Source organism: Indicator indicator, chromosome 13, assembly GCF_027791375.1.
Source record: "Indicator indicator isolate 239-I01 chromosome 13, UM_Iind_1.1, whole genome shotgun sequence".
Classification (NCBI taxonomy): Eukaryota; Metazoa; Chordata; class Aves; order Piciformes; family Indicatoridae; genus Indicator; species Indicator indicator.
The window spans coordinates 16,411,660-16,483,748 of NC_072022.1; the positions used below are offsets into that span (position 1 = coordinate 16,411,660).

Here is a 72,089-nt window from a genome sequence, read left to right on the forward strand (position 1 = left end):
GTATTTGCTTTCTTCACTCCAAGTAACTACTGAGAAACTTTTCCTCCAATGATATTACTGTCCAGTTGGATAATTCTTCACCCAAGCATGGGGAATTATTTCCTGTCTGTTATAGCAAGTGACAAGTTTTGAATTGCGTCTATTTGTTAGTACAAGAGTGGCATTTACACTGGAGTCTGGAGGAACTGTTGCTTGGAAAGGGAGAGAATATAGAATTCGCATGCTAAAAGCAAACCAATGAGCCATTCAGCTCAGTGGGAACAGTAATGTCTGCAAAGGCTGAAGGGATGAGATTTAAATACAAAAGAAAGTAAACAAAAATGGATGAATCTGTAGTTCTTTGAATGGTCTCTGGTTCCCTGTTCTCTCTTCCATATCATCTTTAGTGGAGAAATGGTGTCTGTGAACAGTTTCATAATATGCCCAGGAGTGATCAGAGGTTGAATTTAGACCCTTTTTGGGACACATGGTTTATAACAAATCCTCTCATTTTCTGTATGTGTTTGTCTGTGGGATTTTTTCTTTGTTGTTTTGTTAGTTTGTTTGTTTTAACTAAAAACAGCCTCCATATTGCTAGTAGTAGTAATGAGCGTTTGCTATCTTAGATTTTAAAACTGGTTAACTCTCCCCATGGACACTTCCAAGGCAGTGAACAGCATGTGAAACTTGCAGGCACATCCAGCTGTTAACTCTCAGTTTTCTACACTGCAACTGGAGATAATTGCTTTTCTCTCTCTGTGTAGCACTTTCAGACCATGTTAAAGACTAAGTTGAATGTCCTAACTCTTCGGAAAGAGCCTCTCCCGACAGTGATCTTCCACGAACCTGAAGCTATCGAGCTGTGCACCACAACGCCACACTTGAAGACTCGGACTCACACTGGATGCAAGGTACTTGGGAGTATAAATGTAAGAAGTGAGACCTGAGGAGGTGTTTTGTGCATGTATGAGGACTCTAAAGAGCCCAAAGTAACCAACAAGGATATTGCTGTCCTTGAAAATCCCAGTAACTGCTATAAATTTTCTTAATAAAATAAAACATAAAAAGTAATAAAAAAGGGTGTTTCTGACCAGAAAATTTGAACGTCAGGGGGAGAAAAAGATTTGGGTAATGTACAATGCAAATTGTGGAGTATTTCTAACAGCTTACAATGAAGATGGCTGGTTGGAAACACTGCTGTTGAGGGATAGTGCTGAGATGGGACTGAAGGGCCAAACACTTGTGCATTTGCATTTATCAGAGTGTTCTAACAGAAGTACAGTGTAAAGCTGGAAGTTAGGGGATTTTGGTTATCCTTGGTTTTGTTGGGGGTTTTTGTTTTTCTTTAAAGAGACAAAAAATCCCACAAAACCAAACACACAGGAAGGAGACTTAGACCTTGATTTGATTAAGCAACAAGATGAATTTGCCCGGTTACATCAAAGCTTCTGAAAAAGCTCTTCTTTAAAGTTTAATGGCTTAAGAGCTTTGAATGTGTTCTTCTGTGGAAACCATATAAAACAGCAAACAAATCTGCTTGGTTTGCATCTTCTGCTGGAGCATTTTTCCCTGATTGCAGAGTCACAGGCAACCTTGCAGATTGAGCTGGGTACTGGTTTGGCCTATGCTGCCAGTGGGGGCTTGACAGCCAAGTCTGCTTCACCCAGCCCAACAGGCAGTTGTGGGGGAGTATCCACCCACTCTCGAGGGTCTTGGTGACAATCAGAGCACTGGACTTTAACCTCCACTGCTCTGTGAAGTGTCTTTTCTAGAAGAGACATTGCCTGATGCTACATGTACTGGATAAGGCCCAAAGTGCAATTAAATGTCTTAACTGCCTTCTGGCCAGGGTATATCCACACGCTTGTGTGTGGATGCTCTTCCTTCCTGGAGGATCTGATGTGAGACAGATGAGGTTGGAAGAAATTGCTTCCTAATGTGTTCCCCATCTTCTCTTGGCATAATGTGTGTGGACTGCATGGGCTTTGGGAATGCTGTAAAGGGCTTTACTGGGACACCTCCAGGCCTGGCAATTCCTCCGTTTCTTCTTGGGCGGTGTCATTTTCGTTTGACTTTTTGACTGTCAAAATAGCCAAGAAACAAGAGTGCTGCTGGGTGCTGAAGCACTGCTGCCCTGTGCTGATGCTGAAGACTGCAAGGCCAGTGATCCTAATAAGCTTTGTATGGTAGGTTGTAGTATCTGCTTTTCCAGTGATGTCTTTTGTTCTTTAAGTTGATATCTCATTAATTTTTTGAGAATATTAGCTATCATGAAAATGGTTCACAAAGTGTCTGACTTTCACCTCTAGCAAGAGAAAGTTTAGTCATAATAATGCTTTTTGAAATCAGTCTCTCTTTCTGAATCTGTGATGAATTTAAATGAACCTTTTTACTTAACCTACAGTCCTTCAACTGGAGAGATGTTGAACCCCTCAGTGAGGACAATCTCATTCTATATTTAGACATCTCTTTTATTTATTCTTTTGTATATGTGCGTGCAATGTAACATAGCAGTGGTGACTTGGGAACATCTGCCACAATGCTCCCCTTTGGCTGCTGGCACTGTTTCTCCTCCCCTGTTTCCCCTTGTATCTAGTTCATCCACTGCCAGTGCTGAAGTCTTACAGTGATGGTTTTGGGGTGGTGGCCAAACCCCTCTTCAAGTGATACAGCGATAATTTCACAGAATCACAGAATGCATTGGGTTGGAAGGGATCCTCAAAGGTCATCTTGTCCAGTATTTCACCACTCTCATTGTAAAGAACTTCCTCCTAATGTCCAGCCTAAATCTACCCTGCTCCAGTTTCAAACCATTGCCCCTCGTCCTATCACTACAAGCTCTTCTAAACAGTCCCTCCCCAGCCTTCCTGTAGGTCCCTTTCAGATATTGAAATGCAGCTATAATTTCCACTACCCTCCTTGGGAAGATTCTACACATACATTTTTCGTATGGCTAAGAAATCCTCTCCAGTCATTAACTGGAATGCTCTGATTTCACCCACTCTCCAGTCACAATCTTTCCCACCCACCCCCTCTCTTTTTTCCTAGCTAAATGTATTCTTCTTTTATGGAGCTTGTATCCTCTATCTGTTTATAGGTAATTAGCCTTCCTCTCCTCTTTCCCCCCTGATTATTAGTTTCTTGCTGAGTGACACCATGATAGTGTTGCCATAACAAAGCCAGTAACAGAGGTTTTTGTTCTGTGGGGTCTAATCCATCACTGTTGTTCTAGGTGTAAGGGGAAGATGCTGTGGTGTGGCTGGTACCACTGAGCCTCTCCAGATGTGGGCTTTTCTAGGAGGAGCACAGTATCCAGTTTTTACTTTCATGAGTCACACTCTTTTGATCCTTAATTTTTTTCCCCTCATGACTGAAATCTCTCCAATTTTTCTCTGTAATCCCATCAATGAGATAGCATCATTCTGCTGATAGAGGCTACAGACACTGTGCAGTTCTAATTTTTGCCTTAACTGGCACCATCTTGTTAGGGAGAATTGACACATGGAATTGCTTTGCGTATGTTTTGTTACAGTTGCTCTTCTAGCCTTGTCCTTTGATTGCAAGACAGACCTTTCTCTGTCATATGGCACTGGCTGCTGAATGCTGAAGGAACGAAACTTTTCTGCTGAGATAGAGCCTCATTTGGTAATTGAATGGGATGGTTTTAAGAGTAACAGAGAAATGCCTTATTTGAAGTAAACTAGGGGGAACCCTTCCAAAATTGGAAAGTTAAATAAGTGAACCAATTCAGAGAGCTTCTTTTTCCTGCCTAATTCTAGATCTGATGCAGCTTTGTTTCCATTGTATTTCCTAAAATATATTTTTTAACTTGCAGCAGAAGGCTTAAGACTCATTCCTTCTGCTACTGCACGTCCGCACTTGCCTGCTTGGGCTGGCTATGCTGTCACCTGTTTCCACCCTTGACAGCTGTGGACATGATTTCCCCAAACAGGAGAAACAGGGAGCATTTGCATTGATTTGCAGTGCAGAGCTTTAGGCACGCATGGTGCAGAGTTTGTGGTGCTGGCTGCTCAGTGAGACAGGGGTTGACCGGAGGCTCTTATTACCAAAAGGCACCTTCTTTCCCCTCTTCCCTTCCTTTCCCCACCATTCCTCTTTGCAGATGGGTAGCTACAGCCCTGTGCCCTGGGATTGGACTGTCGCAGACCCACTCAACAGCAGCCTAGAACACAGCAGGATTTCTAGCTAAAATAAAGCACTAAGCCTCTGGAGCTTTCCTGGGGAGTTGTTTGCTTTTGTTTGGGGCATGGTGTATATTAGGTGAGAAGCAGGTGTTTGGCCTCAGAGCAAACACAACTTCTTGTCTTCGTGCAGCTGAGACTACCAGGGCAGAGTAGCAGGATGCAGCATCTAGGGGGTTGTCATATCTGACAGGTGCAGTTGAGCACCCATGTGCATGCTGCCTCCTTCCTGCTATCAGTGTGGCTTTTGTGAATGTTGGAGAACCAAGTGTTAAGGCCAGTAGGTGCACCAAATAATGAATAAACCCAGATGGCTTATTGTACACCTGTGAATGGCAAGTCTCAGCTGAGGCTAAACCACAAAAAAGAGTGAGACTAAGTCTTTTTATCTTTCTAGCTGGATCACACTTTCAATCACAAGTTGTTAATTTGCTCTTATGTCAGTAGAATCATAGAACCACAAAATGGTTTGTGTTGGAAGGAACCTTAAAGATCATCTAGTTCCAATCCCCTGCCATAGGCAGGGACACCTTCCACTAGACCATGGCTAGTGGCTCAAAGCCTGTCCAACCTGGCCCTGAACACCTCCAGGGAGGGGGCATCCAGAGCCTCCCTGGGCAATCTGTTCCAGTGTCTCACCACCCTCCCTTCTTCCATCTTAAATCCATTCCCTCTCATCCTATCACTACAAGCTCTTGTACACCGTCTGTCCCCAGCCTACTTACAGGCCCTGTTACAAGTGTGCTACAAAGCAAGCTTCTCTGTGCAGGCATGAACATGATTTAAGTGCAGGCATATGAAACTGTGCCCTTCTCTCTTCAGATTCAAAGGGGTTTGATGAGGCTGTTGCTGTCCTGCTTGTCAGTCTTCCGTGCTAATTGTGTTTCAGCTGGAAACTCCCCTTATTACGGCACTAAGTACCACTAGATGAAAACTGAAAATCTGGGTTATCTCCAGAAAATAAGCTGCTCTCTCCTTAGAAGTGCATGCTTTCTCTGTGCATTTTAACAGTTTTTTATTAAATTCTTCATGTTTTATTCTTCCTTCATGTCCTAATTGGCTTGCACTGATTCTAATGTTTCTTGATTTCTGTCCCTTTGAGCTATGGTGGTGGCATGAAGGGAACTGCCTAAGTGACTCTTTGCTGCTGCTGCTTTTGCAGGCACTACTGCAGTAATGCACAAAGGTTAAAAATGCCTCCTGTGATTCTTGAAGTGGTGTTGTAGGTTTGACTTTTCTTTCCCATTCTATTAAGTCAGTGCTGAATTGCAGAATTGCAGGAATGCCGGGTTGGAAGGAACTCCAAGGATCATCTGGTCCAACCTCTCTAGGTAACAGTCTAGTTGAAATGAGATGGTCCAGCACACTGTCAAGCACACACACAATGTAGGGGAATCCAGTGCTTCCCTTGGGAGATGATTCCAGTGTCCAACTATTCTCATGGTGAAACATTCTCTTCAGTCGGAATCTCACCAGCAGAAATTGTAACTGTCACCTCTTGGCTTTTCCGTGGGCCTCCTTGTAAAAAGGGAGTCTCCATCCTCCTGGTAGCCATGCTTTATGTACTGCTACATGGAAATAAGGTCTCCCCTAAGCCTTCTTTTCTCAAAGCTGAACAAACTTAAGTGATGAAAAATCAGTAGCTGCTTGTTATCCACCTGGAGTAGGCAATCTTATTCCTCCAGTCCCCAGCAGTGGAAAAGCTTTTCTCATCAGCCTGGGAGGCTGATGAGAGGAGTATTAAACCGTGCAAATAATTGCATTCTGCAGAGTATTCTTTTATTAAATGGGAAAATATATACTAATGACATGGCATTTGTAGGCATGGTGCTTGTCTACCTTTTTGGACAGAGTTGGTGAGATGATTAATTCAGGCTTTGTGGAAGGTCTGAGGGTGTATCTTAATTAAAGATTGGTGAAAGTCTTGTTTAGCAATTCATATAAACGGCATTAGAGTGCTATTGACATTTTAAAATCAAGTCTTGCACATACTGATAGAGATTTAAAAGGTAGCCAAGAAGGGATTTTCAATAAAGGGACCTTGGTCTTTCAGAATAACTTAATTGCCTCACTCAGAAGGCAAAGAGAAGATGATTCCTGTACTAAAGTTGCTGAAGGGTGATGATTTCTGCAGGGCTTGTGTAACAGGAAGGGGCTATGGCCACATCTGCACTTCCTTGGCACAGTGTAGTGTCAGCAGTTTAGCACTGGGCTGGACTACTGCAGCTCTGGAACACACCTGGATTTGTTACACTTGAGTGAGCCTATTAACTGTGTTTGAGGTGTGTTCTGGGAGAGCTGGGCAGTGCCCTACCCTGTGCAAAGCCAAGGACAGGGATGCCTCTCAAGTAGACTCAGCTGCGCAAGGCCTCATCCAACCTGCCCTTGAACCACCCCCAGGGAGGAGGCATCCACAACCATTCCAGAGTCTCACCATCCTCATACTGAAGAACTTCTTCCTCAGATCCAGTCTAAACCTACTCTCCCTCAGCTGGAAACCATTCCTCCTTGTCCTGTCACTAGACACCCTTATGAAAAGTCCCTCTCCAGCCTTCCTGTATGATCTCTTCAGATATTGGAAGGCAGCCATAAGGTTCTACTTGAGTCTTCTCTTCTCTAGGCTGAATGCCACCACCTCCCTCAGTCTGTCCTCATAGCAGAGGTGTTCCAGTCCATGAATCATCTTTGTGACCCTCCTCTGGACTCGCTCCAACAGCTCTGTGCTCTTCTTATGGTGGGGACACCAGAACTGAATGCAGTATTCTAGGTGGTGTCTCACAAGAGCAGTGTAAATGGGATGAATCACCTCTCTTGACCTGTTGGCCACACTCCTCTTGATGCAGAGCAGCACATGGTTGCCTTCTGGGCTGCATGAGTGCACTGCCTGCTTGTGGTGAGCGTCTCATCAATCAGTACATCCAAATCTCTTTCTTCATGGCTAGTCTCAACCCACTCTGCACCAGGCCTGGATTTATGCCTGGGGTTGGCCCGACCCAGATGCAGGACCTTGCACTCTTGACTGTTGAACCTCATGCAGTTCTCACTGGCCCACTTCTCAAGCCTGTCAAGATCTTTCTGGATGCTATCCCTTCCTTCAAGTGAGTTCACTGCACCACACAACTTGGTGTCATCAAACTTGGCGAGGGTCCACTCAATGCCACTGTCCCTGCGGCTGATAAAAATGTTAAACAGAACTGGACCCAGAACAGACTCCTGAGGAGCTCCACTTGTCACTGGTCTCCACCTGGACAGGTGCTCAGAGGCTTTAATGATGTGTTTTCAAAAGTGTAGTGCATTGACTAAGCTGCCCCAACAAGTGCAATATGTGAAGATGAAGTGGTTTATTCACTTTTCATGTAGTGCTACAGACATGAAAAAATAAAACAACATGTTTAATCCTAAAGTTAGGGAAGAGCAAACTGCTTGCAGAAGTCTTACACATGACTGTATTCCAGACTGCTTTAGAGAAGCTGGCTAAGTCTTGTTCAAATATTGGAAACAGGGAATTGCATATGCTCATTTCTTTGAAATGTGACCACATGGTGAGGCCCTGCCCTGCCCCTGTGAAGTTAACCCTGTGAAGAGCTTTGCTGTGGGCTCCATGGTGAGCGTGGTGGGATGTCACCATGCAAGGCAGCAGCCACCTTCAGGTAGCACACACTGTGTGGTGTTTGGCACTGGCTGCTCTCAGCTTTCAGCTGCAGAGAGGATCTCTCTTGCATACCATTTCTTTCTTTTTTATGCCAGTGAGTGTTTATACTTTAATGAGTGTGGAGGAGCTAACAGAAATGGGGAGATGCAAGTGGAGAATGTTGTTAAAGTGTCATAGTACTTCATTTCCTGAAGTCCAGGAGTCTGAGGTAGAGAATATAAATTGTCTAAAGCAATTGAATTAATCATAAATTGAGCCTGCTTTAAATAGCATCTTCTTCACTGCTCAGTTTTGCTGTGTTGGAGGTATTTTGGCAGAATTTTATTTGCTTACTGTTAAAATGGCATCGTATGACTAATATATTCTGAGAGTGGTGGAAGTTATGTCCTGTCAGATACGTTGGTGTGGGTTGGCTTTTTTTCTTAGCATTTGTACCCATGACATTTTTCAAGCAATGGTTCAAGTAAAGGGCATCTTGTTATTCAGGAAGCTCTTGCATCCCATCTGAAAATGGTCATGTATTTCAGTCAGCTTCATGTTTCTGCTTTAACAGTCTTTAGAGGGGAAGGTATATGGCTGTTTTCTTCATTCAGTGGAGTAACTTTCCTGTGAATATCTGTATGTTAATTAAGGGAAAATAGCCTTGATAAAAAGACAAGATACCAGTATGCAGCACAGTGGCAACTGTAAGGTCCTAGATAGCTACAGATGTGTGAAGATACTTGGTTTTCATGCTGTATAAAATATTGTGCTCATCACAATTGCTCAGGCAAAGCCTTCTGGTCATAGGAGCTAATTGCTTCCATAATAATTAAGGTTCAGATATCTAAGACCTAATAGCTTTTGATGTATAAAAATTAAAACGAGATTGAAATTTATTATGGTGGTTACACTGAGCAGATGCTGCAGTCACTGTGAATTGTTTTGTTCTAGTGTGTCCTTGAGAAACATTTCTGTCTTGGTGGGGCTGTTTCAGTGTAAGGATGGAGTTGTGTTGCTGGAGAGCACAGGGAAACTGGTGCCTCTCCATGGCCCTTAGGGCACACCAGCCCTGCTGTGAGCTGGCTCTTAGGAGGAGGAAGCACCCTTCGTTCCTGGCATGTGAAGTTACTCTTGAACAAAATCAAGGAGCTTCTGGTTCTGTAGTTGTTGCTGCAGTGGGCATCTCCCTGTTCAGCAGCATAAACGGTGCTGGGAGAGGTGTTGGCAGCTCTTCATAGATTGCTTTTTCAAAGCAAAGACAGTGAGCACGTTCTGTGAAGGTATTCTGTGTGGCACTTCCCCTGAAGCCATGGGTATTGTTTCTTTGATTTCCATTAGAATAGTGCAAAATTTGCATTTGGCACTGGGTACCTACTGCTCACTCCAGTTTGAGCCAACATGAGCCTTGTCAGGAATTAGTAATCTCTGTTTGCAGCTGTGCTATGCCAAAACCATCAGTTTTTATTTTGTGGGTGATCCTGTAGTGCTGAAAGCTTCCCACTGGAGCAAATGAGACTGGCAAAAAAAGGAGTCTGAAAATGGATTATGGATCCATTCTTCTGTGGATGAGATCGGTCATGTTCATAGATGCACAGCCTGCTGGAATGTAGATTAATGTTGCAATAAAAAAACCTCACTATATCATCAACGTCCTGTGTGTGCTAGCCACTTTTGTTCCTGTTGGTCCCAGGAACAAACCTGCTCTCCCTGTGCTATTCCAATAAAGTCCTGCCTTTGTGGCCAAGAGGGCAAGTGGCATCCTGGAGTGCATCAAGAAAAGTGTGTCCAGCAGGTCTAGGGAGGAGGTTCTCCCCCTCTGCTCTGCCCTGGTGAGACCACACCTGGAATACTGTGTCCAGTTTTGGGCTCCCCAATTCAAGAGGGACAGGGATCTGCTGGAGAGAGTCCAAGACAACCATGAGGATGATTAGGGGACTCAGCAGCTGTAGGTGTGTCAACTTTTTGGGTTCTGTGTGTGGTGATGTTATAGGCAAATAAGCCTGGCTTAAAATAAGCAAATAAACAGGAAGCAAACAGACCCCAGATTTGGGGCTTCTGTATTTGACCCTGGGCTGCTTGCTCCAGCCATCAGGGACAGGGCTGTTCCTGCCCAGCACAGCCTGACATCCACATACCGGAGCCCTTTGTGAGGCTCTGCCTCAGGGCCATGGTGGGGCAATGTGCTTCTTGATGGCTGCTGGCCATGTCCTGTGGAGTGGGGGTGATTTCCTGTGTTCTCCACTTTCAGGTGGCCCCATCTTTCAGGGCCAGATAGTCCCTCCTGCCATCTGGGCACAGAGGAGGAGGGTGAGGCTGCATCTGGCTTCATCCCAGGCCTCAAAGAGCTGACACACTGGTTCTGTACTCTGCCATAGGTGTTTCCAGACCCTGGCAATGCCCCACAGCAAAGGGCCAGGGCCAGTATCAGACAAGTCCTGATGCTCCCATGTGTGCTCTGAAATGCCTTGCCACCCTTCAAAGGGGCAGCTGCTTGTGCCCAAGGGCTGTGGTGTGAGCACCTGCAGCGTTCTGTGGCTTCTGTCATATGGATAAATCAGAAGCAGTAAACCCTTCCTACCCTCCAGAAGAAACATTGGAAAAGTCCTCAGGGTGTCTTTGGGTGGAGGGAGGGCCAGAGCAGTCTTGCCTTTCCTTAGGTCCCCTTCTTGGCAATTTCAAGGAGGTCTATGTGTTGCCATAGGCATGAAACCTGACATTGGTAACTCGTGCCCATTTGAAACACTCCCATCAAGAGTTTAAGCAGTGGGAATTGTATTTCTGTCATTTCAGAAAACAGAAATTCCAATCTGGATCCTCTGTTGTTACAGTAGAGGACTCTCTGAAAGTCTGTTGTGAACCAGAGAAGTTTAAGTAATTTAGCCTCTGGACTTTATAGCATGACCCTTGAACAGTCATGAGGCTCTCTTGCTGTCTCTTTAAATTTGTTAGCGTGCCCTCATTTTGCAGTCCACTCATCATCTTCTGCTGTATGACTGAGTGTGGCAGGGCTATGGGTGTGTGCTGGGGATGGGTGAACAGCAGCAAGGGAGGGGCAGGCTGGTGCTGGTCAGAAGCCCTGCTTGACATTTCTGCTCCATGGCAAATGGCCAAGGGAGGTGCATCTTTCCATTAAAAAATAAAATACTACTTTGCAACACATTTCATAAGATTACTTTTATTTCAGTTAGTTCCTCAGTAAGTGGTGAATTTTATTTTGACGGGAGACTTAGAGATTGTCATTACAGAGATCCTTCTGTAATCCTCTCCCCCCCTTTGAATTAGGTTGCATGTTTGTTCTGTTAGCAATGACTTTTATGTCAGTATGAGTGCAAGAGGTTATAGAATTGCATGATGTTTCTCACATTGTAGCAGCTTTCTGCATACCAACCCCTTTGCCCTTTTTACTACATGGAAAACTATAAATGTGTCACACAGGAAGATTTAAATATTAAGGTCCTGTTCTACAGCTGCAATTTCTTAAGAGCTATCGGAGCTTTACCTTATGTGCAGCCATCACAGCCACGCTGATTGAAATCCTGCTAATTACTTTGGAGACATTTTTGTATGATGTGTCTTGAGAAAAAGAGTTTGAGAATCTGTGAAACAGATGAAATGGAAATTCCTCTGGCATCCGTCAGCAAACATAAACAGGTGGAGCACATTCAAGTTTCTGCAGCTGAGGGGAGGGGCTCCAGAAAACATGGTTGGTTGCAGCACAGAGGGAGAATCTAAGTGAAAATAACTACTTGTATATCTTCATTTGAGGGTGCTGTGTCATGGAAGGCCAGTCCAGGAACAGCAGCTTTCTGCTTCATTTCAAGGGCTATTGTAACTCGATTGCCAGGTTTTTACAGGAAATGAACATGATTCTGCAGACCTTCTAAGATGAAAATTGAGCATGTACACTGTAAACAGGACTTACTTCTTGGTTTGAAGGATGTTACAACATTTGTGCTTCTTGCTGGTGCAGGATTAATCAAGGTAATCACTGAAGTGCACAGCTGCATCAAGATCCTAAATGTAGTATTCCTGAAAATTGTTTTAGGGCAAAGATCAGGAATTTAGGGAAACAAAACCCAACCAACCAACCAAAATGCTGTTGGTGTGCACCAAAGGAAATGTGTGTGGGAAGAAGCTGATTTTGCTGTCCCGGATGAAAGGCCAGCTGGCATCAATAAGCTGACATCAGTTAGCACTTTATTCATACGTACTTTTATAGAATTAATTTTTACTGAGCAGGTCTCAAAGCCTTTTAGTGTTCAGAGAATCATGGAATGGTTTGAGTTGGAAAGAACCTTAAAGATCTTCCAGTTCCAACACCCTCCCCACTGCCATGAGCAAGGACCCCTTCCACTAGACCAGGTTGCTCAAGGTCCTGTTCCACCTGGCCTTGAACATCTCCAGGGAGGGGGCATCCACAACCTCCCTGGGCAACCTGTTCCAGTTTAAAAAAGTCCCTCCCCAGCTTACTTGTAGACCCCCATCAGCTACTGGAAGGCTGCTCTAAGGTGTTCCTGGAGCCTTCTCTTCTCCAGCCTGAACAACCCCAAGTCTCACAGCCTGTCCCCACAGGGAGGTGCTCCAGCCCTCTGATCATCTTTGTAGCCTCCTCTGGATTCACTCCAACAGTTCGATAACAGCGTTTCCAAACGTGTTTCTTATTTAATCCTCGTAACAATCTGGTGCACAACTGCACCTTCATAGAAATGGGCAGACTGGAAATCTGGAAGGGTTAGTGACTAATCTGTGGCTGCAGAATGAATCAGTTCTGTCCTACTTGTCTTTGCAAGGCAGCACTACCTTTGCTCAGAAAGGAAACCAAAATACAACACAAAAATTGTGGCAGTGGTTGTGTGGTATGTTTAGAGCATCCATCACGAAGCAATGTCTTTAAACAATGGATGGAATGGAATTAAGATTTGTTTATTACATGAAGGACAACTATAAAGCATGAAGTAATACTTGGATAATTAACATAGACAAAGAGCAACATTTCCCAGTACATGAAAGTAAGCTTTGCTTTCTTCTCAAGAAAAGAAAAGAGAGACTGGAATTTTATTTTAATTTTAAATGCTTTTTTCTTCTAAGGGCATGACTATGCAAAAATGCAGGCATGCCAAATTCAACCCTGTGTGTGAAATTAGCAAATGTCCTTCACTAATTTCTCTGAAGTTTGCAGCCACTTGAAACACTTTGCAGCCTATTTCCATAATAGTCTTTGAAGGCAAAGAAATCACAATTAAAATATTCAGATAGGTGGCTGAGTAGTACCTCAGTGGCATGATATGACCCTTGGATGACAGCTTGGTACCTTGCCTTAGGACTTTTATGGTATTTGGGTTGTCTGTCCCCATAGAATCATTAAAGTTGGAAAAGATCTTTAAGATCATTGAGTCCAACCATAACCCAAGTACCATGACCACTAAACTATATCCTGAAGCATAACATCTACAGCTTCTTGAACACCTCCAGGGATGGTGACTCTACCACCTCCCTGGTGTATCAATGCCTGTATCAATGCCTGACCACTTTCAGGAAAGAAATTTTTCCTGATATCCAATCTAAACCTCCCCTGGCACAACTGAAGCACATTTCTTCTTGTCCTACCACTAGTTATCTGGGAGAAAAAACAAACCAACACAAGCCTCACTACAACCTCCTTTCAAGTAGTTGTACAGAGCAGTAAGATCTCCCCTTGGCCTTCACTTCTCCTGAGTAATCAACCCCAGCTCCCTCAGCTTCACCTTGTATGCCATGCCCTCTAAACCCCTCACCAGTCCTCATTGCTTTTCTCTGGATACACTCCAGGACCTCTGTCATTCTTATACTGTGATGCCCAGAACTGAACACAGTACTCAAGCTATGGCCTCAGCAGGGCTGAGGAGAAGGGCACTGCAGGCTTTGTCAGAGATGTCACCCCTAAAAGTACAGGGCTTTTCTCTAAAACATTTCAGGGTGATGAGGAGGAGTTTGACTGGTTGTCTAGTATCTTGTACTCCTGTTGAAATCAGATTGTATTTAGATAAATTATCTTGTAGTCATGCCAGATTGTGGCCTCAAGATACAAACAGTGTTTATTTATTTGTAGCTGATGGAAGGTATGACTGATGGTCTAAGTGAGGATCATTACCCTGAATGAACTGGAGACACCTGTGCTTTATGCCTAGGGTTTGGTTCAGCTGATGTGTTTGGTTCACATTTCAGGGCTATCTTTCCAATTAATTCTCCCAAAGCTAATGAGCTACACAACATGAAATGTATTGGGGGGATGGTGAAAGTGCTGCCTGATTGGATGGATATGGAAAGATGTTTTCAATAGAGCACTGTATATTCATGAGCCAACTCCCAATTCCTTTTATAGCAGTGTAACTCCACAGCAACTGCACTAAACTTTAGAATTGCACTAATATCCCCCACTGCAATATAAAGCACTGGTGTAAGTTCCTCTGAGATGAAAAGAGACATATTGTGTAATGTAGGAGGCACGTTGTTCCTATTCTACCAAGTGAAATCTGTTTTGTATTTCTTTTTCTGAGTGTCCAGATCATATAAATGATTGTGGCCATTGCTGCAGAGCACAACACAAGACATGGTCTTTTCATGTCTGGAACAGTTTAACATAATCAACATGTATCTAAGATATTCAAGATGCTTATTCAGCATCTAAAGCTTTGCCTTGGGCTGCTATTCCTAATTGCAAAATTCAAGGATCATTAGTAGAAAATGAAACTTAAAAAGCCATGCATTCCTCACAGATAATACATACGAACTTAATCCAGTGTTTTGTTCTCCCTCTTCTAAACATAAAGGAAGGGTAAGGTAGTAGACAAATAGTCTGGATATTAGGAAGAAATCCTTTACCGTGAGGGTGGTAAGACACTGGCACAGGTTGCCCAGGGAGATGGTGAATGCCTCCTCCCTGGAGATATTCAAGACTAGGTTGGATGGGGCCTTGAGCAACCTGGTCCAGTGGAAGGTGTCCCAGCCCGTGGTGGGGGTGTTTAAACTGGATGATCATTAAGGCACCATCTAACCCAAGGCATTCCATGATTGACCCCTCTTGTCCTGATCCCAGACTCATCCTTGTTGCCATTCCCTTGCACACTCAGTGAATAGATTGAAGCAGGAGATGCATTTGAGGTAATTTCAGGTTTCGAGTTTGCTATGTGATATTTATAGCATTCTTCAAGACAATTAAAATGGACAACTGCCTCAAAGCAGATCAAGGCAGGTTTGCAGCACTGTGGGCAATATGGGTTTGTCTTGGAAAAGTAGCATTGGCTGAAGATGTTACATTCTCATTTATGAACAGCCCTTTAACAAATTCTCCAAAAAATTGTCTCAAACAATTTCCCAATTTATCTTGTTTATTTAAAAACAAAGAAAATAAATGGCAAATCTTACAAGGATTATTTTCCTTTTTTCTTTTTTATTTTTTTTTTTATTTTGAAGCCCTCCAAAATAACACTATCTTTGGGCACCTTTGTTCCTCTGCACAGTGCCATGAAGAAAATTGGTTATTACTGTTTTTTTTCTCTGTCATTTTCTTCAGCTTGAATGGAGATTCATTGTTCCTCTGAGATGAGGAAAAACCAGGCTGTCTCATTCTGTGGTGTTCTGCACTAGCAACAGTGGGGAGTTTGAAGTGAGCAGTTTAGTGATGATTGTGATTATCACTGAATGTAGATTTAATTAAGTCAATTTACTTATATTATTTCCTGTTCATACAGTCAGTTCTCTTTTTTTTTTTTTTTAATTTTAGACACAATTTTTAGTCCTGTTTGAAGTTTGTGATCAAGCTTCCTTTGGTTTTGCTAGTGCTTAGATTAGGCTGAATGATACTATTGGATTTTATGACTCCTGCTTGTGTTTTCCTTTTCTGCCCATTAAGTAGCATGCCTTTGACAGGCAGAGGCTGGCTGTTCGTAGATACATGGACACTAGAAGAAACAAGAGAAATTGCTTGTTAAAGCTATTAACAGAAGCTGCTGCTGAGCAGAGGATTCCCTGTGATCAGACACTTCTTGTGGTACTTGTGTTTGCATAGGCAGAGAGGCCCAAGAGGCACATCAGTGGCGGTGTACTGGTGGAAATGCTCTCTTGCAGCCATGTTGGGGTAACTCTGCATGTGCAGGCAGAGCCCACTGATGAATGTCCTGAGCTGTCTCTGGAAGGGAAGATACAAAAACTACTTCTTAACAGTTTGTTTTCGACAGCTTTTCTCACTACAAGGAGAAGTTTTTGTTAAAACTTCGTTACGTATTTTTATACTTATTTGCTTCCTGGTATTTAATTCCTCATAAAATCAACAGCTATGTTTAAAAACAATTTTTAAAGGCAAGCCAACATAAAGTGCATATGGATGTGATGGTATTGATTTAAAATTATATGTTGTATAAACCCCCAGTGGGGAACTGATTTGAGAAACATAGCACACAGCATGTGTTTACCTACAAAATGTCTCTTTGGATATTACCAGTGGGAGAGGCAGCAAAAGTAAAAGGATCATTCACATTTGGAGGGATGATTCTAGTTTCATGTAAACTCATGATATATGTCTGATCTATGGAGGTGGAGAAGTACAAGTGTTCTGCATAGTCCAGGCTTGCCTCCCCACTATCTCTATGTGCTGAGATATTTGTGTCTCATCCACACCTTGCTTATCTGGGGTGAAACAAATGGACCTGGATGGTCATCTTGTTCTGTGTCTGACCTCCAGCAGTGGATGTCTTGAACAAGAAACTGAAAAGTGAAGGAGATGACAGTGCCTGCATCTGGCTGGTTGTTCAGAATTTAAAAGAGGGTGTGGGGTGAAGTAGCTTGTGCCTAATCTCAGATGGTGATCATTTTATGGGACGTTCTTATCCTTCAAGCATGAGATTTGATTAGCTCAGGTCTTTGCTTACATAGCTGTAAATAGAACACCTGCTGTGTTACCTAACTTTGTAAAACTGCCCAGTTTTGTAACCCTCTCTCTGAGGAAGTGCACTTGGTTAGAAGAGGGAGCCTCACCTGATAACAAAGTAAAAGTGATTTTTTTCCCAGCAGTGACTACATCTGCACTGCCCCTGCTGTGCCCAGTATAAGGTACAATGCGTAGATGGTAATACAAATGTATTCAGAATTCAACAGGCCAAAATAACAGGGCCTGCTGGTGGGCTTATAAATGGTTCCGTCATGCAATCTGGCAGATGAGCCTGGATGGGGAGGTGCCTTCAGATCAGAGATGGGGAAGTACAAATGTCACTGAATGCTCCTCATGAAGGAGAACATTTAGAAGGATATTGTCAGCCACGAGAAATACCAAAATACCTACAGGTTCTTAGCAAGTGCTTAGATCACCCACCTACAAAATAAACATTAAGTCCTGTGCATTTAAAACCTCATTCTCTGTATTTCTCCCTGGGTGTAATATCTATAGAAAATGTCATTTGAGGTGCAAGAGCAATTCACAAGTTCTGCTCACAGAAGGGAATATTGTAAATTATTGATGATCGACTGTGCCACAGGCAGTCCAGTGCCAATCCTGAAATGCAACAGCACAGTTTAATTCTATTCTGCAGTAAATTTATGCAAATTAATTGCCATTTGTACTGATGAGAGCAGTTTTCACTCTGGGCTGGGTGAAATGGCTCTGATGTCTCATCCCATTTTTTCCTCCCCTTTTCTCTCCACCCTGATTTCTGGGCATGCACTCTCATTGTTGTTTTTTTTTTTTCTTTCCCCTGCAGTTCCTCTCTGCCTTCCAGATGAGGAACCTGGTTTTAATTTTCATGTGTCATGTCTGTTTTATAAAGCACACGCACGCTGGGTCATATGACTGTTGTGCAATATTAAGAGCACTGTTGAAATGAGTATCACATAGAAGGATTTGTAAAGTCATCTTGAAATAAAACGTACCTAGTTCCACATTTGAAAAGGGATCATTCCATACAGATGACAGAAGTAAAGAGACACTGGCCATGAATAACAAGTGCACTCTGAAATGGTCCTTGTGGCTCCAGCCCCAGCTGCTCACAGAGCAGCTGCCCCATTGGCCCTGCCAAGCATGGGCAGGTGGGGGGAGGCATTGTCTCAGCCCCTTGAGTGGGACACGGTGGGACTGTTCTCATGTGCTGCCTCACAGCTGTGTGCAGCATGGTGGTGGCCCTTGTGCTGTGCATAGAGGAAACTGACCATCCACTGTGAAACTAAAGCATCATCTTTGGGTCACAGTCAGTGTCCATTTATGAAACAGCTACAAATACCTTAGTTATGTTGTTCTGCCCTGTCCTAAGGCTCTTGGTGACTAACAATTTAATAAGGTTTTACTTTGCACATGCAGGCATAGCTCTTTACCCAGTGTAGGAGTTCAGTAGGAGTTTCAGGAAGTCCGTGGGAATTGGGCAAGGAAAGAATGTCCATCATGGATGTGGGCTCTGGACTTCAGTGACCGGTTTCTCTATAAGATTTGTGAGCCAGGGACATCACTGTGTATTCATTCTGATTTGCAGTCAGTGCTGCATGACGTCTGAATAGGTTGCAGCAGGAATAATTAGAGGAGTTTTAAAGTAAGTAATCCAGATGGAAACACCTTTTTTGTTTCTGGAGCAGCATAGAATCATAGAATTGTTTCAGTTGGAAAAGACCTTTAAGATTGAGTCCAACTGTCAATCTACCAGCATCATGTGCAACCTAAACCTCCCCTGGCACATCTTGTGGCCATTACCTCTTATCCTGTCATTCATTACTTGGAGAAGAGGCCAGCACCGGCCTCACTGCAGCCTCCTTTTAGATAGGTTGTACGTGATGCAGGACAGGAGAACAGAAGCCTTTGAGTGCCCATGCGGCGGGGAAGGGCTGTGCAACTATGTGACAGCTGAGAGGACATGATCATTTTGGGATGACTGTACACTTCAGATAATTTTGTATTCATGTCTTACAGAAATATGAATGGGGGCAGGAAGGAGTTCATGGAGACATCTGTTAAGCTGGAGAACTTAGGCAGAGTCTCATCCTGTTGCTGCTGTTATTACACACATCTGTTGTCTCTGAGAAAACGTCCTTGGCTTTTCTCCTGTGCTGTTTTCTGCTTTGCTGTCATCTGGGTGTGCTGAATTATGGATAGCTTTCATGAACAGAATAACAAGGGATGGTCAGCAAGGACACACACACTGTCACGTTGCTTCACTTTTTTCATGAGTGAGCCTGAAAACCTGGAGTTCTAAAACCAGTTTTGGTAGCTCTTGCAGGGCAATCTCCTAGAGGAAAACAATGCTCACTGAAAAATATTGTCTGGGCAGTAACTGCTGATTAAATTCTAGCTTGCTTATGGAGCTGCTTTACTAAGCAGGAGACAGTCCTCCATCATAGAATCAGAATTGTTTCGGTTAGAAGAGACCTCTAAGATCATTGAGTCCAACCTTCACATGCTACAGACTGGAAGCAATCATTTGTTTTTGTTTATTTTTTTCAGTCAGGGTGTAGTTGGTATACTGCTCCCTGAAAAGCCAAAAGCAATGAGAAACGTCATGGCTCTGTCTTCTCCCTCCTCTCCAGGTTGAGGGGAGGAGGAAGGCATGCAGCCTGCAAGTTTCTGACCAACTAACCAGAACAGGGTATGGTGGCAGCTGCCAACACTTTGCTGTCAGGTGGAGAGGTTATTTCAGCACTTCTGCAGTCTGCAGTCTTTCTGCAGTCCTTTCAGAGGCACTTTTTCCACATGTGCATACTTGGATAAAAGAAAAATATTTTTTCTTGGGATTCTGGATTCCCCTCTGCACCTTTCTCATCCTACAGAAATTCTTGGAGTTCTTCAGGCTTTTGGTAGAGTTTCTTTGCGCTGACTCAGAGGAAGTTTCACATATGTTGTGGCAATTTGCAGTCTGACAGGCTGGTGTAAACCTGGAGCTCTTCCAGGACAGTAACTGAATCAAAATCTGGCACAGAATTACACTGCTGTTTCTAGATCCTGAGCTTTCCATGATTTTGTTCTAATTTACTTCATCCTGAAGTGCATTATGCGTTAAGAATGCTCAGAATAAAAGATCGTTCTTTACAGTGAGCAGTCAGTATTTTTAGAAAAAAATGATGACTTCAATTCATTGCTTTTATACCTGGGTCTATGTTGAGGACATTCTCCCTTCCTCCATGTTACTCCTGTGCATATCCAAGGACAGGAGCATGCACTGTGGGCATGGTAAGAGCTTCCCATTCTTGGGCCTTTTCTGCTGTTTTCTCCTGCTGATGATTTTTGCTTTGTAGGATAAATGACCATTGCATACCCAGGAGAGGTGGTGTCTGCAGGCTGCATGAGTGTGTGGTGATGCAACCTGCAGAGTATCTTATTTTTGGGTGGCCTGTATTATTTCCATTTCAACATGTTTGGCCGCTGGGAAATGCAGGTTGCAAACATGAGTTTTCAGATCTCTATGTCCTCCAGCATGTAGTTTTGGATGATAGTAACCAATTGCAACCACATTTGGCAGTCTTTTGTTGTTGTTGTTGGTTGGTTCCTCCCTCCCCATTACTTCTTTTTCTTCTTGTTTAATTTCTGCGTTTGTTCAGCCTTGAGAAGAGAAGGCTCAGGGGAGATCTTATTACCATGTACCAGGGTACAGGAGGGTGCAGACTCCTTTTTTACAAGGGGTTGCATGGAACAGATAAGGGGTAATGGGGACAAGTTATTGCTGAGGAGATTCCCATTGGACTCCAGAAAAAAAAGAGAGCAGTCAGACATGGGAATCATCTCCCAAGGGAAGTAGTAGATTCTCCTACACTGGTCAGTTTCAAGACTTATCTTGTCAGGGTGCTGGGCCATCTCATTTCAACTAGACTATTACCTAGAAAGGTTGGAGCAGATGATCCTTGGGGCCCCTGCCAAGCTGGCATTCCGTGATTTCCCCAGATTGTGGTTAAAGCATGGCTGTGGATTGCAGTGGTAGAATTGGTTTATCCTAGCACTGGAGTGATGCTGTTGGGATATCCAAATGGATGAACCAGGGTTGGTTTGACTGTAATTTTGCCTTATTTAAGGAGTAGATCCTAAACAAAATATTGAAAGTAATTCCTATTTCATTTTGACATTCTCTTAATCTCAGAAAGTATCAAACCCTGCCCACAGGTTCAAAACTGCTGTAACTAGAATGCTGCAGATCTCTTCACTCTCAATGCAGGCTGACATGAACACTTCTGAGATTTTTGCAATGATGGGGCTTCCAGGTCCCTTTGTTGAGTCACAAGACAACTGTGCTCCCCACCACTGCTGCCAGCTCTGCTGGAGGAGGTCTGTTGCATGGGCACGGTAAGGACATGGCAATTCATTTTATTAATCTTGCATTTCAAAATGAAGGGGAGCATGGTTTCTGATATCAGAGGAGGTGTTGCCACATATGGCCAGTGACTTTCTTGCTCACTGGGTTAAAAAGGAGGTCATCTTTCTTTCTGACAGATTCAGGGGAAGAAGAAAAAGTAGTAGAAATAGGAATAATTGGGGGAAAGAATCTATTGTCTTATTATTTTGTATTTCTAGACAATTACTTTCTCTTTAGATCATAGCATCACATAATTGTTTCATTGGATTGAGTCCAACTGTATGATTGAGTCCAACTGTCAACCCAACACCATCGTGGCCACTAAATCATGTCCCCAGTTGCCATCTCTACGTGTTTCTTGATTACTTCTAGGGATGGTGACTCCACCCCCTCCCTGGGCAGCCTGTTCCAATGCCTGACCACTCTTGCAGGAAAGACATTTTTCCTAATATCCAATCTAAAGCTCTCATGGCACACTTTCAGGCCATTTCCTCTCATTCTATCACCTGATGCTAGGGAGAAGAGCCCAACCCCCCCTCCTCACTACAACCTCCTTTCAGGGAGTTGTAGAGAGGAATGAAGTCTTCTGTCAGCCTCCCCTTCTCCAGACTGAAAAACCCCAGTTCCCTCAGCTTGTTCTCAAAAGACCTGCTCTCCAGACCCTTCACCAGCTGGACCTGCTCCAGCACCTCAGTGTCTTTCTTGTACTAAGGGGCCCAAAACTGAACTCAGTACTTGAGCTACAGCCTCACCAGTGCCTAGTACAAGGGCACGATCACTTCCCTTTCTGGTTGTCAGGGTTCTGTGAGTATTTGTATGTATTTATACATACATATTTATATATTTTAAACGTGTTTCAATGGTGAGAACACTTTGATAGAAACCTTCCCATTTTCTGTTACCAAGTTTATTCTGTGTTTATTTAGTCTTCCTCCTCCTTCCCCCCTAGATTAATTTGGCGTCAATTTTTTTTATGACAATGTCCTTGTACTTTATAACTAGCACATAAAGTAATGGATTGGTTTTGATTAAAGGGTGGCCCTTGTTAGAGTTGTGCTTTCATTAAGTGGTTCTCCATACAAAACTCTTCTGCTGAAGACAATAGAAATTCTGTGCACAGACCCACAAGGGGCCTGGGCTGCAGAGGCCTCAAGGAAAAATCCCAGATTCTTTCATGATTGCATCTTTTGACTCTAATGTTTCACTGTTGTCTTTGTCATTTGGCCCTTCTTACAGCAGGTTAACATTTTTTTTTTGCTTGGATCATAGTATCATAGAATTGGTCCAACCATAGCCCTAAGACCACCGTGGCCATTAAACCATGTCCCAAAGTGCCATGTCTATGCATTTCTTGAACATCTCCATGGACAGGGACTCTGCTATAATGATTTCTGCAAAGCCCATTGAATTTGCTTTCCTATGTTGTGTCCCATGTGGGGTTTCTAGTTTTGCCCCAAGCTCAGCTTACACTTCATACATTTCACATCAAAGTCATGGCAAACACAAATGTTTACCTTGGGCTTTAGTGACATGACAAAACTGACAAAATGTTGTTTAATCCTGGGCCTGGTTTCCCCACCTAAGGAGTGTTGCTGTCGAAGTTAGCTGGTTTTGCAAAACTTGGTGGATATAATAATGCTGTTTATGGAGATAGAAATAAGCAAATGATGGAGATTTGGGAGAGTAAATTCATTGGGGAAAAGCTTCAAAGCATTCCTCAGTCAACTTCTGGGTTTCTGATCCCTTCTACCAATAGAGGTCCTTCTGCTTCACACTAAATGACACTTATTAATTGAAGTGGAAATCTATTTTTTATGTTAGGGACTGATGGTTATCACATAGATGAAAGACTACACTTCAGGAGCTCATCTCCAGCAGCTTAGCAGTGAAGTATTTTTTTGTCCCTGGAGCCAGAGAAGATGGAGGGTGTCCCTGAGGGTGCTTCATCTCTGCTGTACTAAGGGAGTCCCTGAATTTTCCACCTTTGCCAGAGTGGAACCAATTACTTTTGCTGTCTGTGTAAATCCAGGGCTGTTTGAAGGGCACTTGGAAGATTTGTGAAGCGTTCTGATGATTGCAAGGATAAATTGCTCTGCTGTTCTAGCCAGGGAATCCTTTAATTATGCTGTTGGGGGATTCGCATGACAAGAGCAGAGCATCAAAGGTGAGCAGAGTTTCACCTGCTTGCTTGGGATGGGAAACATCAGCTGGTGCTTGGAGCAGGAAGGGACACGCTGTCTTCTCTGTCCACATCTACCTCTGTGCAGTCGATGTTCTGGATAGGGAGTCACAGGAGACAGTGGGGAAGGATGTAACTATGGCCAAACCCAGCCAGGTTTTAAAATGTTGGGTAGTGGGGTGCAGGAAAAAAAATCTTAATCCTGGCGGATTTCTATGTCAAACCCACCTTCAGTATTGCATAGAGAATGTGAATGGTGCATCAGAAATGCTGTGTATGTGATCTGGCTCTGGTCTTTGTGTGCTGACTTGTCCCAGCACCCTACTTCTTTGTACCACCCTGAAGAAGAGAGGGAAGGCCTGGGGCTCACCTCTGCAGTGCATTTCCTACAGCAGTTTACCAACGCTGCAAACAAACAGTCTGGCAATCTGCTGCTTCAGCCATAGTCCACAGATTCCTTTTCCTGTGCAATTCTTTCTAAAGGCATTGTCCTCAGAGCACAGCTGCTTCTCTCAGGTGGAGACAGGGTTTTGGTGCCACTTCTTTAGTCTAACGAGGAAGACAGAAAACATGGGAAATATTTTCTACTACTTTCTGCAGAGTTTCTGCAGCTTCTCTTATGCAGCTCTCCAACCAGTTTCCCTGCAGGTTGCCAGCTGGGAAGTGCACCACTGCCCATGGCAGGGGGAGCAGAGAGGTGTGACAGTGCTGTCATCCACCAGTGAGCACCCTGCAGACAGATCTGGGGACATCCAGCCAACGCCACCCCACCATGCTGCAGAGCATGTGTCCAAAGCCAGTGCAGGGAGGTGCCCAGGCACAGGGCTGTGAGGTGGGTGGTGGTGGGCAGGAGGGGAGGGTATGACCTGCTCAGAGCTTTTGTCCTGGCTGGGTATCAAAAGCTGCACAGAGTTGGACAAAGAGCATGAACCAGGCCTATTTCACCAACAGGCCTGTTCTTTAGCTACAATGTGTGTTTCACTAAGTTACAGCAATGCTGTGGTCTAAATTAAGTCATCTGCCTACTTGGAAAATGTCCTAGTATTGGTTTTACAATATCTTCAGTTTTTAAATTCTTAGCCATAACTCTCCAGGGAAATCCTGAGGAATCTGTGCAAGCCTAGTTGTGAAATCCTATGGGGTTTATTGATTTCCACGGGATGGATCTCTGATTTCTCAGTGTGTGCACTGTGTAAGACATCTTCCCTTATCCATGCTGTCAGGGATGCTGGCCAGCAGTGAGGTAAATGCACATTTGTGGAAACAGAAATTTATTGCTAATAGTTTTGAGAGCAGGAGGCAACTGTTACGTTGCTGTGATATAAACCAGGCCATACCAAAACGTTTGAGACTGCTGTGGAATGGATGGAAGTGAAGAGCTGGGCTTAATGGCAGCTTTCTTCAGTAATTGCAGTATGGTTCATCTTCAGTCAAGGCAAATCAAATAACCTGGAATGATGAAATAGGGATAGGACCATCTGTGACAGTTACAGCTTTAGTTTGACAGATTATCAGGCATGAAATTAGTAAAGTAAGTAGAACGTTTAGTTGTGCTTTTTCTGCCCACAGCTCTTGGCTTTAGCTCAAAATAAGCTGCACCTTCCCTCTGACAATCAGTTGAATTTTCCAGCTACCAAGTCACAAAGTGAGCTCATTTCAGACCTTAGATTTCTGGCTATGAATGCAGAGTAATTCAGATGGTTTCACGGAATTTATCTCATATATGTCTACAGATATTTCTGATGGAAAAATTCATCCTATCTACCCATGTAAAGAAATCTGTTCATCTCCCATCTGTGATACTGCATGGGCTAATCTGGGCAATGAAAGTTTTATCTCTTTCAATGCAAACTTAGAAAATGATGAGTCTCATGGGCTTTTTTGGTAGTTATCTATCTCTTTAACTTTCCCTCAGGCATCTAAGTACTATTTCTAGGGAGATTTCAGCAGCAGAGATTAGGAATGGGGGAAGAGTTGCATGATATGGGTCATTAAATGCAATAAAGAAAAGGGTGATAAACTGGAGCTGTCTCAGAACAGAAACCACCTATTGTGAATTTTCAGGATATTTGTTTGCTTTTGGTCAATGTCTGCATCTGTCTCTAAAGGGAAAACTTAAAATGGGCTGGTGAATGGGCATTGTGCACTTCCACAACCAGTAAAAGCTTCGGTCATGTCACAGGAGTGACTCAAATGTCCTTCATTCTTTCACTATTTTCACTACTCAGTTTTTTGCTTATTAAGGCAGTAATTGCATTTGGGAGAGGAGGAGAGGCTGTATTAGCAGCTTTTGACAGCCAGCATCAGTCCTATAAGAAAAAAAAACAAACCCAAAAGTCCCTTAAGATCTGTCTGTGGCAGTGAATTATTTCTGCTGCTTTGGGAAGGCAGCAATGTGGAGGATTTGAGATCACAGAATCACAGAATGCATTGGGTTGGGACTCTCAAAGGTCATTGTGTCCAACCTTCCTGCAGTGAGCAGGGACATCTCCTAGATGAGATTGCTCAGGGCCCCATCAAGTTTGACCTTGAATGTGTCCAGTAATGGAGTTTCAACCACATCCCTGGGCAACCTCTTCCAGTATTTCATCACTCTCACTGTAAAGAACTTCCTGCTGATGTCCAACTTCAATCTACACTGCTTCATTTTAAAACCATTGCCCTTCATGCTATCACCACAAACCCTTCTCAACAGTCCCTCCCCAGCCTTCCTGTAGGTCCTCTTCAGATATTGAAATACAGCTATAAGGTCTCCCTGAATCCTTCTCTTCTCCAGGCTGAACAACCCCAACTCTTTCAGTCCTTGTATGAGAGGTTTTCCAGCCCACTCTGATCATCTTTGTGGCCCTCTTCTGGACCTGCTCCATCAGGTCCATGTTCTTCTTGTGTTGTGGACCCCAGGGCTGGACATAGTACTCCAAATGAAGTCTCACCAGAGCAGAGGAGAACAGCTGAACTATGTCTGGGAGCCAAAAAGAAAGCTGGCTGATTTGCAAATGAACTTGAGAAACAGTTGAGACAGGAGCTGGTTCATGTTTTACAGAGCCAGATGCAGAGCAGCCATGTGCTGTATGTGTACTCTCCATCCAGCATGACCCCAGCAGCCTTGGCAATAAACACTCCTTGTTGCACATTCAGCCCCTAGAATGTCAATATTTAAGGGGTCCTGTTGGAGAGAAAGGTCTTTCAAGAGCCTCCTGCTTATAATCAATCTGTAGTTAAGAGTCTTCATAGAAGATTTTCACTTATGTTCTCTTTTCCAATATCTTGTACTGTCCTTGAGGAAAAGGAGCAGTGCAGCTAACTCAGGTAATTGTTTGCAAGTTTTCCAAGTTTTGTAGTGCTACTTGAAATTTTTCTTATTCTCTGAAGGATCAAAGAGGTGGGTCATGCATAAACTAGTTTTTCCTCTTTACCACTTGTCTGCTGCATGATGTCTGTTGAAGGTGGGTGGTGATGCTGGTGGCTGCTGCTTCTCTACAGATGCAAGTAGGAGCACGGAAGTCCCTGGATGCATCTCGGTGTCTGGGAGGCAGCTGAGCAAGAGGAAACAGAGGTTTTCTGGTGGTAGCAGGGCTTGTTTTGCCCTCAAGACCAGCCAGATCAGTGATGCAAGTTCAGCTCTAGCTTGGACTTACGAAGTATTGCAAGTAGAGAAAGGTAGTTTATTCTCCTGCGATGGCAGTGTACAAGTGGTACAACACTGAGATGGTCCCAGCTGTATAGGCTTACACGAAGTAACCAATTGTTTAGGTTAAAATAAATAAATCAATACAAGCTCCCCAGTGCTACAAGATCCATTCACTCACTGGTAAGGGTACCTTACAGGTCCCTTTTTGCGTTCTGTGCACAGAGGCCATGTTTGTTACAGTCTGGCTCCAGAGCTGCTTTTTTCCCCACAAGAGGTCCAGCCTTTAGAGTTGGAGGTTCTCCAATGCACTGAAGGTGTGCTGACTGTTATGAGAGCCCCATGACCAGAAACTATATGAGGAATAAAAACATTTCCTACTGTGTTAGGCTGTCACATAAGCAACTTCAGAATGCTTGTTTCCAAATCCAAGTAGGATTATTTTTGTCAAAAGAGACCTATAGGATCATAGAGTGCAGCCATCGACCTAAGACCACCATGGCCATTAAACCACCTCCCCCAGGGCCATGTCCACGCATTTCCTGAACACCTCTAGGGATGGTGACTCCACCACCTCTCTGGGCAGCCTGTTCCAATGCCTGACCACTCTGAGTAAAGAGGTGTCAGTTACTACAGGAGCATTTGTATTTGGCCACTGAGTGGCAGTCCAGACACAGCAATCCAAGAGGGGAAGGGTCTGTTTCTGCCATCAGGCTGTTAGGATCTAAACCACAATTATTTGCAAGCAAGTAGACACCACTGAATCAAATTGAATTGCTGAAGGTTAAATTGCTATCTTCAGAAATGTTTTTCTAATAACCAACTTGACGTTTTATTATCCCAGTACAATATAAATATCAAATTTGATTAGCTGTCAGGCAGCCACAGAAAGAAACCAATATTTTTCCATGATTTTTACTCCAGAAGAATAGGAGGAGGAATCATAAAAAATAACTGGTTGCCAAAGGTGAATTGAAGTCTAAAAGTATCCATTGAAAATGTGATTTTTGTTGGGTTGCTGGAATATTTATTTCCCAGAATGTGTCATTATCAAGAGTGTCAGCATTGGAGGCAGATATTCAAGCTGCTGGATGTGACCTGTTGTGGTTTGGGCAGTGCTGGTTGTTTTCATCCACTTTTAGTGTTGCTTCCAAGATTAATTTTTGACACTTTGAGATTGCATTGTCCTTATAGGACCAAAACCTTCCAGTAGCTTGCCCAAGGCTTCTTTTAATTAAGCAAAATTAGAATGAAACATCACATTTCATTATCTTTTTGGCAAAGTAATTTGTGGGTCTGCATCCATATTTTTTAAATTAAGATAGTATGGGCCAAGAAAACCCCTGGTGTGAAGCAAATTCAAGTTAGCCTACATTTGAATGGGGTCCTGTGTGCTGGGATTTAGGCAGTGCAATATTTAAACTATTATTCAGTGTCATAACAAATCATCCATCATACTTTGTGAATCTAGAGTCATTTATAACCATTTTTATTACCATGAGCAGTTTCCAGGTCATATTAGATTTACTGTTCAAACTATCAGACTAATTCTCTTTTGTAAGATTAATGGGTAACCCCAGCCTACTGGTTTGCATATGTATCTGTGAAGGCAGCTGTCAGAAGAGCAACTTTAGCAATATTTCTGCATAAATGCCCTTGATATTTCTGCAGTCCCTAATGAAGGTGGGTGATCTCTGCAGCTAAGTAAGAATTGTCATTCCCTCTGGAGCATGTCTGTTACAAAGCATGGTTAAGTGTAATGGCTATGGTTGAAGAAGAGGGAAAAGTTGGTCCTATCCACTGCAGCTCGTTTCACACACCACCTGTGCAGTGGTCACACAGCCCTGGGTGGGATAAGGGGTTGCAGCTTCACTGGCATATGTGGGTACAGATGTGTGTTGGGCACAGACATCATCCAGCCTTCTCTAAAGAGGCTTTGAAATCTCAGCTTCCCATGATGGGAGCCCATATCAGACTAGGACTGAAATTTCATGGGTTCAGAATTCCTCTTTGTAGTTCTTTGGGACTGCAAGTGCCAATTTTGCTTTCTATTGATTTAATATTTTCAGGAATCTTTGATTCTTTTCAGTCCAGTTAGCATCCAGGCTGTATCAATGAGCTGAGGTCAGTTGTATGAGGTTTAACAAAGCCAAGTGCTGGGTCTTATATTTCAGTAGCAATAACCCCATGAAGGTTCCTTGCTTGAGGCAGAGTGACTGGAAAGCTACCTGGCAGAAAAGGGACCTGGTTGTGTTGGTTGAGAGATGGCTGAACATGAGCCAGCAATGTGCTCAGGTGGCCAAGAAGGCATCCTGGTCTGGATCAGAAATGGCATGGCAAGTAGGGAAGTCTGAATCTGGCACTAAATACTCTGGGGAATCGTATGCAAAAACATCAGGAATAAAATCTTTATGTTGGTTTGTATTCAAGTTGCAAAGACAACCATTGCTTTCTAGGCTGTGGCTTAATTGTGATACTTAAATTTTATCAGCTGAAGTTATTTCCTAAGGCAATTGGGCTGCTTTGTGAGCTGCATCCTTAATGACTGGTAATTGTAATTGTTTTGAAAGTGTGACATTCCTTTTTCATGGTAGTAGGACTATACACCAGGTTTAACAGCAGTGCATTAGAAATAGTTTATCCTTTAAAGGCTCCAGATGGGATGCCATTCTTCATTTTTATCTTAACAAATGAAGAAAATGCTTTGTATTTTCCCTCTAATGGACTGTCATGGGAAAATGTATGACTAATTTCTCATGAGTTTCTGTTCTTGAACCTGATCCCCAGTGATGATTTAGGGGTTGAAAGTGGCAGTCAGGAGGTTAAGGGAAACATTTGGGAACCTTTAGCTCTTCCATGTAACCTGGTGGACTCTTTGCTTCCTTACCATGAGTATTCAGTGGTAGTGTCTGATAGTTACACAACAGAAACATGCCCTGACATTTTAGCATTTAGCATATGTAGGTTATAAAGTGCTGAGCTGTTGCATCAGCACTCTGGATTTGGGGGTTTTGTTGTTTTGTTGCTTGGTTTTGTTAAACAAATATAAGGTCTGATTCCCTGGCCTTAATTTGGAAGAGGTGCTCAGATCTGAGAAACACCTCTGAAACAACACGTGCTGCTCCAGCCTGTGTCCTGGTGACTGAGGAGAAGCTCTGCCAGCCAGCTGTTGCAGGGAGATGGGACAGCTATGTTTGAACTCCATCTTTGCTGCCTGGGTGAGCAACCTGCTCACCATCCAGGAGAAAAGGTGGGCATGAGGCCACTCTTACTCATCTAGTTTGGGTGAAGATGGCAGCAGTGCTAGGGAGGGTGTGGGTGGTTGGGGTTGGGCTCCTCACTGTCATTTCTGCCTGGGGTAGTGCTCCCACCATCCTCCCCAACAAGCCAGCAGAATGGATTTTGATCTTTTCTGGTTTGGTTTTGATGTAACACAGCTGTTACAACAGTGCCTCAGCTCCATCAGGGACCAGCACACTATTTATCTTGGCTCCTGGTTCTTACTCAACATGTGGCACCACGACTTCACTCTTACCTGTTGTGGGAGATGCTGTGTAGTCCTCTGTTTCCCTGTGTGACATTCCTGTACTACCATGCTGTGCATAAACCTGGTGTATGAGGCATCTAGTTGTGTCTACTAAACGTAGATCTCTACACTGAAACTCAGTTTGTGAAGCCTTTTCTAGTTCTGTTTGTTTGTTTGTTTGCCTTGCGGTTTTTTGGGGGGGGAAGGGTGGGCTTGTGGGTTTTTGTAATGGTTTAAAGCAAAACCAACAGGTTAACCTGCTTGCTCCCCTAACACACAAGTGAGGGAAAAGTAGCACACAAAAACTCAGGGTTGAGGTAAAGAGATAAGAGCGTACTGAATAAATGCGATAACATAAATGCACAATTACCTTAGCTAATAATCTAATAATACAACTATTATACACCTTATTATACACCTTAGCTTAGCCTATTTGCAGGAAAAGCACAGTGAAATGCAGAAGAAAACAGCATAAAAGAAAAGCAGTGGCTTCCCCACTCGTCTCACCGCCATCCCTGTGGGAAAAAAACCCAACACCCCAAAACCCCAGAACCCAGAAACAGCAACCAGAACAGGAAGCCTCTCATGTTGCAATCTGAACTTCAGTCCCTGTAATACTTTGCTCCAGCCAGCACTTTCATTTTGAAGCCGGCATGAGACACAGGATGGTTTGAACAGCAGCAGCAAACATGCAACATTCAACCCATGGCAGTTTTGTTTGTTAGTTGGGGGGGAGTGGGGGGTGGTGCGTTTGTTTGTTTGTTTTGTCAGGTCTCTGTGAACATTCCAGATTAGCATTGCAATCCAAGTCCTTTAATGCAAGTGGCCATGGACTGTGCAGCTGAAGAAGGTGAAGGAGTAGACATCAAAAAGGCTTCATCATTAAAAAACAGGAACTGCTTCAAATCGCAGAGATCAGTGTGCAAGAGACTGTGCTGGCTGCCACGTTTCTGCTTTTTGTGCTCTGTGACAGAGGCTGAAATTGTAATTGCTTTTTCTGCCTCACAAATGCTGGTGACTGAGTGCAAAGTGGATCAAAGCCCAGATCCCTTCCTCTTAGGCAATGGCTAGAAATAACTTCAGGGTAGTATGAACAGCTTCAGATAGATGTCCATATGACAACTTGGTATTCAAGCCATCAACCAGAGCCAGAGCTTTGCAATTGCTTCAAGTTGTTTTACTGGATATCTTATCTTGGTTGTGATAGATCAAGCAAAATCCTATCACAGGACCCAAAAGTTTTTGGAGAAGTCTTATGACTGCTGTTGCTGAGGAGAGGACTGTTTGTTTGCCCTTTGTAGTGCTTGCTAGCAAGAGGTACCTCGTGTGTTGCCAGGGACCTCGGCTCTCCCCTTGGTTTTCTCCTTGTCTTGGGTATCCTGACCAGCTTTTGTATTTTTTGTTTGTTTGTTTGTTTGTTCAAGCACGTGAAAAATCACATTTTCCTCTCAGCTGTTGCTCTTTTGCATGAAGTCATTCTGAGGGGAGCAGGGAAGAGCACTGCTGAGCTCTGCTGCCAGAACGCCCATTAAATTCATATGGGCTGACACCAAGCCCTGGAGAGTCCAAGGTCATTTTTGCTCTGTGACCTTGGTGAGTTCCTGCTGCCTGTTGCTTTGCTATCAGAGTTGGACACCAGTCTATCTTCTTTATTATTAAAGAAAAATAAATACACTCATTTCTTAGTAACTTGAAGCTAATAATTTCTTGGAACAGTGATAGCTCCTTTTAAGCAGAATTGACTGGGTCCTCAGAACAGGAGATTTTTGTGTTTCTGGCAGTGCTGTGGATGTGGTAATGTCCTTGAGGTGTGATTAGGGCTTTGTACATCTGAGTATCATCTGCTGAGAAGTGCATATGAAGCAGAAAAAAAAAAATGGAGTTCACAGAATCACAGAACTGTTTCGGTTGAAAAAGAAAGACCTCTAAGATCGAGTCTAACCTTCAGCCATTGAGTCCAACCTTCAACCTTCATGGCCATTAAACCATGTCCTGAAGTGCCATGTCCACACATTTCTTGAAGTTGCAAGAGTTTGCATTCCCTGCCAGGTTACAAGGTAATCAAGGAGGGTGACTGTACACTTACCTAAGTCAAGGTCTTTAAGTGTTATGAAACCTGCTGTGTGTGGCTTGAGCCTTCTACATGGAAGGATTTGTGTTAGTATTATGTTGATTCTTGCAGAATTTTTCCAGGCCTAAGATGGTGTTTCTGCCATCTGGCAAGGCCAAGAGCTTTATCTCCTTTTCCACACTGGCAGGACACCCTTGGATACAAATTTGTTTTCTGTTCTTTCACAGAGTGTGTGTTTACTTCATTTTCATTTCAAATAAAAGGAGGTGCCTGAAGGTGGCAGCTTAGCTGCTGGAATTTGAGACAAAACCTATCAGGATGAAATCTGTTCTTGCCATTGCATCCTTGATTTAATTAGTTCAAATGCAAGATCTTGGTCATACCAGACATTGTGTTGTGTAAGATTTAAGTGTTAGTTAGAAAGTATGATGGACATTATGTCTTCTTTGCCTAAGCCATTCTCCTTTTAAAACTAAACTCCAGAGCAGTTTCTGCTTTATCTATACCTATTGCTTCCAGACAGTTCATAGAGTTGTAGAATGGTAGGGGTTGGGAGGTTATTGAGTCCAACCCCCTGCCAAATCAGGATCACTTAGGGCAAGTCATACAGAAACACATCCAGACAGGTCTTGAAAGTCTCCAGGAAAGAAGACTCCATAACCTCTCTGGGCAGCCTGCTCCAGGGCTCCATCACCCTTACACTAAAGAAGTTTTTCCTCATGTTGAACTTCCTGTGTTCCATTTTGTATCCATTGCCGCTTGTCTTATCACAGAACACTGCTGGAAAGAGACTGGCACCTTCCTCTTGACACCCACCCTTCAGATATTTATAGACATTAATAAGATCTCTGCTCAGTCTTATCTTTTCCAGACTATAAACAGCCCCAGGTCTCTCAGCCTTCCCTCATCAGGTGTTCTGGTCCATTTATCATCTTTGTAGCCTCTGTTGGACACTCTCTAGTATATCTCTTTCCCTCTTGAACTGGGGAGCCCAGAACTGGGCACAATACTCCAGATGTGGTCTCACTAGGGCAGAGTAGAGGGGCAGAAGAACCACCCTGGACCTGCTGGCTACACTCTTCTTCATGCACCCCAGGATACCACTGGCCTTCTCAGCCTCAAGGACACATTGCTGTCCCATGGATAACTTATTGTCCACCAGGACTCCAAGGTCCTTCTCCAGGGAGGTGGTGGAGTCACCATCCCTGGAGGTATTTAAAAGACATGGGGATGTGGTGCTTTGGGACATGGTTTAGTGGTTGTGGTGGGATTATGAGCTCGAGGTGAGCAGCTAGATGTGATGATTTCAAAGGTCTCTTCCAACTGCAACAGTTCTATGATTCTGTTCATCACCTCCTCTTCTCAGCTCTGGCTCTGAGGCATACAGGGACATATAGGCAGCTGGTGTTTATGTTTTAATGACAGCTTGCTAAACGCTCCTTTGAGAAGAAAGGTGTTACTCATTGGGATTGTTCAGTAATACATCCATATGCCTACCACCCCCTGTTACAACAGCATAGCACCACTTTCTGCATGCAGACAGGCAGCAGTCGTTGTGCACTGATGAACAATGTGGCATCAAACTGGGATCAAAAAGGGGATCACACATATTACAGTGTACTACATTAATGCTTTTTCTGAGTGTTGGGAAGTCCATCCCCAGCAGGGCTGTGCTCTCACTAGTGCATGTTGTCTGACCCTGGAAGAACTGCCCTGCTCTGGCTGTGGCTGCTGGTTGCCCAGAGAAGTTGTGGGCACCTCATCCCTGGAAGTATTTAAGACCAGGCTGGATAAGGCTTTGAGCAACCTGGTCTATTGGGAGGTGTCCCTGCCCATGGCAAGGGGTTGGAGCTACATGATCTTTAAGGCCCCTTCCAACTCAAGCCATTTCTGTGATTTCTATAACCTGTCCTTGGTGCTTTTGTGAGGAGGGAGATGCACTTACCTTGCTAATGACAAAACATGAAGACATTATAATCTGTATTGTCTGCTGTACAGCTTGGGACTTAACTCTAATTCAGCTTTTTCTCCTTGCCAAGATAAAAGGTAATCAGGATCATAGAATCATAGAATTGTTTTGGTTGGAAAAGACCTCCAAGATCATTGCATCCAACTTTCAATGTAAACCCACTATGGCTATTAAACCATGTCCTGAAGTGCCAAGGAAACACTGTGGAGTAAGAGACACAGAGAGGGGTGTTGGATTTTTTTTTCTGGTGTTTTTTGATGAGTTTCTTCTGGAAGCAGTATATTTTCTCCTACATGAAATTTCCTCCCAGGAATAGCTAGACTGACCTGTTCAGGTTTGAAATTGAATGCTGCTTGTGGATTTGCACTGGTTTTGGCTCAACAGGAGACACCAGTTTATTTTGAAGAGAAGGCATGAGACAAAAAGAGTAAAAGGCTAAAGATAGATGACAGGGGACAACATAGTGTGTGCTTTTACTGTAAATTTCTACATTTTTAGCATAGAGTAAATCTAAAGGAAAGTCTCTGTTACCCAAAAGTCTGTTTTCTCTCTCTTGTCCTGTCATATCAAGCTCATGCATAATCAAACCTAAAATGTATGCTGTTTTCTGTCTAAAAGTATTTAAGCAATATAGCAACAGCTTTGGTAGAAAACAAGACTGTTAGGAGAGACTTAGCAAGGGCTCTAATTCTGTGAGTGGAAGTACAGCTCAGTCTCCTACCAGGCTCCCTAGGAGCAGGAGCATTTCAATTTTGCTTGCTGCAGCCTTGCTACAGAATTTTAAGAGGAGTAATGTCCTCATTTGTTAGTGCACACACCCACCTCTCTTGCCAAATTCCTGTCTGTGTTTCTAGAAACTGAAAGAGCAGTCAACTTTTCTTGAAATGCTCCACACGTGTTGCTGTCTCTGCTCTTTTGAAAATCTCTCTGTCAATATCTGAAAGCAGAGGGAGAGAGCACTCTAAACCCATGGGCTTTCTTGAAATGCCTGGAAATATTTGGTTCCTGCTGTTTGGGGAAGAGAAGCCTTCCCCTGTGGACAGTTTATTCCAGTCTTGGCCATTGCTTTGTCAGTCAGACCTTGCTGTCTTTCCTTTCTGTCTGAGACTGGAAAGTGCTGGAGAAAGTATTAAACACTCTTAATACTTAAGAAAGTATTAAGACTCTTAGTTTGGTATGATCGAGAACTGTTAAGCTCTCAATAAGATCTGCTTATTCTATTAAATAACTGCAGTAACAATATGGGAAATTGTAGGTGTGGTATGACGAAAAATGGCTAAGACTAAGTATTTACTCATTATAGAGCTGAGAAGCACCTTGTTAATGGAAAATGAGTAATTATATAGAAACCAATCATCAGACTGCTGAGATTTTTACTGGATATGTACTGCAGTCAGAAACCAGGGATGAGTGGAGATGCTGTTGTATTTCTTCTACCCTAACTTTTCCTGAAGCAGCATGGGCTGGTGAGAGTAGATGAATGTGATGCTCTGCAGGTTCAGTGATTTCTCTGAATCAGTATTGATCCCTCCCTTGAGTTCTGCTACTGTATCTTTATATTCTTCTATTCATGCAAATGCAGAAATCCTCCTCAAATGTAAGTTGGAGCCATTTTTCAAACCCAGATGGAACTTTTGTTTGAGAAATACAAGACTGGGCCCTTTTCATAATGTTATTGATTATTGTGTTTGTTACTGCAGGTATTTATTGTTGCATGAAAGCAGTCACTGTCAAGAAAAACAGCAAAGGGTTGATTTGCATCATAAGTAGTTTAGGGTTTTTTTTCCCTTTGATCCATAAAATTCCCACCAGTTTGTCCATCTCCACACAGATCAACAACAGGGCTGTTCACTATAGACTCTGTCTTTGCAAAGTCAACTTCAGGGCCAGTAGAAATTATGAAAATTAATTTTCTGCCCTTCATAAAAGCTAATAGCAGAGAGATGAACAGTGCCTATGAAGGGAGCTCCTAGAAATCTGTTCTACCACTGGTGAAGAATGATTGGGTCTGACCTGCAGCCCTCTGAGTTGTACTGCGGGCAAGCTGCTGTAATCAATGATCCAAATTGCATCAGTGATGAGTAGAGCTGCCCCCAGGGAAAAAGACCTTTGCCCCCCTCCTCTTCTATCCTCTAGAGTCCTCCACTTTGGAGTACTGCCTTCCAGGCTCTCCAAACCAAGGCTTGGTGTTTCCTTTTGTCTTGGCTAAGATTAGTACCATAGACTTCTCCATGTCTTGGAATTTGCACCAGGTGGTTGAGGACTGTGCCATCTGGCTGCTATGTAGATTCAGAGCTGACATGCATGCCAAGAGAACAGATTGGAAGCAATGCTGGGTTTTTGGAGAGGTGTGGAGGTGATGCCATGGTTAAATTGACCAGAAAAGAGGGAGGCTTTCTCTGCAGAAGACCTCTCACTGCCTGGGGAAACTCCCAGGAGACAAATCTCTCTGGAGGCCTGCCTGAGTACCCAGGTTACCAAAGGCTTAGAGGGGCTAGGGATCACTTTCACATATTTCTGCACTGGTTGGAAAGATGCTGACTGGATTGAAAGCGTGGGCAAGCCCCAAATCTATTGTGAAAATATGACCGGGGAGGGGGGGGGCACAGTGAAGCATAGCTTTGGAAATGAATGAAAAACTGTATGACACCATGCTCTTCCATCAGTATACTCTATGGGACATACTTGTTGCTTTAACATCTTTTGTTTAGTCTGCTATTATTTAGATATGGAGTTGAGTGGGAACTTAGAATGGTTAGAATATAATAGAGCATCATAAACTTTAGAGGCAGTGATGCTGTATCCTTTCTGTCTGTGCAGAGCTTGCACTGCTGCGGCCCTGATCCAGGAGTTGGTAATGCCAACAAACAAACCAAGGGCTCATTTGGCAGTAAAAAGAAATGTTTAACTCTTACTTTCTTTTTAATAATGTATCTAGTGCTTTCTATTAAGGTCCTATTTTCACTGGTACAATGTAAGGGCTCCATCCCACTGTAGGCACCCTTCAAATGAAACTTTTCATAGAACTGTAGAGTTATAGAGTGGTTTGGGTTGGAAGGGACCTTAAAGATCCTCCAGTTCCAACACCCCTGCCATGGGCAGGGACATCTTTCACTAGACCGGGTGGCTCAAGGCCCTGTCCAACTGGCCTTGAACACCTTCAGGGAGGGAGCATCCACAATCTCCCTGGGCAACCTGTTCCAGTGTCTCACCACCCTCACTGTGAAGAATTTCTTCATCATATCCAGTCTAAATCTCACCTCTTCCAGCTTCCTCTTCCAGCTTCAATCCATTCCCTCTTGTCCTATCACTGCAAGCCATTGTAAAGAGTCTTTTCCCAGCTTTCCTGTAGGCCCCCTTCAGGTACTGGAAGGCCTCTCTGGGTCTTTCTGGAGCCTTCTGTTCTCCAGGCTGCAACTCTTACAGCCTGTCCCCACAGGGGAGGTGCTCCAGCACCGTGATCATCTTCATGGCCTCCTCTGGACCCACTCCAACAATTTGATGTCCTTCTTGTGCTGGGGGCACCAGGACATGAAAAACTCAACTCATGGACTTATGTTGAGTTTTTCATCAACTGACACTCCCAAAGTCCTTCTCCTCAAGACTGGTCTCAATCCACTCCTCACAAAGCCTGTATTTGTGCTTGTGGTTGCCCCAACCCAGGTGCAGGACCTTGCATTTGGCTTTGATGAACTTAAGGTTGGCTCAGACTTACCTCTCTAGCCTGTCCAGATCCCTCTGGATGGGATCCCTTCCCTTCAGCATGTCAAACAGACTACACAGCTTGGTGTCATCTGCAAATTTACTGAAGGTGCACTCGATTCTGATGTCCACGTTGCTGGCAAAGATGTTAAACAGCACCGGTCCCAGTATCAGCTCCTGAGAGATGCCACTCATCACCAGTCTCCATTTTGGCATTGAGCCATTGACAGAACTCTTTCAGTGCAACCATCCAGCCAATTCCTTATCCAGTGAGTGGTCCACCCCTCAAGTCCAGGTTTTGCCAGTTTGGTGACCAGGATGTGACAGTGGAGATGCTGAAAGTTGTGAGAGCTGGAAAAGTCTCTGAGGGGTTTGCTGAGTCATGGAACTCATTTCACTTAGAGATAAACGAAGGAGACTAATGACTATGTACCTTAATAGGAGACTTTGCAGCTGCAGGTTTAGTTACATTTGTACGAGGGCTGATGTGTCTGACTTCCACTGATTTCTTCAGGGAATGCAGTTCTGTCAGTGGTGGTGGAGGCCAGCAAGGCTAATTGCTGCTGTTCCTGGGAGTCTCTTGTCTCTGTGGTTTGTTTCATAATTTTTGTTTGGTTGATTGATTGGTTGGTTGGGGTTTTTTTGAATGTTACTGGTTTTACAGCACCCATGGATAGGAAGAACTGAAATGGTTTAGTCATCATTATTTTTCTTTTGTTCTTCCTGCAATGTTGGCCTGACTCTTGAAATACAAACTCAATTTGTAGTCATCTTCAGTGGTCCATGAAGGTGGTTCCCTTCCCTTCTGCTCTTAATTTCAGGTGTTGTCAAGTTATGCCAGAAAGTAAGCCTGGTGGAGATGTCTGGTCTCCAGAAGCAAATGTCTTAGCAACACAGGCTTTCTTTGAAAAGGAAGAACTAAAGGAGAAACAGAAGGATCTCATGGGGAATGCTCAAAGAAGGGAACCTTGAGGACAGATCACTTAGCCATAAAAGATCCTGAAGAGTGTGTACTCTGCATGGCTTTCTGGGAGTACTTCTGTGCCCAGAGTCTTGGAGAATATGCAGAATGCACGTGCCTCAGTGGAAATGCTGGCCCAAGGCACATAGCCACTCCTGTACTCGGTCTCTGCATGCTCCGCTAAGTCCAACTGGAGAAGTTTTTGTAGGACTGGTGCCAAAGTGAGCTTTCTGTGGGTTGGAAAGGAAGGGGAATGAAGTAAAAGCTAACTGCCTGCTCCCTCCTCTGCTATGAGACAGCAGCAGTACAGAACCAAAAAAACTCTCTGAAACATGATGAGTTGTTTAATCAAATTTCCATGCTCGGTCTCAACCTCATGTAAATAATGAATGTGTAGGAAAAAGCCTTGTGTGTAACTTGAACATAAATGTTAGGGTAGATGTCTGTATCAGGGAGAGCATCATTATACAAACAGACCACTTTCTCAAAGTGAAAGTTTTGAGGTGGCAGAGCAGAAGTTTGGAGGGACTCTGTGTGAAGGAAGCTTCAAGTAATTGCAACTAGTGCCTGCTTTCTTCTCATCTCTCCTCACCCTGGGAAGACTCTTGAAGGACAATGGGAAATGAAATGGCTTAGCCAAGAATTAATTTCAACCCAGTGGTAACTGGGCACAGAGAAAGGAAGTTATATGAGGCAATGAAAGGAGGCAAAGGAGGGAAGTCATCTAAATAGCAATATAAAGAAAATACTTCAGAATGAAAGTAATCATCACCTTGTTGCAGGAGTGTGACAAGCAGCCCTGCCAAGGATACAATCGATGTATCTCTTCTTCCAGTTATGTCTTGCACTACAACACTTTACAACTGCTGTTAGAATTAAATTAATTTCTTGAGTTTTAAATAGTACAGCATAAATCCTCCAGTCACTCCAGAACCCAAGTTTCTGCGACTGCAAGCTAGCTGCAGTTCACCAGTTCCACTTGATTTCATTTCAGACTCATCCCTCCAAGCCAAGCCACAAACCCAGCTTCTTGCCCAGTGGAAAATGAAGTGCAGGAGGCTGTCCTTGCACTGCTAACAGGAGGCTGCAGGAAGCAGAGCTGGCTGTTGCTGAGGTTCTCTTTGGGCTCAGCCAGCCATCTTGCCAGGTAGGCAGACTCCTGGTGCCTGGGTATAAGTTAGGTGATCGTAGGTCTAATGGAGGACAGTAGTTTAATATCTGGGCTAGTTTATAAAGAGCCTTGTTGAGCAGCAACCTGATGTAATGAAAGATGAGGAGAGCTCTGCTCCTGTGGGCACACTGCAGAGGTTTTTGTCCTCTGCTCCCATACCCAAGCACCATCAGCAGGAGGCCTAGCAGAGCTCTGCTCTGGAAGGACTAGGGTTTTATTTGGCTGGAAGAGAACTCTGGGAGGGCCATTATGGATGATCTCCACCCTCCATCAGAAGCATACCTAAGATGCTGCCCCTGGCAGATGTGGGTCTGGACGTTGGGACACCCGACCTGGACCATGGTAACTTGTCTGCTCTGTCTCCCCCATGTTAAAGGGCTGTCCTAGGCTATCTCAGAAGCAGCAGTGACATTGGTAATATGTTTTTCTTTCTACTTGGGATGAGCATTTTTCAAGGAAAAGCATATCCACAGTGGCCCAGCTCTTTCTTTTCTGTCACCCACTACAGCTACCTGGAGGCACAAATGCTGTAAAACCTGGAAGAGTAATGATGAGTTAAAAATAACCAGAGCTCTTGTGTTCTTGAAAGAGATTTAGCTGAAGGATTGGCTTATATCCAAAGTGACTGTCCCCCTCTGTCATGTGACTCCTCACTTGTATGTGAACCCTTCCTAGGGTGAAGCTAAGGCAGGATCTGCTGCAGGGTCATGGTTGAGGAACACATGAGAAAATAAAGGCACCTGTGAAGGGCTGCTGTGAGTGTGGCTGTGGGGACAGATGGATGGATGGATAGACGGAAGGAGGAGCTACTGCTCAGTGGTTATTTTTCCCAAAAGAGTTCCTGAAGATGCAGAGAGCTGAATGCATTTCATGCTGGGCTTCTTCATTGCTTTTGTTTTCAAGGGGGAATTTTAGAACTGTTTTAAGACTTAGGTTCTGCTTTGTTCCCACTGAAGAAACCAGATACTGGCTGTGGACTTAACTGCTGAAGAGGTGCTGATGCCTCCAACTTTTTCTGGAGCTACTCCTTGATTCTTTCCTACTGATCTGTTGTTTTTCTTCCTCCTAAACCAGAGGGCAGCCATCAGGTTCAGTGGCTATTTTCCATAAAGTGATTGCCCAGCCCAGTCTGTTCTCCCTCTGAATTTTGTCTCCCAAATAAAACAGTTCTTCACATATTTCTGTAACCCACAGTGCTGCCTTCACTGGGTATCTGTGTGTGCTGAGGAGCCCTGTGGTTCCCACAAAGACCCTTGTCTTTGTGCTGTGAAGACTTGGGCTGGACAGCACACAGTGTGGGTGAGGAAAGAGTGACAACCAGAGGGGAAACTGCAGCCTTTTCCCTTAGCTGAGTTAGTTTGTTGAGTCTGACTTAAGCAAACATTACTTGAATGCAGTTGACAGTATTTGCTCAGTGATCCAGTGGAATGTCTGGGATATTTTTGTTTTTCCTCCAGAGCCAAAGAGCAGGTTTTGGCTCTGAATCCCAAAGCCACCAGCCTGAGGCAGAGTCTCTGCAGTAGGGGGTGAGAAGAGATGAGCTGCCCTGGCTGGCATGGAGCTTCCTCTGTCCCAAAAGCTGGGCCTGGTAATTGTTGCAAATGACTCTATAGCTCGGTTTGCTTTTACTGAAACATGTTCCATAACTGACTGAGCTGCCAGGCAGCCTGCTGCAGCCCTGACCTCCCCAGCTTCCCAGTGCTGGAAGCACTGCAGGCATAGTGCATGCTGTCATGGCCATCAAGCTCCCCACCAGCCACCTTCTTTCCTGGCAAGCTCTCCAAATGCTGCACTGTCTCCCAGCCCTGAGGGACCAGCAGAAACCCTGCCAGGTTGGCCAGGGCTCCTCTCAGAGAGTGTTTCTAAAGCTTTGTGAGGAGGGACAGGAGAGTATCGTGCTGTGTGAAGGGGAGGTGTTCCAGGCAGCAGTGGCCACAGGGAAACATGCCCTTTTAATCTTAGTTTTTCTGATATTTATTTGCTTGGTTTTGTCTCTGAACTGAAAAAGGCAACATTTGGCATACACCACCAACACATCTAATCCAGTCTTCTGATGCCTCTTGGAGGTACTTGAGGATATGGATTTGTATCCAGACAGCTTTGGACTTCACCAAGCCTGGTGCCTGGTGGTACGTCCAGCTGCTGCAGCTGCTGGAGCACAGGAAAGTCCAAGCATAGGTTCTCTGAGTAGCAGCTTCTTGCAGTGTTTTCCAGAACTGGTAATGATGTGAAGATGAAGCTTGCTTGGCTCTGGCCTTAACAATGTGTGCATGCAAACTGGATGAAGCTTGGGCTTTCTTGTGCTTGCGTGTGTATTTGTGTTGGTAACCCAGAGACCATCTGCATGTTTATCTGTGTGCCAGTGGCAATTCATAACAAGACAGGCATGTGTCCTCTCAAACCTGCCTTTGGCTGCTTCTTTCTTCAGGTCTCCTCTGTACTCTTCTTAAATATTTTGGCAAGTTTACTGAGTCCTTATACTGGTGCTTCTTGTCTGACAGTTTACTTGCTGACTGGAGGGTCAAGACATCTGCAGCCTGACACAGGCCCTTCCAATCAGGCTTTTGTTAACACTTCCCCTGAAGCTGCCACAGGAGAAATTCCCCTAATTTCAGGAAGAAAATGGCTTATTACCTCAACTTGCCTCAGGTTCAAGTGAGGAATGTGTTACTGTCTCAGATCAAACATAACCAGTTGCTGCAGACTAGATGTGAGACTAAAAGAGTATTTATTTTCAAACTCAGATGGACAAAAGAGACAGTCATCTATCACTGAGATCTGCATAAGAGTCGAGATCCTCTCAAGCATTCTCTGGTGACTGCAAATATGCTGAGTAAATACCTGCTGGCTCAAATTCAGTGCTCTGTTTTAATTTTTTAACTTTCATTGTTTGTTTTGTTGACAAAGACCTTCATTACCTGGTGTGAGAGAAATACTTGTACTAACAAAATAATAATTCTCTACATGGTCCTTTCATCACAGGCTTGCATAGTGAGAGAGCCCAGAGTCTTTGTGCATACATGTTCCTGTGCCAGACTCCCATGCCAAGAGAGCATCTGCCCCTTGTAATGTCATAATTATGGATCATTACAACTTGGATCTGCTTTCTTGGAGCACTAGTAGTCTATGGACCAGAGGGAAAAAAGGAGTTGATCCACCTAACTGAGCACCCAGCTGAGGCTTGTGGGTTAGGATCAGTATGGACTCAGGGTCCATGGGAGTAAGATCTGAAGTCAGATCAATGCATGCAGGATCCAAGCTGTTCTTTATCTCCTGTGAGCTGCAAGTAAACTCTTGACCTCTGGACTTGAAGGGTGGACCACTGGCTGGATAAGGAATTGGCTGGATGGCCTCATTCAAAGAGTTGTGGTCAACAACTCAATGAGACCAGTGACAAGTGGTGTCCCTCAGGAGTCAGTACTGGGACCAGTGCTGTTTAATGTCTTTGTCAGCCACATGGACAGTGGCATTGAGTGCACCTTCAGCAAGTTTGCTGATGACACCAAGCTGTGTAGTCTGGTTGGGAAGGGATGCCATCCAGAGGGACTTGGACAGGCTGGAGAGGTGGGCCCAAGCTCATGAAGTTCAACAAGGTGAAGTGCAGGGTCCTGCACCTGGGTTTGGGCAATCACAAGCACAAATACAGGCTGTGTGAGGAGTGGATTGAGACCAGTCTTGAGGAGAAGGACTTTGGGAGTGTCAGTTGATGAAAAACTCAACATGAGCCAGCAATGGTTGCTGGCAGCCCAGAAGGCCAACCATGTCTGCAGCAAAAGAAATGTGGCCAGCAGGATGAGGGAGGTGATTCTCCGCCTCTACTCTGCTCTCAGGAGACCCCACTTGGAGTACAGCATCCAGTTCTGGTATGCCCAGCATAAGGAGCGGGAGCTGGAGTGGAGTGGGTCCAGAGAAGGGCCAGGAAGATGATCACAGGGCTGGAGCACCTCCCCTATGGGGAGAGGCTGTGACAGCTGGGGCTGTTCAGCCTGCAGAAGAGAAGGCTCCCGGGAGACCTTAGAACAACCTTCCAGTACCTGATTTCAATATTTTCAGAGCAGTATGACTTTGGATCTATGTTGAAATACATGCCAGGATGTTCCACTTTGGTCTAGTGTGTGCTGTTTGTGTGTGTTGAGTCAGCATTGCAAGCTCTGAGGTTTTCTTTTAAGTTATTCTATGGGACGTAAAGGGACTCAGCTCTCATCACTAATAAAATAAAGCAGAATGCTGGTAGGTCTTGTTTTGTTAACTCTTCTAGTGCTGGTATTTTCCACTGTTAAAAAGAATATAAAGGTTTAAAATTTAAGATTTAACATACTCCCAGTGCAGAGCATGAATATTTATAGCCAAACAATAATACTGACTTCCCATTTTGAAATGGCATTGCTATGAAATTGCTTTTTTGGCAGGCGTAATTAAGCCACATGGACTTCCAATAATGTTCTGTAAGCTTTTTCCTTAATTATGGCTTAATTTAGATCTCTTGAGTTTAACAAAACCTATGAAGCTTGAAGCAAAATATTTTTCTTGTGGAAAATTTTGTTTACACGGAATACATATGCTGTGTTCCTTGTGGGTATGACTTTTTTGGTTTTATGTGTTTAAATGTGGAAATCCTGGTGGGTTTTTTTCCTTTGCATTTCTTAATGTAGCTGATACTCTGTGTTTAATTCAGCTTGTTGAAAAAACTAGTCTGAAAAGTGAGTTTCTCCCTCAAATGCCTGGAGTAAAATGCACATGAGGTTGTAAAACATCAAGCAAGAGGCACAAGATTCTGTCGCAAGCAGTCACTGCTGCAAAAGACAAATTAGAAAGAATTTTGCTTCTATGTCGTTGTTCTTAAATGCACCATTTTGATAGCAGCAATAAGCAGCACAATCTATGTCACTGTGCTGATGTGGTGCTGACCCTGTCTTTGCTAGAGAAAATCCCTTCTCCCAGAGAAACTGATCTTCTATTGGCAAGTGGAAGAAAGCCTCTTCAGCAGCTGCACAGACTTAGGGGAATGTTCCTGCAGAGGCTTAATACTGAATTTTGGTATGGACCTCTCCATGAACCTGATTCTTGGTGAACAGGATACTGTCAGGCCACCAAACCCACTTTGCTTTAGTGTGCAGATTGGATGGCAAGGTATTTACTCAGAAGAACTAGACAGAAAAACACAGAGATGATGTGATTAAACTGAAGTAGAGTTATTACTAGTTATTTTTAAATGCATGTTTTCTTAAATTGATGTAATAAATGTCTCAGCCCTGCTCAAAATGAACAGCTTTGAGTTATTCCTCACTTAATACTTATAAGCAGAAACAGCAGAAGTGGTGGAAAAACAGGGTCATTTGGAGGGAAAAAAACATTCCAACAGTTTAAAATCCTCAGCTGTGATCACACTTTTCTGACCCCCTACAGCTCTGCATTATCAAACCAAGAACATCTCAGTCTCCCTCATATTAATGTTTGAAGTTTGATACAAATAAGTCATCTGGGTAAACGAGAAAGGAAAACAAAAAGGTGGTTATCATCAGGGCTATCTGCAGCTGTTCCACTGGCACTGGGGAGCATGAGCTTAGAGGGACAGCCTGGGGTTTCAAAGCTGGGCTTATCTGGGGGAACTGGAGAGAGCCAGACCCCTTCAGCCTCAGAGATTGAACAGTTTTAACAGTGAGTTTGCATGGTGAAGTCAGCATCTGGAAAGCAATCTGAAAACTGTTTAACTGAATATGATGGGTAAATGGGAGTTTTGCAGGAGCAGGATGCTGCTGTTTTCCAGGTAAAGTTCCTTGGGATGGCAGAAAGCAGAAAGAAAAGAGGTCAGAGTGAGGCCAGTGTTGGTCTCTTCTCCCAAGTAACTAGTGATAGGACTAGAGGAAATGGGCTTAAGTGGTGCCAGAGGAGATTTAGGTTGGATGTTAAGAGAAAAAAAAAAAATCTCATTCCTGCAAGAGTGGCCAGGCATTGGAGTAGGCTGCCCAGGGAGGTGGTGGAGACATCCCTGGAGATGTTTAAGAGGTGTGTAGATGTGGTGCTTCAGGATATAGTTTAGTGGTTGTGGTAGCTGGGTTACAGTTGGACTCAATGATGTTTAAGGTCTTTTCCAACCTTAATGATTCTGCAATTCTAAGCCCCATCTGCTGGCTGTATTTCACCTGTCTTTGCTCTTTATTGCAGGTCACGTATTTGGGTAAGATTTCCACAACAGGGATGCAGTTTTTGTCAGGCTGCACAGAGAAACCAGTCATTGAGTTGTGGAAGAAGCACACGTTGGCCAGGGAGGATATTTACCCAGCTAATGCCCTGCTGGAAATTCGCCCTTTCCAAGTCTGGCTGCATCACCTGGACCTCAAAGGCGAGGCAACAGTGCACATGGATACCTTTCAGGTAGCACGGATAGCCTACTGCACTGCTGATCACAATGTCAGCCCAAACATCTTTGCTTGGGTCTATCGGGAGATCAACGATGACTTGTCCTACCAGATGGACTGCCATGCTGTAGAGTGTGAGAGCAAGCTGGAGGCCAAGAAGCTGGCCCATGCCATGATGGAGGCCTTTAAGAAGACTTTTCACAGCATGAAAAGCGATGGCCGGATCCGCAGGAACAGCTCCTCAGAGGAAGTATCTCATGAATTTGAATCTGACGATGGTTGACTGAACTCATCCGTGGTTCAGCAAGGGCAGAAGTAGCCTGGGGAACGCGAGCTGATAGATGAATAAGCAACAACTGAAACTGGGGAATCAAAGGACTGCCAAACACTTGTCTGACCAGCTTTTTAAATCTAAAGAGGAATTCAGTACCTACAGATACGCATCATTAAAGTCATTATATTACATCACAATCAGCTGCTGTTACAAAAGTCAGAACAAAGCTCCCTGCCTTGTCTCTCTCCCATCATGGTCTCTTTCTTGTTGCTGTAGTTCAGGTGCATACCGTCAAGTAGAGTCATTCCTATTTGGCTTAGAAGCCTGGTCAGGTTTCTAAGCTGCTCCTCTGGCATTCCAGGCTAGGGGCTGATGCACAAGAGCAAGTAGATCTGGAAAGCCCTAATGGTCCCCAAAGGATCTTTCTCCATGAAGCATCCCAAAAATAAAAAAAAAAAAATCCATTGACCATAGGTAGGCTGAGAGAGCCATTCATAGCCTTTTAGACTAATGGCCTGGCATTCTGCAGTTAATTTACATTTCACAGATAGAAAGCAAAAGAAGTTGCTTGTATGTACACATTATATAATATACTAGCCTTTATTTTATTCATTGTACCCATTTTCTTAGTATATCATCTGCTGCCCTGTCTTTCACCCAACACCAGTAGTTGCCATTTCAGACTATCTACTGCAGGATACCAAAAAGGAATAGGCAAATGTACTCCTAAAGTATGGGCTAGAGGCAGAGGAAGCCAGTCTGCATTTTCCAGCCCTGCAGGAGTGGACCCACTGGTGAGAGTGAAGGGACACTTGGGTCTGTCAGTGTTTGAACTGTGACTTCACATCAACCTCAGGTCTGCAGTGACAGGAGCATAGTAGCCTCCACTCCATGTGAATGCTGTCTGCACTGCTGGTCAGGTGGCCCTGATGGGATGGAGCTGGTGGTGACCAGTGGCATGGCCAGGGCTGCGTGCCTATGAGGATCAAAGGAACCAGGTCCTTGGGAGGCAGGTTTGAGTATCTGTTCTGGTTGAGAAGTTCACACCAAGATTCCTGTATCTTTCCTCGTTCGCAGGTACACAGAGTCATGCCTTTCTTAAATGCAGATGTTTAATAAAACTCAAATAAAAGCAACAACTTGTTTGACTTGCTGATTTTAAGGCTGAGAGCAGATCAGTAGTTTGCAAGTAATGCTGTTTCTGTAGCTGACTTTCTTGGTGATGCTGGTAGCATGAGGGGCACTGGGCCACCTTGCAGAATCCTTCAGAGCAAGCTGGCCAGAAGGGGATAGCTCTGTGCCAGTGTTTTGTGGATCTGGATCTTTGCAGGGGAGAGTGTCTGGCTGAGTCCAGCCTGGGCATGGAGACATACTGAGGAGGGCCCATACCTCTTGAAAATGTGCTTGCTGCTTTACAATGTATGGGAACTGTTCTCCAGCATAAATGCAGTCGTACTTTAACAAAAAAAAAAAGTTTTGAGTTCAAGCTTGGGAGTTTTAAGTTGTCTTTTCAGTGCAGAGACTGTGGTTTTGTTTTATGTGTGTGGGTTCTGTGTTGAGTTCATTTACTGGAAGGGAAATGTTATTTTTTTTTTTTCCCATGTAGTATGGCATCGGTCTCCATGGGTATTACCTTTAATGTTTTTAAATGCTTCTCTTTTAAATATTTAGGCAAATCATTGCTGTGAGGTGGTTTTGTTTGTTTGATTTAACTTTGCTGTGCGTGGACCTGATTTATACTTTCTGCTCTCCAGGAGGTGGCAGAGATACTACCCCACCCCAGACCTGGCCAGTTGAACTGGGCTTTGCTGAGGGGGAGCAGTCTGTAATCCTGCTTACAGGGATCACAGAGGCTTTGGTGCAGGTTGAGGTGGTGGGACAGAGGTTGGCATCAAAAACTGGGAGGAGTGGCTGACACCCTATCAGACTGTGCTGCCATCCAGCGTGGCCTGGACAGGCTGGAGAGCTAGGCAGGGAGAAATCCAATGAAATCCAACAAGGGCAAGTGTAGAGTCCTGCATCTAGGGAGGAACAACCCCATGGATCAGTACAGGAAGGGGCTGACCTGCTAGAGAGCAGCTCTGGGGAAAAGGACCTGGGAATCCTGGTGGACAGGAGGATGACCATGAGCCAGCAATGTGACCTTGTGGCCAAGAAGGCCAGTGGCATCCTGGGGGGCATCAAGAAGCCAGCAGATCTAGGGAATTTCTGTACCCGCTCTACTCTGCCCTGGTGCAGCCACACCTGGAATACTGTGTCCAGCTCTGGGATCCCCAGTTCAAGAAGGACAGGGACTTGCTGGAGAGGGTACAGCAAAGGGCTACAAAGATGATGAGGGGACTGACACATCTCTCTTTTGGGGAAAGACTAAGAGAATTGGGGATTTTTAGTCTGGAAAATACAAGTCTGAGGGTGGATCTCATAAATGCTTAAAATACTTAAAGGGTGAGTGTCAGGAGGATGTGGCCAGTGGTGCCCAGTGACAGGACATGGAGTAATGGGCACAAATTGAACACAGGAAGTTCTGCCTAAACATGAGGAGGAACTTTGTTAATTCAGGGGTGCTAGAGCACTGGCCCAGGCTGCGCAGAGAGGTAGTGGAGTCTCCATGTCTGGAGACATTCCAAACCTGCCTGGACATGTTCCTCTGTGACCTTCTCTAGGTGAACCTGCCTTGGCAGTGGGGTTGGACTCAATGATCTCCGAAGGTGCCTTCCAAGCCCTACCATTTAGACAGAAAACTGTCCTGCCATGTATGTCTCTGTCTTTGGGAGCAAAGGGAAAAAAACAGGGTAGTTTGAAGTTGGATATCAGGAGGAAGCTCTTTACAGTGAGAGTGGTGAAATACTGGAACAGGTTGCCCAGGGATGTGGTTGAAGCTCCATCCTTGGAGACATTCAAGATCAAACTTGATGGAGCACTGAGCAACCTGATCTAGTTGAACGTGTCTACGCTCACTGCAGGGAGATTGGACAAGATGACCTTTGAGGGTCCCTTCCAAACCAGTGCATTGTGGGATTCTAATTCCCTGTTTTGCCTAGGTGACTCCACTGGACTGCTCACACTTACTTCTCTCTGCAGCTATGCTGCACACAGCTGCTCGTCTCACACACACGAATTACCTCATGGTGCAGTTATGCTGCCGACACAGGGTCATGGGAACTGCGCCAATAAAACAGAATCCCCATCACTCCAGCAGACAACAACAAACCTCGTATTTCGTTATAACTTGGCAATTAGGTCGGAAGAAATTCCTTAGGAGAGGAGCTGTTCTCCAGGATTTCCAGCAGAACAAACTGCTGCTGACGGATTAGCTGAGACCCACTGCAGCACACAGGCAAAGCGTGAGCCGTGCTTTGTTCTTCACATTTCAAAAGGCATACATCAGCTTCTCAGGAAGTTATGCATGGGAAATGCAGCCACCTGCTGCACAAAGCCATCCTGCCTTAGGAGAGCTCAACACAATGCAGCATTGCTTCACAGAATCATAGAATTGTCCCTCCAAGATCGTGGAGTCCAGCCATCAACCATGGCCGTTAAACCAAGGCCCAAAGCGCCATATCCACACCTTTCTTGAACACCTCCAGGGATGGTGACTTCACCACCTTCCTGGACAACCTCTTCCCTCTTGCAAACAGATGGAGCACTGTCAGCCTGCCAGGCACCCAGGCTGTGGCTTGGCTGGGTTGCAAGAGCTCTCCACAGCCAGCAGCACTGAGACTGTCCTGGCCACATGTGCCCACCAGTGGCTTCTGTCCCAGAGACACATGCACCAGCTGGGACCTCCACTCTCCTCCCATGCCACCATCCTGACATCAAGACTTCTATCACCTGGGGTGGTACAGATACTGTTCCCCTTCTGCATGCATACCCACAGAGACCTGTAATGAGTCAATTAGGAAGCAGTGTGCAATTAATGCTGGTCATCCTTCTGCATACTGCAGGAAGGAGACCGTGGTCTTTCATCCCCTGCTCAGCACAGACTAGCACATTGCCATACAAGCACTTCCACAACACTGGTAAGAATAGGTGCATTTTTCTGACAGGCCACACAAATCTAATCAGAGCAGGCTACCTGCAGAAGATGGTGTGATGGCTCAGGGAGCAGAGCAGGGCTCACTGGAAGTGACAGTGACCTCCTGGGGGTGTGAAGGACAGGTGGAGCAGGTCAGCAGAGGAGTGGTGCAGGAATCACACGGCTCCTCTCGCAGCAGGCCTGGCTCCAGCTCTTCCAGAGTCTTCTCTTTGCTACTGAACAGCAAGACTAGAGACAGAGGGAAGGGAGCTACAAGTGCTTTTCTTTGTGTGGCTAGAGCTGACTTGAAAAATACAAAAGAAATCCACCTGGAAATCCTAGAGAAAAATCACATCCCAAATCATTTAGGAGAGCCTGGGTAGATGCAAAGCACAGTCTATGAGTCAAGCACAGTTTCAGATTTCACCTGTTTCTGCACTGGGACAGGTCTGTCATCTTTTATGTATATAAAAATACCCCACAGTGATGATACCATCATTTATGCTCTTTTTTTCCTTTCTAGAGAACTTTCCTTTGAATTGTATCTGTGTATTTCATTACCTTCTTGGGATCTGGGAAAGCTGTTGTTACTTGAAACCACCAGGTCTGGAATCCATTAAACATGAGATTGAGCCAAGGAGCACTGGCATGGTACTAAGCACTCAGCCCTCAACAGTTTAACTCAGCTGTGCAATAAAACCTTGATTAACTATATCCTCAATAATTATGTCTGCAACTATTTCTACTACCTCCAAATGAGAGGTAGCTAATTTGAGATAGTAATAACTTAGTTTTTCATATGCACATGACCCATATAAATTTTAGAAAATCATTTGCTTTCTGAGAATGAAATACACTTCTGTCTGTCGTTCTCAGAACATCTCTGCTGCCCACTGACAAAGAGACCAGCCACATTATGCACCATTCACAGGATTATCATGTTTCTGCTCTTTCCAAGAACGATTATAGCAATTACAATTGACAGGAAAATAATAGAGAATGTAATACACAATGTCAATCATGGAATTGTTTTGGTTGGAAGAGACCTCTATGATTACCAAGTTCCAACCTTCAAACTAAGGCTACTATGGCCACTAAACTATGTCCCAAAGTGCTGTGTCCACACATTTCTTGAACACCTCCAGGGACTGTGACTCTGCCACCTCCCTGGGCAGCCTGTTCCAATGCCTGACCACTCTTGCAGCAAAGAAATTTTTCCTACTGTCCAACTTAAACCTCTCCTGGCACAATTTCTCTTCTTCTATCACCTGATACTAGAAAGAAGAGACCACCTCCCACCTTACAGCAACCTCTTTTCAGGGAAGTGTAGAGAGCAATGAGGTCTCCTCTCAGCCTCCTCTTCTCCAAACAACTTCAGTTCCCTCAGCTGCTCCTCATCAGCAATACTAAAGCTTAAACAGTTTTATCAGTTCACCTACAATATGAAATAACTGAATAAACACATTCAGAAATTCCTTTTAAAATCTGAACGTATAGGGACCTCCAGAGATCCTCGAGTCCAAAACCCCTGCCAAAGCAGGATCACACAGAAATGCATCTAGATGGGTCTTGGAAGTGTCCAGAGAAGCAGACTCCACAACCTCTCTGAGCAGCCTGCACCAGCGCTCTGTCACCCTTGCAGTAAAGTTTTTGGTCATGTTGAGGTGGAATTTCCTGTGTGGAAGTTTGTATTCATTAGCCCTTTGTCCTATCACAGGACACCACTGAAAAAAGACTGGCAGCTTCTGCTTGACACCACCCTCCAGATATTTATAAACATTAATAAGATCTCATCTCAGTCTTCTCTTCTCCATACTAAACAGTGCCAGTACATTTAAATCCTGATTACCAGCTTTTAAAGGGATTAGGGTACATGGCTTTTGTTCTGCAGTCACAATACCATTGCTTTCAAACACATCTTGCATTTCCCCTTCAGAAGAAAGAGGAGGAATTTAAGTAATTCACAGCAAAGCTACAGCCTCTGCTCCTGCTCTGATAAATGTTTCCCTTTAGGAGAGGCAGTTCTCTCAGAACATCTGGCTTTCATCTTGAACAAATACGACGACTCAAAAGCATGAGAAAGAGAGCAGAGAAACGTGACTTTCCCAGCATGTAGAGCAGCCAAAAGGTCTAATTAACAGAAGTAATTAATACCTGGTACACGATGCTGCTCCAGAACCTGTCATATAGAAAACACAGAATCACAGAATGCCAGGTTGGAAGGGACCCCAAGGTCCAACCTCTCAGGTAATAGACTAGTTGAAATGAGATGGCCCAGCACCCTATCAAGCTGAGCCTTTAGAATGCCCAATAGAGGTGAATCCACTATTTCCCTTGGGAGATGATTCCAATGTCTGACTGTTCTCATGGGGAAACATTTTCTTCTGGAGTTCAATGGCAATCTCCCCAGCAGCAACTTGTCCCCCATCAGCCCTTGTCTTTTCCATGGGACTCCTTGTAAAAAGGGAGAGTCCATCTTTCTGGTAGCCACCCTTTGTGTACTGGTCCATGGTACTAAGGTCTTGTTTCAGCCTTGTCTTCTCAAGGATACACAAACCCAGCTCCCTCAGCTTTTCTTCACATGGCAGCTCTTCTAGTCCTCTGACTGTTCTTGTGGCTCTTCTCTGGACACTTTCCATCCTGTCCTCATCTTTTTTGTACAGTGGGGACCAAAACTGCACACAGTGCTCCAGAAGTGGTCTGACCAGTGCTGAGTGTGATGATGACTTCTTTATCTCTGCTGGTGATGTCCTTGCTGCTGCAACCCAGCATCCTGTTGGCTTTGCTGCTGCAGCATACTGTTCACTCACATTGAGCTTGTGCTGGGGCAAGGCTTTTCAGGGGTCACCCGGAGAGCCAGGAGGAGTGAAATGGTGAGGAGAACAGAAAACAGCACACATCTGTGATTCTGCACAGCAAAAGGGCTGTTATCAGCAGGCTCTTCAGGCAGCCATTGCTGTATTAGATTCAGTGGTGTGCAGCACCCTTGGCTACCCCATCCCCTTGCCAGGCAATGTGCCTCACTCCTGCAGGGTCCATCTCAGATTCTCATGCCCTTTAAAGTGCAGATCTTGAGAATTAATCTTAGTGTTTAGAGGAAAAATAAAGAAGATATTTAGCCATTTTAGACTTTTATCACTAAAAAAAATGAGAAAAAAAAAGCTAAACCAAAAATAACCCACAGAAAGCCTCCAGAAAACCAGCGAGAAAGACATGACAGGCGTCCCAGATGTGTTGAGTTTCTGTGGGGTCATGAACATCTGCACATGCTCCTGAGGGAGGTATGAGCTCAAGTCAGCATCTGCCAGTGAGGAATCTCTCTGAACTGAACCCAGTTCTTGTTTCTTGTCCTTCTGCCCTCCTGTATGGAGTGCATTGATTCACCTGTGTCCATCCAATGAGCCTCCTGAGAGGGCTGCAGCTGGTTCTTTAGCAGTTGTGATTTGTGCAGGATGGGGTGGGGTGGATGGGAAGGCATGCATCAGGCAGGGACTGTTGATCTGCTGTGGGGACAATGTCACTGGAATTTTCTGAGGTGGGGGAGGTTCCTGAGCAGAATTTGTTGCAGCTTAGGACATCATTGTATTCACAAGCCTGAGGCCAGCTTGTGAGGATGCAGACAGAATTATAGAATCATTGAATCACAAAATCAGAGAAAAGGCCTTGTAAGACCCTTGAGTCCAACTGTCAGCCTAACACCACCATGGCCATTAAACCAAGGTGGCAGGAGGGCAGATGGCTGTCAGTGCTTTTTAAATTTCTCTTCTGTCTAAGCTACTGTGCAGCATTTTGATTGGAAAGCTCTCATAATTTAGATGTTTTAAATTTAATTGTATGACTTTGTATCGTAGCTCAAGCGACCCTCCTCTGGACCTGCTGGAGCAGGTCCACTTCCTTCTGGTGAGGGCTCCAGAGCTGGACACAGTACTCCAGCTGAGGTCTCACCAGAGCAGATCAGAGTGGCAGAATCACCTCTGTCCTTCTCCTGGCTATGCTTCTTTTGATGTGATTAGCCTTCTGGGCTGCAAGTGCACATTGCTAGCTCCTGTCCAGCCACACCCCACCAATGCTTTTCTCCAGGGCTGTTGTAACCCCAAGTACTTTTCTGCAGGGATGCTTCACTCAGCATCTGCTCTACTTTCTAATAAATAGTCACCCTTTCCAGCCTCCTTATCAGCTCTATGCTTCACACATAGTACTCCTCAAATTCCTTTCTTAAAGTCTTTCACCATGAGCAGAAATATGAACAATGATGCTTTGCTGAATTTAGCTCAGCTTTTCTCCTGGAGCTGGCCATCTCCTGCAACATGTGCCTGCTATACGTGTTGCCTTGTGGACAGCTGTACTGGTCTGCCTTAAATCTGTGAGGACTCAGTGGACAAGAGGAAAACACTTAATGTTCCTTGATAACAGCACATGTCATCAATGTCATTTATTTGCACCTAAACCCTGTTTCCTACATTCTCTGATATAGCACAGAAAAACGGCATTTAATGCACAAGATTTTATCTGAAGGCTGAAGGCCTCTTCAGAAAGACACCATTATGTGTTATCCATCAAGGCATGTTAGAAGGCAGAGCCAAAGTAAGCAGATTTCTAGGACTTGGCTTCTTTCTGTCCTGAAGTGATCCAGGCTGGAGGACATGCCAGACAACATGATAAGACTCAGTTTTTAAAAAATGTTCTCTTTTTAGGTACACATACAGATATGTGGCCTGAAATTGCACCAGAGGATATTAAGGAAAAATTCTTTCCTGAAAGAATGGTCAGGCATTGGAAGAGACTGCCTAGGGAGGTGGTGGAGTCACCATCCCTGGAGGTGTTCCAGAAATTTGTGGACATGATAATCTGGGACATGGTATAACGGCCATGGTAGCGTTGACAGTTGATCTCAATGATCTTAAGAGGTCTTTTCCAACCAAAATAGTTCTCTGATACTATTCTATGGAAAGAATGGGGTGGTTTGTCTGACCTGTCTTTGCTTCCATACCAAAGAATTTGGCCCATCTCTTCCTCCCCAGGCCAATTACAACTATAAGTCAATCATATTGATATCAGTACTGGCTATCTCCAGGGAGCTCTGGAAGGAATGAAGATGAGTGCCAGTGGGATAGTAACCAGCATTGCTTCTGGTGTCCAACTGGGACTGCAGGCTGCAGCTTCCAAGCCAGCTGATGAGGCCACGAAGCTTGGTAAGGAAAGAGGCCTGAAGGAGCCTTTAATTATGTAGGAGTGCTGAATAACAAAGCTTTTCATCCACTCCCAAGTCCTTTCATCTAATCCACCAGTACCCCCACCAAGTCCTGTTCTGCCCTTTGCTTTATTGACCCTCATCAGATTCTCCTTAGCCAGCCTGTCATAACCCCTTCTCAGGTTATGAATATTCTTTGTGGCCTATTGGTACTCATCAGTGATGTGAGAATTTGCACCTTCTGGTGTTGGCTGTTTGACAAATGGCTCCTCTTGTCAAAATGATTTGAGAAATGAGCAAAATGCTGGTGCCCCACCTCTGGGTACAAGACTGAGTAACTGAGAGTCATTACTGGAATTGTTAACAGAGAAAACAGCAATGTGGGAGTCTATGATTTGAGGGCACATAGTGCTCCAAGTGTCTTCTGAAAATAAATAAGTCTAAATCAACCCAACTCACAGAAACTGCAGATGCACAGTTTAAACAGCAGAGAGTATTTTCTGAAAGCAGCAGACTCAATGACCCTTGGCTTGTAGTTTATCTGCTGTTGAAGAGAGGACTAAAAGTTTTTTAAATTTAGTAAGAGGTTATTCATTCACAATGATGGTTCTATCAACTCCAAACCATGAATGACTTTCCCTGGTGTGCACCAATAAAGAAAAAATAATTTCAGAATATTGCTCTGATAGAGACACCACATCTGACAGGCAATGGTTGCTTTCCAGCAAGCATAATTTACTCAGGAGATGAAGGCAGTACTTTGAGCATGCACATGCATAGTTTGCCCTGCCAGATCTGCTTTGGAGCCCTTGTTCCCTTTGGAGCAGATGGGGGCAGATCACTTGCATTTTCCCGTATGCTTTTCCACAAACACAACTGTCTAGTGGAGTCCTCCTGCACTGGCTAATGGAAACTGTAAGGTCACTTTACCTTTCTTTGGCTGAAACAGAACTATATCCCATGGAGATGCTGAAAATTTCTTTTTGGCATCCTCGGAGTAAAGCAGGGCGGAGAGCTGAGTTGGGGGAGGAGGCAGGCAGCATGCACTAGAATCTTTATTACCTCATCATTGCCAGAAAAACTAAAGCGTGATCTTTCTGGACCTTATTAGTGGTTGAGGTGAACTAAATTTATGACTCTTAGTCAGTTGCTTCATTTGGAAGGGTGTCTGAAATCATCTATATTGGAACAGAGTCCAGGACACCACTTGTGACATTTAAATCCCAAAGTGAATTGCAAGCTATGGATAAGGTTCAGTATCTTACACTGCATTATCAGCTTTGTGACTCATGGTCAATGATACCAGGCCTGGCAGCATTCTGATGCCTTCAGGAACAACAATGATTGGTTTTGTTGTGGTCATCAAGTCAAGGTGTTATGCAGGCAGGTCACAGTGCCCCCTTACTGCAGGAAACCATTGTGTGTGTCAAAGGAAGGGCTATGTGTCACAGGCACTTGCAAAGAGCTGCTCTCCCTGAGTTCCAGCAGATGTTCCTAACAGGATCAACAATCTCAAAATGAGGCTCCCTCAAAATGTTGTGCTCATTCTACATTGGATTTACAGATTGCAGAAAACAGTAAAAATGCTTTTTACCCTTCAGCCTCCCCTCCAGTGCATGTAGTGGCAGAGAGGCAGCACCATTTACAGCTTTCTTGCCCTTTGCAGCATCACCTTGCCCTATATCCCTCCTCAGGAGGCTGGCTTACGTCTCTGCACATTTCAGTGTGGGGTGACTGGCAGGAACTGCAGGACTAGCCACATGCTGCTGCTGCACAGCTACCAATGACTGCACCTCCTGCAAGGTTCTGGCTTCTTAAAGACTTTTTTTTTTTCTTACCATGAAGAAGAAATAAATCCAAGACAAATGGCATTAATAAGCAATGAGATTACGTTCTAAATGTCAGAACTGAAAATGCGCCTTTGAAGAAACCTCAAGTTCAGAGGAAGAAAGTAAGTAAACTACTTATAACTCAGTTTAAAAAAATGTGGAGTTACCTGCAGCGTCCTCTTGCCAAGTGGAGAGCTATCCTGCTATTCCCAGTGGTATCAAAGGCTGTGCTGAGATCCAAGTGAGGACTTGGGTCCTGACCCAGCAAAGCACAAGCACACCTTCTAGGTGGTAGTTATCTTACAGCACTAACCAGAAGAACGATCCACAGGACACTTTAAGGACTACTCCACACTGAAACTAGAAATAACAGAAAATGTGTGTGAGAGTATGAAAAGAAACACAAAGGAGAACAAGAACAGCAACTGTTTTGTTCCCACAGACTTTGCAGGTTTTCTACTTACTGTCCTCACCTACCCTTAGGGAGCTCCAGGAACACGATGCATCTGTTACTGTTGCTCTTTTGACCTCCAACACTGATCTGTTGCCCAACAAAATATCTCTCGAAGGGCAGCATGCTGTCACAGCTGGTTTAGGACCTGAGAAAAAAAAAAAAAAATCAGCTCTTTGCATAAACAGGTCCCTTTGTCCTTTTAAGAAATGTACTCAGTGGTATGTATATTTTTTTACGGTATTATCTGCTCAACAGTGCCCTCCACAAAGCAGAGAGAGATACAGAGATCAACACAAATGATGTCATGTAACAACCTTTTACCTGTGTAGCATCCTGTAGCCTGTTATATGTACTTTTGTACTTGACTGAGTAGATTGGGTAAAGTTCAATAATCTATAAAGAAAGACTGTACTAAAAAGAAACTTTCTTTTGCTGCTTCTCTGTTCATCTCTGCGTCGTGGATCTGCTCCCTCCTCCTGCAGTGGAAAAGATATATTAAAATTAATATTGTAAGCTGCAATTTTCAAAGCAGACTATGGCTATGAAGTGCCCAAGAGACTCTTGCATTCAATGGGAGCTAAATTCTTTACCCCTTTGAAAATTCTTAGCCCAGCTCATTAATTCATACTTCAGAGAGATCACAGTTCTAGGAGTAATTTTCCTAATAGACTTTCATTCCCATTTACAACCAGCCCTCCTTCCCTAGATCCTAACCCCCTATTGGTGTACAAAACCAAACTGCTTCCATGTCCTTTGTAATTCAAAACCCAGCTTTAGCTCTGACTCCTTTTGGATATTTGTTTTTATTATTTAATACAACACAAAAATCTGTGTCTGAAAAAGACAAAGGGGACCTCTTTAATACTTTTTTTTTCATGTTTATCTTGTCTCACTAGCAATTGCACTGCTCGGGAATGAGCACAGGCACCAGTCCATCCAGATATTCTGGCTTCTTACTGTGGAAAGTTAAATCTCATATTGTGTCTGTTGCCCATGGTCACTTCTCATATCTTGAAAAACAATAAACTTGCCTCCAGCAGTGTACCATCTCACATCTAAACCACAGCGAGAGACAATATTTGTAGCCTGCAGCATGTGGCTTGTCACATTTTTTTTTTTAACTTCAGTCATTTATAGCAATTCCTAATCACCCCCACCCCTCCAAAAACATTGCATGAGAAGACTTCATTGATTAAATAAATCAAGTACCACGGATGTGATCAAAGCTGAATTTTTGGAATTAGCTATTCAAACAACCCAGCAGAAAACAGATTGTAATGGTATTATGAAGCAAGTGATGCTGTAGCAGTAAAACCTCACTGAGCATCTGCTACACTCTGTTGACACCTTGTGGATGGTTAAGATCAATGCAGAGAAGAGGGATTCTCATGTAACACCTGCAGGGAAAATATTTTCATGGTAATGTCAAAGCCTGACAAAGTGTGTCTAGACAGAACTCATTTTTAACTTTTAGTCCTGTCTCAGTCCAAATTCAGGCATATATGTCCTTCAGTGCTGAACACAGAGACAAGATCTAAACAGTTCCCACTTGGACTACAGACCTCTGTGGGTTCCAGCCTGGAGGTGTGAGCTTACCTCAGGCTGCAGAATTTCCAGCTAGCCTGTCATACTTCATCCTCCTCACTGAAGGTGGTGGAATAAAGAATAAAGACCTTTTGTGGCAACAACATGTCTTGCTAAAACCCAACACCATTCAAATTATATTGCAGAAGAAAACACAAACTTTGCAGCATTTGTGCAGAATGACACTCGGAAAAGGTCAAATGGAATAAAGATGCTACACATGAGCAGTCTTTGTCTGCTGCCTAGGAAGTGTCAGAGTGCAGGAAGCCTGTTGAAACCAGCAGATGGGCTGTGACGTACAGCCAGACGTACGTCTGCTTGGTATGTCAGCAGCGTGTTTGGAACCACATTCAAACAAGCATCACCAGCAACACCTACCTGCCACAGATTTACAAAGGAAAGGAAACGTTAAGAGAGGGAGAGTCTGAAAAGGATTTGGATAAATCATTCACAAAATGCACTGGGCAGCAGCCAGTGAATCACTGAGCAACATGCAACGGCTTCCCAGGAAGATTGCCTCCAACATAGGACGCCAGGAGACAAATAATCAAAGAACACTGCTAACCTCACAAATAAATCACCCTTCTCCAAGGACCACCAAGTGTCCTTGCAAAGCTGGAGACTCCCTGTTTCTTAGAATCACAGAATCATAGAACGGTTGGGGTTGAAAGGCACCTCTGGAGATCACCATATCCATCTCCCCCAACAAGCAGGATCCCCTAGGGCAAATAGCTATAGCGGACAGACAATGAAACCTTCTGCTACCTCACAGACTCCTTCCTGTCAGGAATTTCCCTTTGAGTCGTTCCCTGATATGTTATTTTTTTGCCTAACTGACCTCACAAATATATCTCAAACTCTCCACAAAGTGCCCACCATGGTCATCTTCACCCCTATACTGACCAGCCCTTTTGCCACCATCATTTACACCACAGAGAAAGAGCAGTAAAACCCAAGCCATCCTCACTCCAGGTAGTCATTGGAGCTGAGAAGGTATCTGTGAACACAGCCTGTCTGGGTACTTTTTCATTCCAGCTATGGCCTTAGTCAATGAAATCACTTTCAGATGACATCTGTATGGATATCTGAAAATGTCTGCATTGATACTAATAAAAGTGAGACAGAGCACTGCTATGTTTCAGCATGATGTTATCCTCTAGTCTGAGCCTGAAGATGGGAGAGTGGGAATTAAAATTCTGATTCCTAATATAACATCTACTGAGTGGCCATCGAGCTCAAGAGGTTAAACTGAGCTTCTTAAGTTGTGAGCAAGCAGGAGAGGGAAGAATCTTATGATATCCTTTCTATCCACTCATGAGAAAACTCAATCTAAAATCTGTACCTGTTAGACCTGTTTTCAGGAAATTTTGACCAAGTCCTTAGTTATCTTCATGAAGATATGCATGTGGGCACTACCTATGGGAAAGAGAGCAAAGATCCTTTCCTGGTTCATCTCTAGTTAGGGGGAAAAAAAATTCAAGTAGGCATCTAGTGAAAGCAAAGGGAAGACAGCCATTTCTCACACTGTGAAATGCCACTGTGCGGGTAAGCGTCTCAAGATGCCACTCAGTCCACTCTTCATTTGAGAGGTACCTGCTTAGTTAGGTTAGAACTGTTGGAAGAACAGTCAGTGGCAGAAACCTGTGGCCCCAGTCACCACAAGTAAGCAAAACAGGGAAGAAGGTAAAAGGCATCACTACTGACCTCATCTTAGCAAGTAACTCAAGCAGGTGCCACAAACCCTTTGCAATTTGCTCTGGTTGGGGGTTGTACTCAAAGATCTTCAGAGGTCCCTTCCAACCCCTAACATCCTGTGATCCTGTAAATTCCCTTGGAATTCCATGGGATAGCTTACACACAATGCATATGTTGCCAGTTAGGAGCTGGAAAAAGAGAGAAAATAAAACCAGATGAAAGAATAGGGGATACAGTACTCCAGGTGAGGTCTCACAGAACAGAGCAGAGTGCAAGAATTACCTCTCTTGATCTGCTGCCCGTGCTTCTTTTGATGCAGCCCAGGATACAATTTGCCTTCTGAGCTGCAAGTGCACATTGCTGGCTCATGTCCAGTTTCATGTACACCACTACTCCCAGTCCTTTTCCACACAGATGATTTCTATGATATTATCCCCCAGCCTGTATTGATAACCAGGACTGCCCTGACCTGCAAGCAAGAGCATATAATGGGAGAAAATGATCACTCTGGGAAGACTCTCACCTATTCTGGAGCACACACAGGTGCTTGGAAAAGCTTAGAGTCCATTTAAAGTGCTGCCTGCACATCAATGTGGTGTCAGTGCTACAGTCTAATTCCTTCTATTTGTTTCTCCTGCTGATGACAACAGGGAAAGATCCAACAGGCACCGTTACTGACAAGAGCTGCATTTCTGGAGGTGGCCATGAAGTGGCAGAAGGAGATCAGAGAGTAGGGAAGAACTGTATTGTGCCTCGGGGGATGCCGTGGCAGGACTCGGCTTTGCTGCAGGGTTGAGAGGCTGGCAAATGGATTACACAGAACCAACCAAACGACAAGGGCTTGGCAGACACGTCGAAGATCATCTAGTCCAACCCCCCTGCCATGAGCACTCATGCCCACAGCAGCCTGGTTCCAGCAGACCACTGCCCAAGTGTTTCAGGTAGAGGGATGCACTACTGAGCCAGTCAGAGCCACTGCCCTTCTTTCTACAAAGAGCTGACCAGCTTAGTGGATGAGGGAAAGCCTGTGGATGCTGTTTATCTAGACTTCAGTAAAGCATTTAAGACTGTCTCCCACAGCATCCTGCAGAAGAAACTGGGACCAGTTCTGTTGAACATCTTTATCAGTGATGTGGATGAGGGCACTGAGCTACACTATCAGTAAGTTTGCAGATGACACTACATGGGGTGGGTGTGTTAATATGATTGAGGACAGGAAAGCTCTGCAGAGGGATCTCGACAGGCACATCGAGATGTGGGTTAATGAACGTGATGGCCTTAGGTTGATGGTTGGACTTGGTGATCTTAGAGGTCTTTTCCAACTGAAAGAATTACCTGATTCTGTGAGTCCTTGAGGACACCACACACATCCTTTTCCTGTGCAACCCAGACTGAGGCCTACAAGCAAGTAAAGAACACACATACCTACAGATGGTGAGAAATCCCTGCTTTTCAAATTGTTTTTTCCAATGTATGTGTATCTACTTGTATACATGTTCACATAGTTCTGATTCACTGTTCCTGTGGCACTGGGTAGTCTGTCAGCAGCCAACACAACATGAGACACTTTTCTTGCAGTATGGTGTTTACCCTGATGAATTCATGAATTATACAGATGACATAATATCTTTAAATATTAAGTATTAAAAGTGGAATTTCAGCTTGCATATGAAATGCAAGATGGTTGAAAAAAAATCCAAGACAGAAAAAATATTAAATGAATTAATTTACAATTTGAAGTGGAGCAGCTGAGGGAGAAGAAGTGGCTGAGGGGAGAACTCATTGCTCTCTACAACTCCCTGAAATGAGGCTGGAGTGAGGCAGGAGTCAGCCTTTTCTCCTTAGTATCAGGTGATACAAAGAGAGGAAATGTCCTGAAATTGTGCCAAAGGAGGTATAGGTTTGATATTAAGAAAAATTTCTTTCCTGAAAGAAATAACTCATGACCATCCTGTTATCCACCAGGATTCCGAGGCCCTTTTCCAAGAGCTACTCTCCAACAGATCATCCCCCAACCTGTACCTATCCATGGTGGTGTTCTTCCCCAGGTGCAGGACATTACACTTGCCCTTTTTGAATTTCATAAAGTTTCAGAGGCTCAGCTCCACAGCCTGTGCAGGTCACAGCCTTCAGGTGTGTCATCACCAAACTTGCTCTATCCCTTCATCCAGATAATTTATGAATATTTTGAATTTGGCTGGACCCAGTAACAACCCCTGAGGGACAGAGAGTTAGTCACAGGCCTCCAACTAGACCCTGAGCCACTGACCACAACCCTATGAGCCCTGTCCTTCAACCAGTTCCCAAGACATCTCTCTCCACTCTGCCTTAATTAAGCCAGAGTCCTGAAGGTTCATACACTCAAGATGATGGATTAAAATCCTGCTAAAAATTTTGCCTATATCTATCTTCAGTCATAATATCTTATTGACCTCTCTGCAATCCAGATTACTGAGTGCATTTCTATTGACAAACTGGAGTTGCAACTGGTAACTTGGAATCAGGGAAGTTAAAAGAAAAGGAGCAGGGAGGTAACACATAGGCAGAGGCACATACCTCACAAAGGCACGCTGGGATGTTTAGCTCAGAGACTCAGGACTGCAGGAAACGTAGTGACCAAGCTTTCTTCACATTGACTGTGAGTTGAATCTGCCAGATGGTGTCCAAATTATAGCTAGAAAGGAAAAATAAGTATTCCCCTTATTTTGGTTCACAGATTGCATTGGATTGGAAGGGACTCTCAAAGGCCACCTTGTCCAACCACTCTGCAGTGAGCAGGGACACCTCCAAGAGGATCAGGATACATCCCTGGTCAACCTGTTCCAGTATTTCACCACTCTCATTTCAAAAACTTCCTGTTGATGTCCAACCTAAATCTACCCTGCTCCAGTTTAAAACCATTGCCCTTTGTTCAGTCACCAGAGCACCTTCTAAACAATCCTTCATCCTAAAATGTTCCAAATAAATCTATCTTTAGAAGTCTGAATCCTGTGCTAACCCTGAGGATACATGTTACTGCTTTTATTGTTATTTCTAACAATATTATTGGAGAAATAAATTATGTAAGATGATATTAATGAGAAATTATAGCAGAGACTGTGGGTTCAGAAGGTCCTGCTGTCGTACAGGATAAATGCTGCATATTTAAAATGCAGCAGAGTTTTTTCTAAAAGCATTCATTTGATTATTATACGTTTTTTGGTTTTTATGAATGTTGGTTTCCTCTTGTTAATTCTCCTCCTCTTCCTGTCCTCAGGTCTGGTTAATTGACAGCCTTTGTACTAATCTCATCTGACTAGTCTGTTCTGTGTCCAATCACGCTTACCTGACCTGCTCTTTGAAGCTAAGTACTTTTGTATGCCTGACACAACCCCACTGCTGCACTTTCTTTGCCCATTACTGCCAGAGTGTTCTTCCCATTTGGAACATTTCTCCACCTGAGTGGATTCAGTGACAAGGCTGCTCCTCAACAGGCAGATGGGGTCTTCAGAATTCAAGCTTGCTACCATTCCCTTGTTCTTTTCCATAGAGTCTAAGCAGCAGAACAAATGAACAGAGATCACAGTATATCAGAGGTTGGAAGGGACCTCAAGAGATTATCGAGTCCAACCCCCCTGCCAAAGCAGGAACACATAGAGAATGCATCCAGGTGGGTTTTGAAAGTCTCCAGAGAAGATGACTCCACAACCCCCATGGGCAGCCTGTTCCAGTGCTCTGTCACCCTCACTGTAGAGAAGTTTCTCCTCATGTTGAGGTGAAATCTTCCATGTTCAAGTTTGAACCCATTGTTCCTTGTCTTATCACTGTGAACCACCAAAAAGAGCCTGGCCCCCTCCACTTGACACCCACCCCTCAGATATTTACACACATTTATGAGATCCTCTCTCAGTCTTCTGAGATGGAGGGTCATGTATTTGTCAAGAGTCATTCCTGATAAAGAAAAATCCAAGGAAACTTCATTATCACAGAATCATAGAATGGTTTGAGTTGGAAGGGCCTTAAAGATCATCTACTTCCAACCTTCCTACCATAGACACAGACAGCTTCCACTAGACCAGGTTGCTCAAGACCCCATCCAACCTGGCCTTGAACACCTCGGGGGGGGGGAGCGTCCATGACCTCCCTGGGTAATCTGTTCCAGTGTCTCATGACCCTTACTGTAAAGAATTTGTTTCTAATACCCAGTCTAATCATATATCCAGTCCAAATTATATTTAATTTGTAAGTGGAAGAGCCATTGTCCTGACTTTGTGATCTCTGGTCTCTTGTAGAAATGACTCCACTGTTGTGAGTGGTGTTCAGTAGCAGCAAACTGCCAGTCTGCTCTCAGTGACGCTCTGAGATTATAGGAGAGCTGCTGCTGGAAAGCTGGAAATCCTGTCAAACTACTGACCAGACTGTGAAAATCCTTCTGAATTGTGTACATGTTGAGTTTGATGCCATCATCTGGGCATCAGCAGTTCCTCTACAGGTGGTTTTGCAGGTTGGCTTCTTTAATCAAAATGTTAATAGTTACAGATTTTGAATATCTGTCATTGTAACACTCTTCTGGCAATATAAAGAAGCACCAATGCAGCTTCCATGTTTAGGTATCCAGATCTTAACAATCTTTTTTTCAAGACAATCTTTCACAGTGATAGGTGACCATATTCCATCATGAAAACCCAGCTCAGGAAGGATTACAAAGGTGGGTCAGCCAATTCCTGTCTGGTGCTAACAACGATGAGCACTTGTAGGGAATCTTCTTTAAAAGTTATAGTCAACAAGAAGTGAACTCATCAGTTCAAATTCTAAACACAGCTTAGTACCAAAAGCTTGTGTCAAAATTCTTCTCCCTGACTTGGATCAGATCTTCACTCTTACTGCTGTCTGCTATCTGCTGTGCCTGCCAGTGGTGGGCACAGTGCAGAGAGGACACAATATTTCACCCTTTGCTGACAACAAAGAGAATTATCAAAATAAGTCTTAAATTATTTTCTGGGTCACTGTTGCATTCTTTCCCTCACACAGCACCTTCTGAGTGATGACAAACAGCCATGCTACAACCTCAGTATGTTCCCATTGCCTTTACCACTGTGATGTTAGCAGCCTCAGCCTTTATGGTCTCATATCTCTGCAGTGGCTTCAGTGATGTCAGAAGACTCTTGGCCTGCTGCAAATCTAGTTTTGCAACACTATGACTTGCAAAATAAGTTTTATTTTAATTTAATATGCAACCCCCCCCTTTTAAAATTGAGAACTTGTCACCCAACAGCACAACAAAGACTGAGAAGGAAATGCATAGCTTGAAAAGAAAACAAACAAACAAACAAAAGTTTAAATCAGCATTGCTATCAGGACACTTACCACTCAGTGGCAGTGGGAACTGCTTCTCCCCATAGAAGGTGCTCTTAAAAGCCTTCTGTTACAGTCACAGCATTTCCACTTCCCCTTAGTATCACAGAATCACTGTCACAGAATCATAGAATTGTTCCAGTTAGAAAAGACCTCTACGATCATCATGTCCAACTGTCAACCTAAGACCACCACAACCATTAAACCGTGACCCCAAAGTGTCATATCCATACTTTCATGAACACCTCCAGGTACAGTGACTCCACCACCTCCCTGGATAGCTTCCAGTGCCTGACCACTTTTTCAGCAAAGAAATTCTTGCAAGTATCCAATCTAAATTTCCTGTGGCACTATTTCAGGCCATTCCCTCTCATCCTATCACCTGGCACTAGGGAGAAGGGACCCACTAACACCTCACTCTGAACTCCTTTCAGGGAGTTGTAGATTGCAATGAGATTTCCTTTTAGCCTCCTCTTCTCCAGACTCAACAACAGCAGTTCCCTCAGCTGCTCAGTAGACCTTCTCTAAACCCTTCACCAGCTTCATTACCTATAATATTTCATAGAATCATAGAATTGTTAGGGTTGGAAGGGACCTCAAGGATCATCTAGTTCCAACCCCTAAACGTCCCTCACCAGCTTTCTTGTAGGCCCCCTTAAGATACTGGAAGGCCACAATAAGGTATCTTACAAAATGTCTGCTGCTATAGAGACTTCATATATTTAACTGGAGAAGAAACAGCTGATTAAACCTTCATTCCCAAGCCCACAGAAGATACTTTGACAGCCTGAACTCCAGAAATGCCTTCTTCTCCTTTGCTGCCCTTATACTTGCTATTCAAGTTTTGGTTTATATATTCACAAAATGAATGTTTCCCCTCGTTTCTCTACCCATCTCTGTCTGTGCTGAACAGCAGAGGCTTTTAGGAAATCTGGAATGAGGACTTTCACTGGAGATAAGAATGGTGATGACCTTCACAACTATCTTGTTACAACAGCTCTTCTAGCTGAAAGGGCTTCAGTGCTCTGAGCACACATAGGAACACTATGGCCGCAAAACCAATCTGTAGTTCTCAGCTGGGATGAATTATTTTTCCTTATAAATGTCCTCAGTGCCCAGAACTTATCTCCTGGGTTTGGGATGAGTAAAGACACTGCTTTTTTAAAGGTAGCCCAACAGCTATTTCTCATTTACACACAGGTAAGTACAGAGTAACTGACTTGAAGTTCAATTGGGTTATTTGTAACTCTGAGCTCTACTTTATCTGGTTTGGTGGAAGACCAGCCTGTGCACATTTAACTTGTGCACAAACAGTTGTGCAAATCAACCAAAACCAACAGTGATGTTTACACTTTCATGAATTTCACTTTTTTTTTTAAAGGCTAAAAAGGTTCAAAAGGTTTCCTCCTTTCAGAAAAGTGTCAAATATATTCCCTAAGTAATCTCCACAAAACGTTTCTTTCATAGGCTTCAGAAGAAATTCTGTTTCCTGAAAACCTCTATGCTTTAGGCTAAGTACATCTCTGCTTCTTCCCTAACCACCAGCTTTTCCTGCTGTAACAGCTGACCATGGCATCACATCTAGGGCTAGACTGCAAGCTCTCCAGCAGTGAGCAAGGCAAGTTACTCCAGCCCTGACTTATCCACTGGGTAGATAGCTAAGAGGGTAAAGTCAGGGCTCAGCCATATGGTGAAACCTGATGACCATATGTTTTAACATATGCTTTAATACTCCTTGAGAGTTACCTTAATAAATTATTGTAAAATTAAAGGGATATCTTGCTAAACCAGATTGCCTGATTTGCCTCACTGCTATTTTCAGACTCTAGAATTATTTTTTTTCTAAACCACCAGTAATAAAGACTAAAATTACAGTATTTGTACAAACCATACAGAATTTGAGAATATTGAAGCTTGGCTAGACAAACACATACATAATTAATGTAACCAAACTGTGAACTGGATAAAAAGAACACATCAGCTATTCTGCACAGCCTTCATGAGCAGTTTCACTTGTCTTTCACGAAAGGTTCCTGGGGTCCAGCTGGGTTCCTCAATGTCTAAGAGAGTTTGAACTGCACTGTGTAAGCACTGGAGATTCGAACTGTGGCGCTCCACTGATTTCCCAGGGCAGACACACTCCAAAAGAGATGGCAGGAAGGACCAAACCCAAAACTTACAAATATGTCCAAATTCTCAGCTGTGTTTCAGGAAGATTTACAGGGCAGGGAGAGCTTTTTAAATTTTACTTTTCATATTAAAATCATATTCATATTAAAATAATTCATATTAAATGCTCTAAGTCTGTTTTACTATTATGGTATATCTTTCAACAAACATGCCATTTTTAAACAATAATTAACCTTTTAGATTTGAAAACTTATCCATTGTAGGGCATCTGAAGGACAAAATTTAGTAATATTTGAAAATAACCTGTAGTTTTGTAGAAAAAAAGCCCAAAACCTAGAGACCATATGTTCTGCTGCTCAGACTCCATTCCATGGCTAGTAGGTCTTCGCTTTGCCTTTTCCCTTGGGCTCTGTGCAGTTGGCACTGCAAGACAGGTGCTGAGCTGGCATTTCCTCTGCTGAAAATTTGATTTGGATTTGCCTTTTAAAATATGAACAGCAAAAAACTGCACCAACTACCAAAAAAAAACGCTGCAAAAGCAATTAGAAATTCTCAGCTTTGATGAATGATGTTAATACCTAATTAAGGCACATTTTAATGGCATAGCAGACAGGTATAAAGGAGTTCAGTCCCAGGTTTACTTTCAAAATTCTATGTAAAGTCTCGGTTTCAGATGTTCACAGAATCATAGCATGGTAGGGGTTGGAAAGGATCATTGAGTCCACCACCATGCCCAACTCTCCATCCCCTGCACACCCTATCCCCTCCCCCTCCAAGCAGGATCACATAGGGCAGGTCACACAGGAATGCATCCAGATGGGTCTTGAAAGTCTCCATAGAAGCAGACTCCACAACTTCTCCAGGCAGCCTGCTCCAGGGCTCCAGCACCCTCACAGTGACAAAGTTTCTCTCTATGTTGAGGTGGAACTTCCTGTGTTCCAGTTTGCATCCACTGCTCCCTGTCCTAATGCAGGACACTGTTGAAAAGTGACTGACACCTTCTTCTTGACACAAAACCTTCAGATATTTATAAACATTAATAAGATCTCATCTCTGTCTTCTATTCTGCAAACTAAACAACCCCAGGTCTCTCAGCCTTTCCTCACAAGAGGAATCAATCCAATCCCTTAGTCATCCTTATAGCCTTTGTTGTACACTCTGTTAAGAGCATTGCTTTATTTTAACTTTGATAGTCCTGCTGGCTGCAGATGAGACTTCTCTCAAATTACATCCCTGGATGAATGAGGTCCTTCATCTTAGAATATTACACAAATTCCATTATGCATAAGGAAACTCTCAGAGTTTGTATTATTATCTCTTGTGGCAATATTTGAGGTAAGTCAATGTCTGTGAGACCCCACAGCTTAATCCATGTGTAAGACACAGTGTGTTATGATTCATACAGTGCAGTACAAAAATGTGTTTCTGTAGCAACCAAAATTCATTTAAGCAGCAGATGTGGCAATATCCTGGAATAAGAGTTCTGAAAGATTATTTATCAATAGAAGTGTGATGTATAGCTTATCTGATTTTCCTGTAAATTTTCCACCAATAACTGCATCAATTGTCTCAGAGCAATTTATGTCACCAGACAAAATTTAGTTTTAGTGAACTGTCACTAAGAATATTTTAATTAATATTTAAGTTACCTTTTTAAGTTGAAAATGATCAGAGGGCTGAAGTACCTCCTCTGTGGGGACAGGCTGCAAGAGTTGGGGCTGCTTCAGGCTGGAGAAAACAGGGCTCAGGGGAGATCTTAAGGTGGTTCTCCAGTACTTGAAGAGGGCCTAGAAGAAAGCTGGGGAGTGACTTCTGACAAGGGCTTATAGTGATAGGATGAGGGGCAATGGCTTAGAGCTGAAGAAGGAGAGATTCAGAATAGAGATTCAGAAGAAATTTTATACAATGAGGGTAGTGAGACACTGGACCAGGTTGCCCGGGGAGTTGTGGATTCCTCCTCCCTGGAAGCATTGAAGCTGTCCCTGCCCATGGCATGGGAGTTTTAACTAGAGGATCTTTAAGGTCCTTTCCAAGCCAAAACATTTGACAATTCTATGAACTTAGACTAAAAGAGTTTATTTTTCTTTGTTGGAAGAGTAAAGGGAAAGTGAACAGTGTTTACACAGGAATATTACCTTCACAGTCTTAAGATTTGTATTCTCTCTTGATAAAGCCTTTGTCACAGCATCTAAATGGTTGATAGAGTAAATGAAGGCTTGGGTATCTGTCTAAGGTCTGAGGACAGAGGGTAGATTTTCTTCCAGTGCTTGGTCCTGGAATGGGGCAATTTCATAATACTTCTTTTCACTACAGAGTTAATGGAAATTGGATGGTATTTCCAATTTCTGGTTCTTCCTCTTCATTAGGTTAACACCAGTAAAAGGCCATACAACCATTAGGAACTGAAGGAGACAGCGGAGGAATAAAGATATTCAACCAGTGTCTGTCATTAGCTAGTCATAGAAAGAGCTGATTCAAAAGCCAGGCTTCCCTCTAGCAGCCAATTCAAATGAAAAAGTGTCTCTTTAGTTCAGGTTAATGGCTTTTGAACACAACAAGACCTCAAGTTAGGAAACACCCCCCAGTCTAACAGTAAAGTGACATCACCAAACAAAACTACTACATAGTCATATCTCCAATACTTGCAGTACTATTAATTGGTTTTGTTCTTTGTGTGTCTACTGCATGGTTCTTATTGTCTTATGAAAAATGTTTCATTTGAGGGAGATGGATTTTTCTCAGAACTCCGGGAAGATGGACCTACAGCAGTACATTGAATCTTGGTATCTTCAAAATGATGGAACACAACAAACTGACAAAAATAAGTCCCTTCCATCTCCATTCCATACAATTCTGTAAGATACCAAACATCAGCAGTTGATGAGTAAAGTCTAAGTAAGATTAGGAGGA

The 72,089-nt window shown here is 43.8% G+C and overlaps 1 protein-coding gene across 1 annotated transcript; it reads left to right on the top strand.

The window, feature by feature from the left end:
• Positions 1-749: 749 nt before the first annotated feature.
• Positions 750-46,956, top strand: PID1 (phosphotyrosine interaction domain containing 1). The gene is made up of 2 exons (XM_054386129.1): positions 750-890; positions 46,480-46,956. The coding sequence occupies exons 1-2, from the start codon at positions 756-758 to the stop codon at positions 46,954-46,956; spliced, it is 612 nt and encodes a 203-aa protein (XP_054242104.1). The 5' UTR covers positions 750-755.
• The last annotated feature ends 25,133 nt before the right edge of the window (positions 46,957-72,089 follow it).

Coding starts and splice junctions, on each gene's coding strand:
- PID1 (XM_054386129.1), top strand. CDS start 756: ATGTTAAAGACTAAGTTGAATGTCCTAACTCTTCGGAAAGAGCCTCTC. Junction 891..46,479: donor GGACTCACACTGGATGCAAG/GTACTTGGGAGT, acceptor TCTTTATTGCAG/GTCACGTATTTGGGTAAGAT.